The sequence below is a fragment of the Macaca fascicularis genome, chromosome 1, assembly GCF_037993035.2.
Source record: "Macaca fascicularis isolate 582-1 chromosome 1, T2T-MFA8v1.1".
NCBI lineage: Eukaryota > Metazoa > Chordata > Mammalia > Primates > Cercopithecidae > Macaca > Macaca fascicularis.
The window spans coordinates 214866268-214927215 of record NC_088375.1 but is presented as its reverse complement, the minus strand read 5'-3'; the positions used below and the strand labels follow the sequence as shown (position 1 = coordinate 214927215).

The following is a 60948-nucleotide window of genomic DNA, read 5'->3' as shown; positions in this document are numbered from 1 at the left end:
CAGCTGCTTCCCTCATGGTCGGCTTAACAATCTCCCTGATGTTCATAAACCTCAAGCTGCCCATCTGCAGTTGCAATTTCCACCCATGTGTGTGTGCAGGAGAAGAGCAGGCCAGTCACCCACATGACAGTACAAGCTGAGCCAGCCAGAGCGCAGGAGCCGGGGCCCCCAGACCCTCCACTGATCCTCCCCATCTGGTGTCCTTTTCTGTCATCACATCTGTCCGTTTTTCAATCCAGATCTTGTGTCTGAATTCCTAAAAGCTGGTACCACTCTCAGAATTCTCCCCAGGAGTTTTAGACCTGATTTGTGTTTGTTTTCTTTAAATCTCTGAATGCCGACTGCCTGGCACTGTGCCCGGCACATAGTAAGTGCTCCATAAATGTGTGTTGCCTGAACAAGCAAACGCTTACAGCTGTGTGTTCTCCATTATTCCATGAGCTTCACCTCCTTCCGCACCTTCAAGGTAAGGAACAAAAGCCATGTCCACGACATTTCCATGGCCTCCAAGTCCAGCTCAGGGCTGAGAACCCATCACTCTCAGTGAATAAGGAATAAGGACCAATTACACCAGTTAGTTATGGCTGCCTAACAAACCATACCAAAACCCAGTGACTTAGAACAGCAGCCTTTATTTAGCTCACAATTCTGCACGCTGGCAGTTTAGCCTGGGCTCAGCTGGACGGTTGTTTTGGTCTCAGCCAGGTTCCCTCATGCATTTGTAGTCAGCTACAAGCTGAGTCTCACTGAGCTCTCTCTCATGTGTCTGAAATCAGCTGAGACGACTGATCCAGGTGGGCTGTCATCCTCCAGCAGGCTAGCCCAGGCTTTTTCGCAGGGTGGGGGCAGCTATCCTAAGACAGAGTAGACGTGCCCTAGACCTCCTGAGGCCTAGCTCAAAACTGGTAAACCATCCCTCCCACAACATTCTGTTGACCGAACTAAGCCACAAGACCAGTTCAGATTCACAAGGTGGGGAAAACTGATTCTGCCTCTTGATGAGAAAAGCTAAGAATGACATCATAAAAAGTAAGGACACAGGGAGGCAAGGAAAGTGGTGGCCTTGTTCCCAGCTAGAGCTGGGTGTGGGCCTGGTGCTCAAGTCTGCTCCGCGTCCTGGTTTGCAGTTGGGGTGAAGAGAGAGTTTGGGGTAGATCCCGGGGCCTCTCCCCTCCTGGAAGCCCTGGGGTGTGGGGTCGGGTGCATCTCTATCCAGTCCCTTTGTTTTACTACATCATAGCACTTACTATGGTCTAATGTGTCTCTTACTTCTATATTCATGCATCTGTAGTCCTCCCCGCTCCACAGAATGCCAGCTAATGCAGGGCAGGGATCTTGTCTTTCCCATTTCTGCTCTCCAGTCCTCCGATGCTGAGGAGTCCCCTTGGTCAGAATGCTGAATGGTGAGCTGCCCTGCAGGAGACATTTTGTCCTCCCTCCCAGGGGAAGAACAGGGGCCTGTCGGGGATGATCTGAGAAGGCTTCCCGGAAGAGCAACACTAGAGCAGACACTGGATGACGAGGAGGACCCTGTGGTGTCCCTAGCACCGGGGCTTACGTCTGCCACACCTGGGCCGGCTGGAGAACTGCTTGAAGTTTTTCTCATAGGTAGGCAGGCTCTCTTTGAAGCAGTGCACGGATTGCTTGTCACATTCACAGGCCTTCAGCCCGCAGTGGCAGCTGGCACCAGGACCAAGGGTGCATCCACCTGCAGAGACACAGAGGGTCACTGGGGGCTCCCAGCCCAGCCCCAGGGTTTGGTTCCAAGGCTGGGGGGAGCAGGGAGCTCACTGCAAAGGGCCAAGGGTTGAGGACAGAAAGGAAAGCCACTGAAAGGGATACATGTATGCATGTGTGTGCATGCGTGTGTGTGTGTGTGCATATGCATTTGTGTGCATGTGTGTGCATGTGTGCGTGTGTATGCTCGTGTGTGCATGTGTCTGTGTATGTGTAAGTGCGTGTGTGTGCGTGTTTAGGGCTCTCAGCCACAGCTTCCCTGCATCCCCAAGCCTTTCCCTGATCACATCTGAACATCCCATGAGTGCTGGAATGAGGAGAAGCCTAGAAGGAAGCAGGAGGAGGGGGGTGTGGGCTGCATGGAGGCGCCCTGAGTGAGTTCACCCGGGCAATGCACAGGCCAGGGTGATAGAGCATTTTCCCAGCGCTCATCTCCTATTTCCAGCTGCCTGCTTGACATCTCACTTGGGTGTCTCAGGCATCTCCAACTTGAGGCATTCACAAGGGAACCCTTGACATCCCAGTGCTCCCTCTGCCTGTGGGCCCCTGATTCACCCACATTCTCAGGAAACCAGGAGTCGACCTCGCTGCTCCTGCTCTTTCCACATTTCACATCCGGTCTGCCAGCAGGTCCTGCTAATCTTCTCTATGTTTAAAATAGCCCATGCTCTGCCTTGTTCTCTCCATCTCTTTGGCCACTGTCCAAATCCCTGTCATCAACAGCTCTTTCTCCTTCATGGAAGGAAATAAGCAGGGAGCATCTCAAACTGTAACCTGAGTTACGTTCACTCTCTGGCTTACAGCCCCAGTGTGGTTTCCTATTCGGGAAAGACAGGCTGAATCCTCCCGTGGCCTCCATGGCCAGGCACACTTGCCGGGATGCCACCCTCACCAGCCTCTCCACCCTCATCACCCTCCCCCTCCACTCTCCCAGCCTCCCTGCTCTGGGCACACCAGGCTGTTTCATGTCACAGGTCTTGCTCTGCCTTGTCCCTGGGCCTTTGGACTTGCTGTTCTTTTTGTCTAAAATGCTTCTCCCAAGGATCTGCAAGCGGTGGGATCCCTGCTACTGTTGGAGGCTTGGTCACATTTCACCTCCTCAGAGAGGCGCTTCCTCTGACTGCCTGAACTAAAGCTCTCTCTGGCCACGCCCTCCATACCCGTTTGTCTCACTCACTGTGCTTTTTACTGAACTTCTCTTATTGGTTTCCTGGCTTGTGACTGCCTCCCCTCAAAGAAGCATAAGCTGCGTGCGGCTGGGACCTCATCTGGCTCATCACAGTGTCCCCAGCATCCAGAACAGATGCTGCACAAAGCAGATGCTCAATAGAAACCATGAATGAAGAATAAGAGAAGAAATGAATGAAGCCTCTATGGACCTTTGGGGTTGAGTGTCTGCACTTTGGCCGAGTCACCACTAGATGGGGACATTTTATTTACCTACTAATCAGAGCTGTAGCACTGTGTGCGTGTGTATGCATGTGTGTGCAGGTATGTGTCCATCTGTGCATGTGCGTGTATGTGCGTGCGTGTGCATGTGTTGTGTGCATGTGTGGGTGTATGTGTGTGCGTGTGTGTTTAGGGCTCTCAGGTGCAGCTTTCTCTTTCCAGAAATCTCCACCCTAGTCCGCTCTCAGGATTGGCAGTGAGGAGGGGAGGCCACCAGACGCCCTGGTTTGTGACCTTGGGCAAGTTAGCTTCAGGTTCCTCGTCTATGAAACGATGCTAAAACCTAATCATTTCAGAAACACATGACAGTGTCCCATTCCTGGGATGGTGGTGAGGATCGCTGGTGTCTACCGACGAGTGGTCTGGATGTGCCTGGCACAAAGAAGGTGCCCCATGGGTGCTTGCTGCTATTCTCAGGGTGATGCACTCCAGCTCCACATGGAGAAAAAGCAGCGCCCTGTGGAGCCGGCCGAGCTGGCTGCAGTCAGTCTGTTGGCCACTCTTCCTCTGCAAAGTCTGCGTCCTGCAGAAGCCGTCCTCCCACGCCTCCCTGGAACTTCTCACATTGTGCCAACACCGCCGAGCTTCCTGTCCCCTCTGCTCGCCCGCAGGAAATCTGCCAGGGATGTTCACTCCTCTGGCTCTCTGGTTTTGCGGCTCTCGCTGCTCCCACTGTTGTAGCGCCTGGGTGCCCTCTGCCCTCCCACTCCCCCTCCGGCCTCTGTGAAAATCCTTCCAGATGCATCAAGCCCAGCTCCCCAGGTAGCCCCCGACTCTCTCAGGGGGTGAGGGCTACTTGAGCTCAGGCCCCCCAGCCAGCCTCACTGTCCAACCAGAGGGCCTGGTCCAGTTGCTGTCACCCTGGAAACTTTTCTCATCTTCCTCAGCCACCTTCTTTCTCATCCCTCTCTCTTTCTGTTGATCTCACTGTCTTCTGGTCCTCCCTTCTTCTCCATCTCTTGTTTCCTTCGTCTCGAGTCTCTAACTCTCCTTCCTTTCTCCCTGCCCCCTCTCCCTGTCTCGTTTGGTCTTCCTGTCCTTTCTAATGCATGCATCTGACATCCAGTTCTACTTCAGTGACCTGCCCTATCCCCAGGCCTTCCAGAATTGATCTGGAGCAGTAGTCTTTTGCAGTGGACTGTCACGTCTGTGGCATTTCTCAACCATGGACCAAGCCTTTCATGACCTGGATGATGAGACAGTCCCAGGCTAAGAAAAACCATCTTTGGAAGTCGCCTTTTAAAAACAAGCTTAACTCCAGACCTTGCATCTTTTAATATGCTAATGGAGAAACTGAGGTATGAAGAAAGGAAAGGAGGGCTTCGGAACACCTTTCTTGCTGCATGAACTACATCTCCACAAATAAGAAGAGGCAACAAGTCTGCATTCCTGCCTGTGGCTGGCCCAGGTCCCGGTCTGAGCCCCTCGCCTCAGCCCTGGTTGTCTCTGAATTCTCTCAGGGGTGTTCTTGTTCAGTGTCAGAACTCTGAATACTCCCAATTTCTCCGCTGCAGCCCACACCTCTCCCTTGGGGTCCGGACTTCAATAAGCACGTGTCCACCTGCCTTCCCCTTACATGTCTGACACGTGTCTCAAACTCAGGGTGACTGACACCAAACTCTTGCTGCCTTCATCATCAGCTCTTCCCCCATCTTCACGAACTCAGTATTTGGTGCCACTATCTACAGCCACTCAGGCCAGGAGCCTGGGATGCAGCCTCTGTTCCCTTCACACCCCACACCGAACCCCCACTCAGGCCAGGAACCTGGGATGCAGCCTCTGTTCCCTTCACACCCCACATGGAACCCCCACTCAGGCCAGGAGCCTGGGATGCAGCCTCTGCTCCCTTCACACCCCACACCGAACCCCCACTCAGGCCAGGAGCCTGGGATGCAGCCTCTGTTCCCTTCACACCCCACACGGAATCCCCACTCAGGCCAGGAGCCTGGGATGCAGCCTCTGTTCCCTTCACACCCCACACCGAACCCATCAGCAGGTCCCGCCGGCCCCGACCCTACCTGCACAGCATTCCTGGCATCTGACACTTCCCATCCCCACTGTCACCGTGCTGATCCTGGCTGTGGTTGTGCCTCCCAATGCTCTGCAACAGTCCCCTAATGGGGCCCTTCTTTCCTCCCTGACTCTTCTTTCTCTGCACCGTAGCCAGAGTGATCTTTCTGGGGCAAAAGTAGAGGGTCCTCTGCTTCACACGCTCCAATGACTCCCTTGCATTGACATAGAAGGTGCGTGTCTCCCCCGTCCAACCTCATCTCCCTTCTTCCCAAGGCTCCTCTGCTCCTAGCACATTGGCCCTGAGGTCTCAGACCAAACGCCACCTCCCCAGAGAGGCCTTCTTCGACCACCTAAAGCAGGCACCCTTCTGTCTCCTTGACCCCCGACCTCTGTCATTCTGCAGGCTGTCGCTTTGTCCGAGGTGCCTCAGAGCACCTGGCCCTGTCTGAATGTGTCTTTATTAATAAATACGCTACGGTCTCTTGTTTTTTTTGGAATGCAAGCTCCTTCCGGGCAAGGATTTTGTCCTCCTCATTGCTGATCTCCTGGCCCTAACACGCAGTAAGGGCTCCTTCCTGACCACCTTACTGGCTACACTCACATGGCCTACAGGCCAGTGCCAGCAGCTGAGCCCTAGGAGACAGGAAGCCAGGTTCTTGGGCAAGATAGGCTGCTTCTGTGCTTTGGGGTCTCAGGCAAGTTGCTTCCCTCTCCAAGCCTGTTTCCTCAGCTTTCAAATGGTGGTAAAGATACGTGCACTGCCTATTTCATGAGTGCTTTTGTTCATCTACTCATTCAACAAACAAGTATTGAGCTCCCAACATGTGTCCGGTCTGTGGCTAGGAGCTGGGGGTACAGGTGCAAGCCAGCAGCCCCCACACTGCTTAGTCCAGAGGCATGGTTCTCTGTGGGCTCTGTGAGAACCAGTGCCCTCAAACAAGACAGGCTTGCTCCCTGCTCTCACGGAACTTTCTAGCTGGGGGGAGAGTCGATGCACACAGACACAGAGAAGTAAACAAGATCATTTCAGGCAGAGATGAATGCTGGGAGAGACGGTGGGTAGCGTGTCAGTGAGTGGAGGCTGAGATGGGGAATATATTCAGCAGTAAATGAGAAAAGTCTTTGCAAAATACAAATTCCGGCAGTTGCCATTTTCATCTTCCCGCTTTGGCAGAGGGAGGCAGTCCGAGGCTGGGAGATGTAGATAATGGAGGTTCAGTTGGCTGAAACCCCATCTCTCCTCCCTGTACCACACATGTATGTGCATGTGGGCGGAGGGGGTGTCACTGCTGAGTGAGCTTAAAGTCCCTTGGAAAAATGCCAAGTACTTATGTAAGCCCACTAAAAGGAGGGATAACCACCTCCCAGGTGGCCTGAGGGCAGCTGTCCCCGCCACCAGGGAAATTAGGCCCTGGGCTCTGGTGACAGGCCTTTCTCTGCACTGATCCCTCAGTGACATTTAGAGTCGTGGACAGACCAAGTTGTTTTCTTCCTTTCCCTCCCCTGCTTACCTACTGCATCCCAGAGCAGCCCCTGGTTGCTAGGCAACCTGGACCAGGCCTGGGTGCAGGATTTCAGAATTCAGGGGAGGCTAGGGAGTTGGTTAACTCTTGCAGGGGCAGCTCTTTGAACGGAGGTGCAATTAGGATAGGGACATAGTTTTTTTTTGTTGTTTGTTTTTCTTTTTTGAGGTAGGGTCTCACTCTGTTGTCCAGGCTGGAGGGCAGTGGCACAACCACAGCTCACCGTGGCCTCATCTCCTGGGCTCAGGTGATCCTCCTATCTCAGCCTTTCGAGTAGCTGGGACTACAGGTATGCACCACCACACCTGGCTAATTGTTTGTATGTTTAGTAGAGAGAGGGATCTCACTGTGTTGCCCAGGCTGTTCTTGAACTCCTGGGCTCAAGTGATCTCCCCACCTCAGCCTCCCAAAGTGCTGGGATTATAGGTATGAGCCACCGTGCCTGGCCAGGAAAGGGGTTTTATTCCATAAGGGGTCACTGACCTTAGCCCGATGGACACAAGTACAGAGCAGACTCTTCAAAGAAACAGTATTTAAGAAAATCCCAGTGCTGTAAGCAAAGAAGAAAAGAAAACTTGGACAAAAAGAGGAATTTCCACATCTAAAAGGAAGGGCATTAATGAAGCACCTACTGTAGGCCAGCCCCTGTAGCTGGGCTGCTTTAGCTAATCCTTCCAGCAGCCTTATGAAGTACAGGCATTATCTCCATTTCACAGGTGAGGAGATGCATACATTAATCTATTAATACAACTCTTAATACAAAGGGTGGAGCTGGAATCAGACCCAGTGCTGCCTGACTCCGAGGCCTCTCAGCAGGAACACAAAGCTCCGGGGCCTTACAGAGAAGCAAACTCCATCTCCCCTCTTTCCTTCCCTGGGCCAGGGCAGAGCATTCTGACCAGTTTGCTGCAGATCCTGAGACTTACACTGTGTGAGGGCCTCCAATCATGCACACACACAGCACCCTCCACAGGGGAAGCTGGTGTGAGACAGGGCGCCTGGGGTTTGAATCCCAGCTCTTCTTTCCCTGGCTGTGTGACCTTGGCCATCGTGCTTAACCTCTCTGAGCCTCAGAGTCCTCCTTGATAACGGGAGATAATGCTCACCTCAGAGGTTTATCATGTGAGTTCAGGTGCTGTGTGTACAGCATCTACCACAGAGGTTCATACACTGTAGCTGCTGTTATTGTACCCATTTCATGAATGAGAAAACCAAAGCCCACACAACTCAGGCCAGACGGTATGTTCCAGAGCACTGAAAAGTTTCAAGACACATGCATCTTAATCTTGTCCGTTTCTTGGATCAAACTCGTCCCCTCTGTGGGTCTCAGTCTCTTCATTGCAACAAGGAGGGACTGATCTGGACGATCTCTAAGGGCACTTTAGCTCTGGAGTTTCCACAAGACTGTGAACGCCAGAAGAGCAGGGACTGGGTCTGCTTTATTCTGTGCCCCTGGCCCCTGGCACAGCACCAGCACTGGGCGGGTACCCAGTGGATGCTCACTCAATACTGGGGCAAGTAAATCAATGGCCTGGGGCTCAGCACGTGTCAGCAGCAGACTCTGGATTAGAACCCAGATCACCTGGCTCTCAGCCCTGCTCCTGGAGGCAGGGGCTTGGCGAGGTGGGGATGGGGATGACAGAGGCTGGCCTGGTCCTCACTGGCTGGGTCAGCTGGGGAGGCGGGTGCTGATGCCCTGGTACTGATGCGGAAGCCTCCTCCCACGCTAGTGCCCTGAGCAGGGCTCTGGACTCAGGAGCCCTGATCAAGGCTTCAGGAGCAACTGGCTGCTTCTGCTCTGCAGGGGTAACGTGGGAAGAAAGTACAGCCCAGGCCAGGTACTTTCTGGTCCAACTCCCAGCCTCTGCCGGCACCTCCCACCACCGCCCAGCAGTGCCACTGCCTGGGGTTCCAGCCTCTGCTCCTCAACCTTTGCTCCACTCTCCCTCATCTCCTGGGGTCCTGGGCTGGGAGGGTGAAGAGCGTTGAATAGAGAAGTTTCCCTGGGTACAGAGAGCCCAGGCCAGCCCTGGCAAGTGCAGTCAGTCCACAGGAGCCCAGGGTGGAGGCTTGGGCTGGGCCAGCCGGGCATCCCCACCCCTGTGGCAAAGACGGGTGGGAAGAGGCTATGGGAAACTCGGTTCCTGGCAGCCAACTTCTCCAGTGCCCTCTCCCCATCCCTCCCACCAGACCCTGATCCCTTCCCCTCTCCTGAACATGGCCTTGGAGGTGTCACAGAAAAGACACTTTGCTTTAGGCCTGAGAAGGACCACACCAGAGAGCTCCAACTCAGTCTCCTTGAGCTCACATGGGGAACAAAAGAAGGTTCTTTCCCTGTCAACCACGTCCTGGTGGCAGTGGGTAGTGCAGGCCAAGAAGCAGGCTGAAAACTGAGGCAGGTCCTCCCGGTGTAGGGGTCCGAGCCCCCAACCCACACAGCTGGTTCCAGGGAGACTTCACAGTCCTAACTCTGGGTCTTGGTGTGTGCCGAGCTGGAGTGGTGGGTGCGGGGAGCTCAGGAGACCGGAAGTCTGAGCCCTAGAACCCACCACGGGACTGAGGATGTATCTCCCGCCCTAGGGGATGAGTGGCCGAGAGGTGGTGGTTCCTTGACCTCAGGAGGAAACAGAGGAACTCCAAGGCGCACTCACAGCTGTGAACAAATAGACCTGGGAAGGAAAGCGATTCATGCAACCCCACGAGGCCAGGCAGGAAGTGAGCCACTCGCTGTAAAGGGCCACTTCTTTATTCGGTGCTCTTCACCCTCCCAGCCCGGGACCCCAGGACCCACCCTGGCTATGCTGGAAAGGATGGTACTCACCAAAGGCCACTGCCCAGTGCCTCCGAATGTGCCTGCTGTTTAGACCGGGATTACCATGCTCATACCCGTACTCTACCAGCAGTAGAACACGCCCCGGATGCCAGGGCCACGGCCCATATGCAGGGCACTTGATCCACTTGTCCACATGGCTCCTTGAACGGTCTCAATAACACGTGAGTCCCCCTTCCCTTCCCACCTATTTGCTTTTGTGGCCCTGGTGGCACCTCTCCTAGTGGTTGGCATACAGTCACCCTTAATAAATATTTGTCCAACTGGAAGACAGCTGAGCTGTTTTGTTAACACATGACAGAAACAAGGAAACACGTTATCAACAGTAACAGTTGTCAAGGGAAGCTTCAAAATTCAGTGTAAGCTCAAGTGAACAAGTATGTATTGAGCATGTACTATCTGCAGGGCTCTGGCCTCCCAGAGAGTTCAGGAAGTACACCCATGGGCGGGAGAGACCAGGGCAGGATGAGCACAGACACTCCGAGAAGCTCTGGAGCATCAGGGAAAAGCTCAGGATTGCCTCCTTCCAAGAACTTGGAAGCATTTCATTTTCTAAAACATCTCTGGGTCAAAGAGGAGGTGAATGTTAAGGAAAGGCCCAGGTTAAAAGACATTTCCATACAGAAAAGGCTACTCACACACCACTGTGCCATTGACGATGTGGAACTGGTAGCCGTTCAACACAGGCTGGCAGCTGGACTCCTTCAGCTTCTCGTAGCAACAGTCATGTGCCTGGCAGCATCTGGGGCGAGACAAGAGGGAAATGAGGGGCTGTGCCTGGAAGTGGGTCCCTCGGGAATCTGCTGGAGGACCTTATCTGGGGACTAGAAAGGGCTCACCTGCCTCCTCCTCTAGGCAAGAAGGCATTGAAGGTGGGGAGGTGAATTATCAATAATAATAAAAACAGGCCAGGTGTGGTGGCTCATGCCTGTAATCCCAGCACTTTGTGAGGATGAGGCAGGAGGATCGCTTCAGTCCAGGAGTTTGAGACCAGCCTGGGCAGCACAGGGAGACCTCCTACGTTTTTTAGGTTTTTTTTTTTTTTTTTTTTTTTTTTTAAAAGCCAGGCGTAGTGGCACCAGCCTGTGGTCCCAGCTACTCAGGAGGCTGAGGTGGGTGGATTGCTTGAGCTCGGGTGACAGAGGCTGCAGTGAGCTGTGATTGAGCCTCTCCACCCCAGCCTGGACAACAGAGCAAGACCCTGTCTTCCAAAAAATAAATAAAATAAAAAATAATAATAATAACCAGTAGCATTTCCTGAGCCCTCTCTAGTATCTGTTGCTATCTCATTAGCTACTCACAGAAACCTATGAAGTACAATCATTGTCTCCCTTTTGTAGGGGAGGGACTGAGATTCAGAGAGGCCCATTTCCCAAACGTAGACAGCTGGAAAATGACAGACCCAGGACACAAATCTGGGTCCATTCACGCATTTAACACTTTTTACTGAGCACCTACTGTGCGCCAGGCACTGTGATGGTCTCTGAGGAGACAACTGTCTGCAAAAGCAGAGATAGTCCTACTCTTGGCACCCAGAATTGGCTGGGGGCTGGATGGGAGAGCACTGCAGGAGAAATAACATCTGGAGAATGGGCTCAGTCCAAGTCCTCAGCCACTGCTCAAGGCACAGGAAGGCAGAAACTTAAGCTTGGATTCTAAGGCCTGAAAGGCCAAGAAAAATGTTTCAGTCTCCGTCTCTTGCCATTCCCATCTGCAAGTGAGGGCTCTGCTGTTGATCAGCTTTGACTAATGATGTTCAATTTCTAATCAGCCTTTGGACTTTGACAGTGGAGCTACAGACCATCAAGGAGAGGGGACAAACTTTGAAACAGGCAAATTCTTGTTCAATTCTAACCCTGCCACTTAGAAGCTGCATTGCCTTCGGGAAGTGGTTTAGCAACTCACTGTCCTCACCTGTCAAATGGGCTGGTATCACTGTCTTGTGCATTCCCTGAAAGAATTAAATTAAGTTCGTGTGCCAATCGAATTGGCACATCGATTGGCCAATCGAATTGTGCCAATAAAAATTAAGTCCCAGTGCCTGGCATATAATGGGCATTTTGTAAGTATCAGTTGACCTTCCAGGGCTCTGAGGTCCTCCCACGGTTCCAAGAGCCCAACTCACAAGGCTTGAGCTCCAGGAGTGATATTTAAGGCCCCACTGTGGGGACATGTTTCTCCACACTAGGTTAAATGTGGCAAGGAACATTTTGCTTTCTTATTTCTTCAAATGAAATGACACGCAAACTGTCCCGTTTCTTACCTCCCCACACACACACTCACCACATGACACCCACTTCTACTTTTTCTAGGAACTCACACTCCCCTACCCCCATCCTTTGGAGTAGGCCTGGGAAGCAGGTTTGTGCCATGCAACCTCACCCAGATGGACAACTTCTCCAAACTGGGCCACTTGGATTCCCTCTCCTAGAATATGGAATTAGGACTAGTGAGTCAGTTGTGCTGTGCCTATAGTCCTAAAAGCTGGAGAGCTGGAAGCAGAGCACTTTTACTATGAGGATGAAACAGCTTCTAGAGCTCTGGGCAGGACCGATGCATAATTGCAGAGGCCAAAGCAATATGAAAATGTGGGGCCCTTTATTAAGAATTTCAAGATGGCGGCAGCAGAGCAGCAAACCACATTTAGGCCCTTATGAGTGTTGGGCCCTGTGAAACTTCACAGATCACACACTCAGGAAGCTGGCCCCGACACTGGGTTTCTCAAGACCCATCCTCCGAATCCTGTTCAGTTCTTCCTTCCATTAGCCTGAATTGTTTTCTGTTACTTGCCATGCAAGAATTCTAACACCCTCTCTCTGGCTTCGAGCTTGAACTTTAATGCAAAACAAATGATAGGTGGCCTCAGAGCCTCTGCACCCACCTGTCAGTGTCATCCACGGGGACCCCTTTGCCCCCAAGCCCACAGTAGCAGCCATATCCGTAATACGAGAAGAAGGCACTCCGCCCCGTGATGTGTTTGACCATCCTCTGAAACTGCCAGAAGCTGCTGTGGGTGGGGGCTGCCACTGCCGATGAGGAAACAAGGAAGAAGGAAGTTGCAATGAGCACGATGCTGCCTTGATGTCCCCTCCCCTTACTAGAATGCTGAGAATTCGAAATATCACCAGATCCCCAAAGCGAAGTGCAAAGGGCATAGCTGGAATCATTAGCCCTTTTCCTGGGGAAGAAAATAAGTTCAGATTTGCTCCTGTAACACAGCTAGTTTTTTGCTAACCCGGATGAATACCCAGTTCCCATGAGGTTTGGAACAAGGCTCTCCCATCAACCATAGTCTTCCCCCTCAAGGCAGGAAACCACCGTCCTAGGCAGAACACCCTCGGGTCTGATGCAACATGAATGGGAAAAGTTCAAAGCCAGAAATGCCAGTCCCTCCAGATGTCATCAGGCCTTTACTATCTTGCAGGAGAAACAAAATACTTAAGAGGCAGGAAAGGTATCCTCAATTATTATTTTTTTAAATGGCAAGTACACATGAACTCAGCTGTTTTTGCTTCTACAAGATGCTTATGAGAGTGGGCACAAATGCATACACAAAGTGGTTTGCTGAAGCATTATCTGTGATATAAAAAAATTGGAAACCACCCACATGTCCGCTGACAGGGGGATAATAACAAAATTATGTGTCTCAAAAATAAACTACACTTGATAGCACTATCTCTAGGCAATTGGGATTGAAGAGAGAGAAAGAAACAGTCAACATTCATTTTATATACATCTCTGCTGTCTCATGTCTTTGCACAATAAGCATGTGTTTTCTTTCTTTCTCTTTCTCTTTCTTTCTTTCTTTCTTTCTTTCTTTCTTTCCTTCTTTCTTTTCTTTTTCTTTCTCTCTCTCTCTTTCTCTCTCTCTCTCTTTCTTTCTTTCTTTCTTTTGAGATGGAGTTTCACTGTAGTTGCCCAGGCTGGAGTATAATGGTGCGATCTCAGCTCGCTGCAACCTCTGCCTCCCGGGTTCAAGCAATTCTCCTGCCTCAGCCTCCTAATTAGCTGGGATTACAGGTGCCCGCTGCCACGCCTGGCTAATTTTTTGTATTTTTAGTAGAGACGGGGTTTCACCATCTTGGCCAGCTGGCCAGGCTGGTCTCGAACTCCTGACCTCAGGTGATCTGCCTGTCTCGGCCTCCCAAAGTGCTGGGATTACAGGCATGAGCCACCGCACCTGACCCAGCCTGTGTTCCATTTCTATTATGGTGTTTTACATGTGCGTGTGTAAAGGTTGTATAGAGGATGTATATCAAACTCTTAAGAGTGGCCACCTCTGGAGGTAGGGAAAACACTAGGGTCTGGGGAGGATGAGGAGGAGCTTTACCTTGTTGCTATATACTCATTTATTTTACTTTTTAATTATAAGCATGTTGTAAATTTGCAATAAAAATACAATAAAGACATGAACTTGAAGAAGAGAAACAGAAATAGAGTCTGGGGGAGTTTGCTCAGGAGCCTTCGATCTCACTATTGTGTTTAGTCTAAACAGGGGTGTGAGGGGAAGAAGCCCAGGAGTGGTCACTGCTGCCCAAGCAGTCCCTGGAGCCGCACTCAGGGGTTGATCTTCAGACTGAGGGGCTGCAGAGGCGGTCATCCCTGCATACGGGTATCCTCCTGCGCTATCACCTTGAAAAGTGTAAGTTCCACTACTCACTGTGGGGAAAGGAAGTCTGTTTTTGACATCTTTGACTTAGGGACTCAAAAGTTATTGTGACGCAATTGAAAGAGACAGGAAAATGGATCTGGACAAACCTCCACTCTACCAATCCAGCAAAGGAGTCTGTGAGTCTCCAATAGACCCCAAACTGTTTCCCAGTAGGTCTTTTTTCACTTTGCAGAGGTAAGCAATAAGCAATGACTTATAGCTACCAATTATCCCGTAAGTCACCATAAAAATGTCTTTCTGATAAGCATTAATCATTCTTAAATTAGCTGGATGTATGTCTGCATTTTTGTTCTGAATCCAAATGGCCTTAAATAAAGGCTACTATTATCCAAAGGAAAAGAGACTCTTGGGGGAGAGGGGCATAAAATAGTAGTCAAACTCCCTTTCTAGCAAATGGTTGGCAACCTCTGATTTCCTAGACACTTTATAAAATCCCAACACTGGGATCAGCCCATTTCATAGCAGAAACAGAAGCAAGAGGACGTTGGGGGGAGCCCGTTCCATTCCTGGTTCTTTTTTTTTTTTTTTGAGACGGAGTCTCGCTCTGTCGCCCAGGCTGGAGTGCAGTGGCGTGATCTCAGCTCACTGCAAGCTCCGCCTCCTGGGTTCACGCCATTCTCATGCCTCAGCCTCCTGAGTAGCTGGGACCACAAGTGCCTGCCAGCACACCCGGCTAACTTGTTGTATTTTTAGTAGAGACCGGGTTTCACCATGTTAGCCAGGATGGTCTCGATCTCCTGACCTTGTGATCCGCCCACCTTGGCCTCCCAAAGTGCTGGGATTACAGGCGTGAGCCCCGTGCCCGGCCCATTCCTGATTCTTTTCTGAGTGACTTGTGACTTCCTTCACCTGGTACCACCTGGACAGTCCCCCCTCCCACTGACATGAACAGGAAGACAGAAGCCTGGTGCTGTCCCAGCAAGCCCTCTACTTACAGCAGGAGAGGAGGAGGAGGAGGACGGCAATGACCTTCATTTCTGAGGAGACCGGGGATCTGAGGTTCCACGGCCACGCCTTCACCTGTGTGTGAGGGGTCTCCCAGTTGAACCTCTGTTCGGGACAAAACGACCAAAATGAGGCAAGGGTATTTGGGTGCAAAACCCTAATTGCAGTGCCTTGGAAAGACCTCAGCAGAGGACTCAAAGAAATCGTTTTCAAATCTCATTCCCTTTGAATATGGTATCCTTTCTGGCATTTAGACCTGAACATATAAAAATAAGAAGGGTTCCATGGTTTTAAAAGTGCAAATGTTGTTTTTTTTTTCCAAATTTCTTTCTTTGGCAACATCATCCCTTCATCTCTTCTTTTTTTCTTTTGAGGAGTCCGTATTTCCTCTGCTCCCCAAGCTGGAAAGGCATCTATGTTGTTCGTAATAGAAATCCCACACAGGAATGCCTAGCTCGGTTTGCATCTAGTCCCACAGTGCCTTCCTTCCTTGATACCCGGGCATCTTATTCATCAACTTTACCTCTCTGCATCTTGGTTTCTTCTCCTGTAGAGTGAGACTAGAAATTCCTGTCAATAATTTCAAGCCTTTATTTTAAGGGCTTCACAGGTATTATACGGTTTAACCCTTACAACTCCTTCTGAGGTTCTATTATCGTTTTGAAGATGGGTAAACTGAGACCCAGGGAGGTTGAACAAATTCCTCACGATCACATAGCCGTCTCCTTCACAGACCCATTGTGGGACCTGCTGGAATAATGAAAGTAAAACCGTTTTGTACTATAAAATGCAGTCACAGGTAGACACAGAATTCATATTCCGATTAGTATGGGTAATGATACCCATATGAGGACAGTGGAGGAGAATGTGGGTTGCAGCCCTGCCATGGAACTGCCAGGGATCAGTCTTTATAGCCCCATCATAAATCAGGCTACATCTGGTAATGTCAGGACTTGGAGTGTGAAACAATAGAGAATTTGGCAGGTGCAGAGCTTGGGCTAGATTTACACCTGGTGGCAAAGCTTCCCAGGAAAACTTCAAAATGACCATCCTGCTGCAGATCCCTGGGAGAGTTAACCAGGGTGTCTTTGCTATCTTCCCCCTTTGGCAACATTCTGGTGGATGCTGCGAGGCCCGGCCCTGACCAGGCCTGGTCCCAGCCAACCTTCACTTCAACTGCTGTGCGGGATGTTTTTTAATTAGGTTCTGTCTCTACAGGCTTGCTTCCTTTTTCTCTTTTGAGTCTAAAAAAATAATCATGTGCAGGTTTAGCCCACGAAAAACGGGCTCGTTCTTTTGAATGAGCAGGTGATGACACTTTAGAGAGACACAGAAAGGGACCTGGGTGCATTACTGGTCATGAAATCCAATAGACTCTTATTAAGCACCAACTATGAGCTCTTCTAATGAGAACATTCTGACCCAAGGAAGGCTGCCAAGCTGGCTGGAGAGACCAAATAGGTAAACAGAGACCAAATATAGCCCCAAAGCCCCATGTGGGCAGCAATTCTGCTTGGTTCTCCATTAGTTCCCGAATCTTCACACAGTCCTGGCAGGCCCCCTCTTCAGGGCTAGGGTACCAGCAGCTGCTGACGCTCTCCCTCACTGGGAACCACCCTTTGCTGCAGGTACCGCGTGGCCCACGGTTACGGCCCCTCCCAGGGAAGACAGAAGTAGGAGTCTCTAGCCAATCCCTGGTTGGGGTGATAGTTTAAAGGGCCATCCCTTGCCTTTTTCAGGATAGCTCTGAAAGGCAGTCCCAGCCCCAGAGCTCCCTGTGGCCTCAGCAACTGCCTGTGTGTATCAACTTCTCCCTCTATGTCAGTTTCTGTGTGTGTGTGTTAGCTTGTCCCTCTGTGTCAGCTTCTCCCTTTATGTCAGTTTCTGTGTGTGTGTGTGCTAGCTTGTCCCTCTGAGTCAGCTTCTCCCTTTATGTTGGCCTCTGTGGGCGTGTGTCAGCTTCTCCCTCTGTGTCAACTTCTCCCTTTTGTGTGTCAGCTTCTCCCTCTATGTCAGCTTCTCCCTCTGTGTCAGCTTCTCCCTTTTGTGTGTCAGCTTCTCCCTCTATGTCAGTTTCTCTGTGTGTGTGTTAGCTTGTCCCTCTGTGTCAGCTTCTCCCTCTATGTTGGCTTCTCTGTGTGTGTTAGCTTCTCCCTCTATGTCAGTTTCTCTATATGTGTGTGTGTTAGTTTGTCCCTCTGTGTCAGCTTCTCCTCTGTGTTGGCTTCTCTGTGTCAGCTTCTCCCTCTATGTCAGTTTGTGTGTGTGTGTGTGTTAGCTTCTCCCTCTGTGTCAGCTTGTCGCTCTATGTTGGTTTTCTGTGTGTGTGTGTGTGTTAGCTTATCCCTCTGTGTCAACTTTTCCCTTGTGTGTCAGCTTCTCCCTCTATGTCAGCTTCTCTCTGTGTGTCAGCTTCTCCCTTCCTTGTATGTCACCTTCTCCCTCTGTGTCAGCTTCTCCCTTGTGTGTCAGCTTCTCTCTGTGTGTTCAGCTTCTCCCTCTTGTCAGCTTCTCCCTTGTGCGTAGGCTTCTCCCTCTGTGCCAGCTTCTCTATTGTGTGTCAGCTTCTCCCTCTGTTCCAGCTTCTCCCTTTTGTGTTAGCTTCTCCCTCTGTGTCAGCTTATCCCTTGCATGTCAGCTTCTCCCTCCCCCCATTCTTCCCTTGCTCACTTCCCGACAGCTGTATCTCCTGCAACCTCCCAGCAACATACTTTTTTGTGTCAGTCTGTTTCTAGGGACCTCAGTCTGCATCCATGTGGAGTGAGGAGCACTGCTCCAGTGGTTGTATAAATAAATGCCTCTGAGCTCAGAGGAAGGAGCAGTGAACTCTCTTGAGAAGGTCACAGAAATCTTCCCAGGAGACGTGGTATTTGAGAAGGCCTAAACTCTCCTTAAGTTTATGCTCTGCTCCTGTTTACTCCTCACTACAACCCTACCAGGCGGGTTCTATCACATTCACATTTGACAGAGGAGGAGACCAATTCTCAGAGAGCGAAGTAACCTGAACAAATCTACACAGCTATGAGGTGGGCCAGGACTTAAACTCTGGTCCCTTTTCCAAATCCAGTGCTCTTCCTCCTTGCCAGTCTCTCTGCCTAGACCTCTCGTTTGTGTGGCATTTTGAAGGTTTGAGGGCATTTTCATGCACTGACCTTCACAGCTATGACTCAGGCATGGTTCTCTCCATTTGATGAGTCATTTGGGGCTGCCTAGAACTGTGCTGAAGCTAAAGTAAGAGCACAGGACCAGAGGGCCAGAGGTTTGATGAGAGGCAAGAATGTAGAAAGCATGGCATTGCCTCCCACGCCAGCCCCTAGGGCAGCAGCCAGTAAGTTGCAGGGTCCTTAGGAGCCACCATCTGGGTCATTTGCTGGACCCATCAATTCAGCTTTTATCAACAGTGATAAAACACTGGTTGGCTTTCCTCCCCATAGAGAAAACAAGGTGGATGGAGCCTGCAAGCTCATTAAGGACAGAGGTCATGTCTGTTTTGTTCACCTCTTTATCCCTAGTGCCTTCTTAGCACAGTGCCTGGCACGAACTAATACTACTGACGATGATGGCTAACGTATATATCACACTTATGTTATGCCTTGCAGGGGTTCTGAGCACTTTGCATATATTTACTCACCAAATCTTCACATCTCCCGGCTAGATAAGTGCCATTATTACCCTCGTTTTGCAGATAAGGAAACTAGGCATGGAGAGACGGGCAGTAAATAAATATTTGAGGCATGAATGAATGAGAGAATGAGTGATAGGAGTCTTATCATACTTCAAGTTACAGAAATAAAAACAATAACTGCAAGCCCTCGAGTACCAACAGGAGGCTAAGCACAGGATGTGAATCAGGATTCTCCTTGAATCCTTTTGAATCCTCCCGATGAGACATATACAATTAATTCCAGTTTACCAATAAGGGTAACTGAAGCTGGCACAGGTCAGGTCATTTGCCCTGCAAACTGACGGGTCGCGGACTTAACCCCAGGTGTGTCTGACTCCAAAGCTGGCACTCCTAATCCTTGAAAGCTCTCCTGCTTCCATGTCTATCCAAAACACCACCGAGAAGACAAAACCCAAAACAACCCAAGCAGTGAAGCAAGTATCACAACACTCTTAGACTCTCATTTTAGATGCAATTCCAACAGGCTGCTCAGCTTCATTTATCAGGCCCAGCAGCCGGACAGGAATGGAGTTAGAGCAGCTTCTCTTAATAGGAAGGTAAGAGAGGGGTGATTAAAGCGATAATCAATGAAGCCTAGGAGCCTGGGCCACTGTGTGTTGGGGCAGTTGACTCCATCCACATCAAACTAGTGCACCTGGAGCACAATTATTGACTGCAAGTTGCCAAGGAAAGGTAGCATTGTGCAAGAGACTGCAAGGGCGGAGAGCAACGAACTCAGGAGCCTATGTCAAAGAAAGGGGTTGGAGCTGTTCTGCCACTTCCTGACAGATTTAAACTACCTGAGCCTCAGCTTCCGCCACCGGAGAGGTGCAGACAATGATTCTGGCCCCCCACAGAATGCCGGCAAGATTCCACAGGCTCTTGAAGGTGAAAACACTTGGCCAACAGTAGCCAAGGTGAGTTACAGTGTTTGATGCGTTCTGCTTAACAAGACTGGAAAGTAGGCTATATATTTTTGGATATTTTCCAACAAAACGGGGAAAATAATAAAAAACTGCGGTACAGTCATGCACCATATAATGACGTTTTGGTCCAGTGACAGGCCACACATACGACGGTGGTCCCATAAGATTATAAGGTAGCTGCCCTATATGGGCATACACTTTTTTATATTTTATGCCATATTTTAAATTGTACCTTTTCTATGTTTAGATCTGTTTGGATACACAAATACGTACTATTGTGTTATAACTGCCATTGTGTTACAGTATTTAGAACAGTAACATGCTGTACAGGTTTGTGGCCTAGAAGCAACAGGCTATACCATATAACCTAGCTGTGTAGTGGGCTAGACCATCTAGGTTTGGGTAAGCACATTCCAAGATGTTTGCACAATGACAAAATTGCCTAGCAATGAAGTTCTCAGCATGTATCCCCATTGTTAAGTGGCCCATGACTGTACTTCAAGGGTTAAGTTTCATCATCCAGAAACTTCCTTCTTGCAGATCCCCTCGGGAAGCTGATCACAGGAGCCATGACTAACTGCCAGCCTCTTGGCCTTGCTACTAGAATATCCACCTGGTTCACCTTCTGCTTAAAGGTTACCCATGATCTCAATCCACATGTCTAATGAGACCAAGGACAGGCAGAGCAGGACACTGGCTATCGACTCTGAAATCTAGAAGTCACTAATTCTAAATGGGGCCAACCACTCTGTGAGGACAAGCTGCTAAGAAACTGGGGCTCCCACCTTCAGCCAGCCCCTGGGGAGGTCATTTGAACTCCAAGCCAAATATGGCTGGGGAGGATACCAATAAGCAGCTTGCTGGATCACTCAGTGGAAACGCTAGCCTTGGAATCAGCACCACCATCATCATGGCTGAGTACCTATCACAAAGTAAGCACTGTGTGGGCAAAGCAGGGGATTCTGAGACAGGCAAGTTCCTGCCTTCAAGGAGCTCATAACCTACTGAAGGAGATATACACTGTAAGTGAAGATGATGTGATGAGAGTTAGCCCTCACTAAGCCCTTGGAACATGTGTTTTCTCATTTTAGCTGCACAACAATCCTGTGCTTATCATCTCCATTCTGGAGATGTGGAAACTGGATTCCAGCGAAGGTAAATCATTTACCTAACGTCTTCAGCTGGCAAGTGGTGGAGCCAGGATTCAGACTCAAGCTTTGGCATCAGAGGCCATGCCTGTGGTCCCTACGACCAGTGCAATGGACAGTACAGATAAGGGCCATGGGGGAACATGCAGGTGAGGAGCTTGAGGGTGGGACTCTGGGGTCCAGGGTAGGCTTTGGAAACAGCTGGATGTGGTTGTAAAATTGCTCTGCTGCTCATTCACCAGGGGGAACCCTGAGGCTCCATTGTTTTCTAAAGGGCTATGATGCCTCCATGAAGGAGCACTGTGAAGATGAAAGGAGCTGACTGAGAGAGGGTGCACAGCGCCATCTTGGGCATGTTCCACTGGACCGAAGGGGACCAGAGAGAGCACATGAGCTTTTGTGGGGAGGCTGTGGTCAGGAAAGGGCTTCACAGAAAAGATGGCTTTTAAGATGGGCCTTGGAGGATCAGTCAGTTTGGCTTAACTTCAAGGAAGGGAGCAGGGTGGGGTAGACATGAGCAAAGACACTGGAGATGAAAAAGCTGGGGCCCATCTGGGGAGCAAGCTGGCTGCAGCCCAGGGAGAGAGCTAGAGAGTAGATCGGGACATGGCTGGAAAGGAAGGTGAGTCTACATTTCAGCTGGCAGGGCAATGACCTCTGCCCATGTTTACTGAGATCCACTCTGGGTATGTGCCAGACACCAGGCATTATGGGGTCCATCCTTTGAAGATATCCTCTTTATAGAAGGTCGGGGACAAAGGCAGCAGAGGCACAGCAATGGACTGGCGCCTTCCTTTCCTCCTCTCCTGCCTCCCCCTGGGGCTGTGCATTACACAACACTGCAGAGCGAAAGGCATGTACTGCTGACATTAACTGCACGTACTGCTGACATTAACTGCACGTACTGCTGACATTAAACAGACCGCCATTTCACTGTGCACTGGCAAAGGCACGCGTGCGCACACACGCACACACACACGAGGTGAGAAGCCAATTTGATTCTCCAAAGGATTGCATAATTCTTAGGTGATTTTAAAATAGCTGATGAAGAATCCACTTTAATCTTTTTTGGGTGGGCGCTGAAGGGCTGAAGAGCATCGCTAAGACACTTTTGACAGAATCATTAACAAGAAATAAGCCGCCAGCACTCAGGTGCAAAACCAGCAGCTCCTAAAACCACCATCTTTTACACATTCTGAGGGCCACAGAAGCTTCCTGGATGACCAGAGTGTGTGAGGGGGCAACTCAAACGAGAGGCTGGGCCCAGCCCAGGCCCTCCCCAGCAACTCCCACGGGTCACGGCCTTCCCTTCTGAGATGAGCAGAAACACCACCACTGAAATGATCTTCTTTCACGGCCCCCAAAGAACTGCCTTGTCTGTGCTAATCACTTGGCACCTAATCGTGTCCAGCCTGTGCCTGCTATTCTACCCTGGGCTCAAATTGTATTGAAAATAATCTGATTTGTAACTGTTCATCAGCGTGAAAAGCATTCTCTCAACCAGATTGTGAACGTCTTGAAAGACGGTTAGAATTGCGCTCCTGTCGCAATCCTGTGTCCACATGTCCAGGACAGACCAGACAGCAAATATTTTGCCACATGCTAGATAATGAATCTATCGTTCTTTTTTTCTTTGTTTTTGGAGAGATAGGGCCTCACCATGTTGCCCATGGCTGGTCTCAAACTCCTGGCTTCAAGTGATCCTCCCACCTCGGTCTGTCAAAGTGCTGGGATTACAGCCATGAGCCACCATGCTTGGCCTGAATTTATGGTTCGTGCACGTCTACTAACATTATCTTCTAATGATACTGTCAGTAAATTATTCATCTGCGTATCCCATGAGTCTAGAACAGAGCTTGGCAGACAAGAGTCCAGTTAAGGCTTCTTTCGAAGAAATCTTAATTCCACCTTGGAAGAAAGACTTCATCCATGAGGTTGGGACCTGAAGGGTGAACGACGGGAATTAGGCAGATGAGGGAGGGTCGGGAGGAATCTTCTAGGGTCAGAGGGAGTGTGAGGGTGTGTATATGTGTGGTCAGAAATGGGCTTCCAAGCACCCACGGAGGAGCAATTCACCTTGGAGAGAATCAGAAGACATTAGAACTGGAGGGAGGGAGAAAAACAAGGAAGCGTAGGCAGGCAAGTTTGCAGGCCTGATGGCAGAAGGCTGAGGAAGTTTCCATCTGATGGCTTCTATTTTTTCTCTGAAGAGGGCAGTAAAGGTGTCTTCTAAGAGGGAGGAGGGAGGGAGGGAGGTGGGAGAGGGAAAGGTGGGAGGTTTCGGGAGCAAAACGACGTTTTGAAATAGCTATTGAGAAGAAAGCAGAGGCTGGGTGAGGTGGCTCATGTCTGTAATCCCAGCACTTTAAGAGGCTGAGGCGGGAGGATCACTTGAGCCCAAGACTTCGAGACCAACCTCAGCAGCATGGCAGAACCCTATTCTACAAAATATAATAAAAATTAGCCAGGCATGGTGATGCACGCCTGTAGTCCCAGCTACAAGGCAGGCTGAGCTGGGGAGGTCCAGGCTGCAGTGAGCTGTGATTGCACCACCGCACTCCAGCCTGGGTGAAGGGGCAAGACCCTGTCTCCCCTTCAAAAAAAAAAAAAAATGGAAGAAAGAAGAAAGGAGGGAGAGAGAACCCAATGGTTGGTCGGGGATGGAAGTGCAGGGCTGATGGTCTAATTGAGGTTAGAAACCTCGTGTTTGTTACACCAAGGTGTGTGGCTGGCCAAGACTTCTTCAGTACCCATGTGTAGGCGGACTGATTTGGCTTGGGGTTTCATCAGATGGAAGGAGAGCAGGACTCGGGGAGGGAGGATCCTTTTGAGAAGGCTGAGGGATGGGCCAGGATAGGGAAGAAGCAGGTTGATAGCAAGGGGGAAAGCAGAGACAGCAATGGACAGGTAGCCCAAAGATGGTGAAAAACAGATACAGCAGAAGTGACTCAAGCGGCTGGAAGTGGAAGAGATTGTGGCTGGGGACATCAAAGGAGGTGCAGATGCTGTTGATAAGGTTCCCAGTGTGGCCCGGGGTGGGAGGCTGATGTGAAAATGAGGAGGTCAGGGATCTGGCACTGAAAGGGCTGTACTGAGGATGGGGACCCTGCTCCCCGCAACTCAGATACCCTAGAAGCATCCACTCAGAGTCTAGGGTTCCGAGAATCCATCAGTCCCACAGCCTCATTTTAAAACCAGGGACACTGAGAGGCTCAGGACCTGACCCAAAGTGAGAAACGGGGTTTGAGACTAGTGGTGCTGCTCCCCGCGCCTCCACGCCCCGGCTAGGGCTCTCCTTCTCCCAGACACTCTCCCCAGCGAGAAACAGAGGCAGGTGACGCTAGGAAGAGGAGGAGAGAAGGAGGCCGCAGGTCCCTGTCGCCTCCAGGCCAGGCAATACGGCTGGCAATCCACCGACCTGGAGCTCATGGCCTCCGCCCTCCTGGCCCAGCGGCCCCCACCGACCCCACCTGACCCGACCCGACCAGACCCAACTGGACCCCACCCGACCCAGGCCGGTTCCGGTCACGGCGGAAGCACGTGGCCCCCCACCCCGCGGCGTTGCCCGGGAGACCAGGGCTGTTTACCAGCGGGACAGAGCTGGGCGCAGGCGGCGGATGGAGCGGAACGGCTAGGTGAGCGCGGCTGCCAGACCCGGCGGCCTGCCCTTGGCCTCCGCCAGGCCTGGAAGGGGCCGGGAGAAGCCAGTCCCCGAGCCCCCAGCACGTCACCCTTGAGGGCCTCCCCAGCCCCAGCCCCAGGGACGCGAACCCCGGGAGACAGGCGAGGAACCTGGAGAAAAGTCTGCTCCCGAGGCAAAGCAAGCCTGGCCAGAGCTCACCTTTACCAAAGGGACCTATGCAACCGCTGGGCCATGCCCTCCAGGCTGGGATGTAGCGATGGGGACACAGACCCAGGGAGAGAAAAGGACGTCCCAGTCTCCGGCAGGGCAGAGACCGGAACCAGATGGACCCTCCCCCAGTCCTGTGCTCTTTCACTGAAGTCAGTTCTCACTTTCTAAACGCTCTTTCTCGCCCCTCCCCCAGATCCCTCCTCCACCCCTTAAGCCTGTTGCCTTCTAGGGCGCTGGAACTTGGACATAATTGAGTTACCCCCACCACTTCCTTGCCCTTCTGTCTCTGGAATCATCCCTAATTCTCTTTCCAAACATTTGATCACTTGGTGGCTTGTGGTTCAGTGTGGCACTCTGCATAGGACAGTGTATTCTAATCACTAGTTTGGGGTAGAACTGGGAATGGTACCAGAGTTTTTTCATTCTCAGGCCAACCACCATCTCCTGTTGGTTCTTCAGAGCATTTTTATCCTGAAAGCCTGGTGGGGGTGTGGGTTGGGGGTGGGGAGTGGCAACGGATAGGATTAACTGATACAGTTTTAAAAGACCAATTCAAATGTATGTATCTTGGTATATACCAGCAGATGGTATGTAGGTGGTTATATTTTACTGCATATACTGTAGGCTTAGATTTGGGTTGTGAGTGAAATAGGGTGGTCTGACCCTGTGGTGGGTGGTGGGCACCCTTAGAAAGCAGGAGCCCTGCTTTAGCTTCCCCCATCCACATTTCCTTCTTTCCAGTTGATTTGCTGATGAATCTTAAGGAATGGGCACCTGCCCTTCTGGCAACTTCTTGGAAACAGTTGGCAGTGTTTGCTTCCTGACTCCTAGCAGGCCTCTGGGGCGCAGCTATTGTGTTTAAGTAAACAGGCCACTCGCCTATTCAGCTTGGCAGCTTGGTAGATGCCTACGCCTAGATCTTGTCAAATCAGTTTGTGGTTGAGCGGCTGCCAGGCCTAGAGGTGGTGAAATGAACTGAGCAGGGATAATGATGGCTGCTGCTAGGAGCCTTCCTGGACTGAGGGCGGCGGGCAGAGTTCAGGACCCGACGTGTGAATATAAAGGCACAGTTGGCCCAGATCCCCAGACACCTGTTTCCCCAACCGCCCCATCCCTATGTGATGGCTGCTGGGGAGAGCTGGTGTTCCCTCCGTGTAACAGATGGTCCCTGTGCTCGGGAGGAGGCAGTGGGTTATGAAAGCAGGTTGGATATAATGGTTTTACCTGAAGGAGGTGTTAGTCTCTAAATAACCATGAGTGGGCTCCTAGGAATTAGTCATAATTGAGGTTTTTCTCTGAGATAGCTCACAGTCATGTTATCTTATGACCAGGGTGTCTTGAATATGACACCCCCTGAACATGGATAATTATATAGAACCAAAAGGTATAGAAAGTGCATGCACATACTCAAGTTTTACTGTTAAAAATAATCCCTCAGAGAGCCTGTGAGAACACATGACTCTCCTCATCAAAGTTGTTAAGGAAGAGGTTTCTAAGTTACCAAACTCACTGACAGCTAAACCTTCCTGAGGCATGTGTGGGTGTTGGAAGCCAAGCCTGTGATAATTCTGTAGAAGCTGTGGCAAATTAATAGCCATTCCACAAGTGGGGAGGGTGGGCCGAGAGGGGCGTGGGTTTGCCTGTGGAGCTTATCTTTGGCAGAACAGTTGGACAGTTATGACCTTCTCCTGCCATCCTGAGTGAAAGTGCAGAGCTGCTAATTGCCAGAGAAAGACTTGAGAATGAGACTAAAGGGGGAAAAACACATTCTTCACAGTTGATCAGAAAATAGATGAAATTAACAAGGAGATGGGCAGTCTTTTTTGATGCCAAAACTTTGCTAAGGAGAAGGCTCCTGAGCTACTAGCAGCCAGACTGGGTGTGAAAGACGAGGGAGAAGTGGAAAATGGGGAGTGGAGAGAGACTCAGGCTGTGAGTAGAATGCAGCCGACATAGAGGCCTTTAAAAGAGGGTAGCTTTGTCCCAGATTTTGAATTGAGCAGGACATCAGGAAGATACAGGGATGCTGTGTTTTGTTTGGTCCTGGTTTGAGTGGAGAGGAAGCAGATACTCCCTAAAATTAGGCAGCAGTGGTTACATGCACGGAATGGTAAGGTTAGAATACATACCCTGAGAGGCTCAGATTACATTGAAGATTTTGTGATGAAAGGAATGAATTTGCAGGAAGTAATCATTCTACGGGAAGTGAATTTGAGGTAAGTAAAATGTAGAATTAGAAGAGAAGTGATCAACTCAGGATTTTTTTTTCACGTTTTTGAGGCAACTGAATAGGTGGTAGCTCATTGCAATCCACCTCCCTGTGTTTCTGTGCAGTGGACAGGGCAGGCATGAGTTTCAGGACTCACCCAGCTGGTTGACTAGGAGTAGAATCACCAAGGACACAGGGGAAAATTTCTAGAGCAAAACAAGGAAGGCTTTTGAATTTAGCAGACAGAAAGCACTAAACAGACAACCCAAAGCAAACAACAACAACAACAACAACAACAAAATCCCTTAACGTTTAATTAAGTTTCTACCATGCACTAAGCCTGGTGCTTCTCGCCTTACCTACATTATTTCATGTTATTATCCTCATGTTACAGAAAAAAAGACTGATGTTCTGAGGTATTTAAGTAATACCTCTAAGATCATTTAGCTAATTTGATAGATGAGGAAAGTTTTGTGCCGGAAAGGTCTAGTGATTGCCCCTTGATCAGGTAGCTAGCCAGTGGCAGAGAAGCTGAAATTGAACCCACACCTTGTGACACCCAGTCCTCTGTCCTTTGCTCCCAAATATGCTGTTTCTTGGGGATCATGAATCACTGGAAAGTCACCAGAAGGTCTTTAGAAGGCTAGGAGAGGCCAGGTTCACTTGTGAGCAGAAAAGTCAGGAGTCACAGTGGTGGTCAGGACTCAGAGGGAGGCAGGGAGCCCAACAAGATGTCTGCAATGTTTAGGGAAAGATGCAACTGGAGATTGGGAGGAGGAGGTGCTGGTAGTAGTGTTAGTGAAGTGGCCACCAAGATGGCAATGAAAGAGGAGGTGTCATGGTTTAGCAATTCCGGGTCTGCACAGAGAAATGTTCACGCCTCCCACCATGCTTCAGTTCATTGCTTCTGGCGGATTTAACCAGGACTCACATAGACTCTTGGTGGGAGATCCAGATACAGAGGCCCCAGGGTGCCTATCAGGTAGCTGGGAAGACAGAAGTCTGAACAGCTCGGGAGGCTGAGGCACAAGAATTGCTTGAACCTGGGAGGCGGAGATTGCAATGAGCTGAGATCGTGTCACTGCATTGCAGCCTGAGTGATGGAGTGAGACTCTGTCTCAAAAAAAAAAAAAAAAAAAAAAGAAAGAAAGAAAGAAGGAAATGTGAGCAGCTAGTAGACATACAGAATGTGATGTGCTGGGCTCAGGAAGCAGCTTGTATGGGTACAGAGGACACAGGACCGGGTGTCACAAGACCTGGGTCCTATCTCTTGCTCTGCCACCAGCTGGCTGTGTGACCATCAGGAAATCACTCTACCTTTCTGGCTCACACATCTGTAGAATTAGCATATGCCCAGAGTTGCTATAGGACAGCGACCAACAAATGATGGCCCACAGCCCAAATCCGGCCTGTCACCTATTTTGTGTGGCTCATGAACTTAGAATAGCTTTCACATTTTAAAATCATTGAAGAAGAATCAAAAGAGCGTATTTTGTGACACATGAAAATTATCTGAAATTCAAATTTCAGAGTCCAAAAATGAAGTTTTCTTGAAACACAGCAGGTTTTCTGGTTTTTACCAGAAACTTCCCCCCTCCTACAAGAGTAAGAATTAGTCCCCCACCTTAATCATGCTTAGGTGCAATACTTTTTATTTTCTTGATAGCAGTTGTTACTCTTTGAAAATGTCTATTTACTTGTGGCGTTTAACCCCCGTCTTTCCTCACTATAATGATTTACATTGCAAGGACTTCGTTTCGCTGATGCCTCCCAAGTGCCTAAAATAAATGAATGCATGCCTGAATGAATAAATTGCAGCTGGTGCCCCTTTCTAGATGCCAGAAATTTGTGCTTATTCTGGGCACTCAGGGAGGGAATGGCTTGGATCTAGGAGTCCCAGGAAGTTTAACCCACGGTCTCCTGTTTTTTTCCTGCTTCCTTAGGGGTCTTGAGAAGCAATGGCCACAGAAGCCCCTGTGAATATAGCACCACCTGAGTGTAGCACTGTTGTCAGCACAGCAGTTGACAACCTCATTTGGCAGCCAAACTCACTAAATATGCACATGATAAGGCCCAAGTCCGCCAAGGGACGGACAAGACCAAGTCTGCAAAAATCCCAGGGCGCAGAGGTGTGCGCTCATCATATACCATCTCCGCCTCCAGCCATTCCCTATGAGTCGCCAAGCAGCCAAAAACCAGGAGCCTGTGCACCCAAATCTCCAAACCAGGGAGCTTCTGACGAGATCCCTGAGCTGCTGCAGCAAGTTCCCATTGGAGCTTCCTCTTCTCTCAATAAGTATCCAGTCCTTCCTTCTATCAACAGAAAGAACCCGGAGGAGGAGGCTGTGGAAAGCGTCGCCAAAAAGGCCAGCTCACTGCAACTGAGCAGTATCCAGGCTCTTTACCAAGAGGAGACCTGCAGCATGAAGACAAGTGAACAAGATTCCAGAGCTCAAGCTTTTGCCATGGAGAGGAAATTCATCATCCGAACCAAGAAACAGGGCTCTTCCAGGGCTGGAAACCTGGAGGAACCATCGGACCAAGAACCAAGGTTGCTGCTTGCTGTCAGATCACCAACAGGCCAAAGGTTTGTACGCCATTTCCGGCCAACTGATGATTTGCAAACCATTGTTGCTGTGGCGGAACAGAAAAACAAAACCTCCTACCGACACTGCAGCATTGAAACAATGGAGGTGCCCAGGAGGCGATTTTCTGACCTCACCAAATCTCTACAAGAGTGCCGAATCCCCCACAAGTCTGTGCTGGGCATCTCACTGGAAGATGGGGAAGGGTGGCCCTGAGTCTACAGCCACCCAGCTGAGGTCCTGGGTCTCTGAGCAAAGGAGCATGCTTGGGCGTCGTGGCCTCCCAGGCAGCCTGTTTCAAGTGCCATGTGGACCTGGTGCAACTGGGAAGCGTGGGACTCTCGTTTCCACTGCGTGTCCTCTGAAGCAGTGAAATCTGTGCCTGCGCCAAGTGCGCTGAGAAGGCTCCCTTCCAGCTGTTCCATTCTCTCCGCCACCAGCATAACTGGCAAGTTACCAAGGCTGTTCCTGAAACAGTGGTGATCACGACTTCTCCTTTCCAGAGTTTGGGGTCCTTCTAAACTAATGGTCCTTTTGGAACACCAGCTTGCCTTTACAGTGAACTCTGATTCTCTTGAAGCCAATGCTTTCCTTTCTGTATTTGATGCAGGATTAAACACTTCCCAGAGTGGATTCTAGTCTGGTAAATAACCAGGGTGTAGGAACTATCTAACTGGCATTTGTGTTTCTTGCAAGTATTTTAAAGAAATACTTGTTGACCCCGTCTTTGGAAGTAGCCCTTGGCCATGCATGGTTAGTTTCTTAGGGATTTATTATTTGTATGAGGTGGCATCGAAGGGAAGAATGGGTTTTCTTCCCCCAAAACATCAGCTTTTCTAAAATAGTTCTAGAGCTTGAAAGTAAGTTGCTTCCGTGAGCATGGATTACCCAGTAGCTACTTTTAAATAGAGACTGACTAGGTTTACAACTTCTGGTAGCTACTTTGTGGGCTGAAATCTTCCAAAACAGAAAAAGCCAGTGCAATCTGATTTCTTTTGTTTTTGTCAGTAATGGAATCTTTTGTTTTTAAAATGTACAAACCTCTAAGTCTAAACGGGTTTGTACTGACAACTTCCTTGGCTTATCTGGGGTTGGAGCAGTTGTTTTATTCCCCAGTTTGTGTGTTGCCCACTTCAAACATGGAGTGTCCTTTGGAGCTGTGACAGAGGTGCCTGTTCTGACTTAGAACCTCTGGAGGAGGAGGGAGGTGCCTTGGTCTGGTGTTACTCTGCTGTGCCTGTACTGAAAGACCATGTGCCCCAAGCATCTGGTTGGCCGTCATGAAGTACATCAGCCTGTCTTAGCCTGAGCTGCTTTGAAGACCATGGAGTCTTGTGTTTCCAACTTTGAAGTGATGATATGGACGATTTGCCAATGTTCTCTTCTATTGCAAGTTCAGCCAGACTCCATGACTCATCTGATCCCTTTTATGGCCAAATCATCCTTCAGAGTAGGGAACACTCAGACGTTCTGGGCATGTTGTTCCCCCAGAGCTTGGTCATCACGAAGCCCTGAGTTCTGGTGTGTACCCCCGCCTCCTGGGTATACAGAGAGAAGGCAGGAATCAGGAGTTCCAGAAGCATATAAATGTGGCTACCCCAGCAACAAGCGCATCCTGTGCTCAGATAAGGTGCATGGTTGGGAGTGTTTTTGTTGCATACTGAGGCTTAGCCGTGGAGATGGGCACCACTGCCATTTGCTCAGAAGAAAGCGGCTGGCCTTGTCCTAACTGTATCCCACACCACCCAGATCACTCTAGAATAGGTTATTTCTGAACGTTTTACAGAATTTCTTAATACCATCCTGGTTTGGTCAGCCATTCCTTTGATTGGAAAGGTCAGCTGGGGCCAGTGGTGCCTCGGGCAGGCCCACACAACTGGCCACCTCTTCCCGTTAATGACCACAGCAGAGGGAACTTGAGCCCAGAACCTAAAAGTACAGGAATTTCACTTCCCACCAGGACTCGGGCATGTAACTCTACGTCTGATCTAGGAGGCTGGGGGAAGAGCCTCCCATAAAATCACACCTACTCCGTGGTAAGAATAAAATGCCACCCACCTGGGACTTGGTAATTTCTCCAGACAGGAAAGCTTTAGAAAACTTGAGTGAAATGGAGCAAGCTTGAAGGAGTTAGAATCTTCTACGCTTAGGATTTGCTGCTGCTGGTGAGCTTAGAATTTTGGGGTTGGGAAAAAGTGGAAGGCATAAGCATAGAAATATTTTAGGATATATGAATAAAGCTAGACTCAAACCATCATAATAAACTTTTTTTTTTTGGACAAAAGATGATGTTACTAACAATAAAAACCAACTTGTGTGAAACTGAGTCAGTGGAGAAGTGCATCTCGTATTTTAACCTAAGACTTCACCTCCCACACACAACTGGACAGAGGGGTGTGTTAGCCTGATCTTCAGTTTTCTCACTGGGAAAGCACTTGTTCCACTGTTAGAACCATGTCCTCCTCCCTGGACACTTCCGATGCCCACTGCAGAACCTCCGGGGCTCCTGTTCTCAGCTTCTGTCACAGCACTTAGCTTGTCTGGATAAGAGTCACCTGAATTTTTCCTAAACATCATTCCAAGTACTCTGATTTTGAGGGTTGGCAAGAACAAACTAAATCAGGATTCAGAGTTCCTGATAGCTCCTCATGTGGCATTGCAGCTGAGGCCCCCTGTCCTAAATGGGCTCAACTGGCCTAGCACACTCCCCTTGGTGGCTTTGGGTGGGTCAGCCTTGCCCCATTTGGGGTCACAGACCTCAGTTGTTCATTTAACCAATGGTCATTGAGGGCTTACCCGGTGCCACACTTCAAGACAAGCATGGGTGTCCTGGCAAGAAAGTGTTGGCAAGAAAATATGAACCCACCATTGAACTCTCAACTCAAACCTTACTGAAGTCAGTGGCTATAGCTTTATGTGCAAAGGACCCCAGAGTGAGGATCCCACATTGTTACTACTGGGTCTTCTCCCCACCTCTGGAGATGCTAAGAAAACCCTTCCCCACCTTTTCTAGTGATGGAGTAGGAACTTTGCATAGGACAAACCTTCACGATAGGTTACTCCAGTATATTCCCGATAAAGTCCAATAGGTAAATTAGTTTTGGCAGCAGAAGGAACAGCAGGAGAAGTAAGTGATTCATCATCTAGAATCCAAAAAATTTGCACCAACAGATGGCAGGTGGTTATAACACAACAGTTCTTGCCCTGAGAGTATCTGGGGACCCAGCCAACAGCCGTCAAGCCAGGGCAGTCCTGCGGAAGAGATGGCTTGTGAACATGACTGTGGACCCAGAGTCACCCCAGAGCTCCCACATAAAATGCTTCACAGACAGAGAAACTGAGAGCAGCCTTGGGGCATTCATGCCAATTAATAACCTTAAAGACTACAGCCAGATCCCCCCGTGTCACAAAAGCAGGCATTCGAGGGACTATGCTTTTGTTCGTGCTCTTATCTGCCATTTTAAATGGGTTTCTAATGTCAAATAAAGCCACTCTGCCTCTTGGGACAAAGATGTTTATCTTCACATAGTTTTTAAAATAAAGTCCTCATAAGTTCAGATAAAAGAGCCTTTTACATGGTAAGAGGATCTACTTTTCTGCCTTTTAAATGGAATAATGAAGAACGCTATATTATTTTGCTTTAGCATTAGTTTAGAAGTCATTCTGAGAATTAAGCAGGAATATCTGTTTTCTTAGTCCATTAAGGCAACACCCCACAAGGAAGTTGAAAGTTCACGAGCCTATTGACTCTCATCCAGAAACCACAACCAACCAAACCCCACCATGTAACAGGGAAGACCCAGGGTCACTTCGGAGGAGTTAGCAATCAAAGGAGAACAGACTTTTGGTGACTCAGTTACCAACACACAAGACAGCAACTCATAAAACTAAAATTGGGTGTTTTATTTTTTGTCTACACGGGTGGCGTGCCACTTTCCTTTCCTATTAGGGAAGCTTCTCCCAGCCCTTTCTGACGTTCATCTGTGTGCCTTTACATTCAAACAGTTTAGGAAGCAGCAGCCCTCCTAACACTCGACGCGGAAGCACAAATCTCTGGAGGTATTTTTGGACACACTTAAATCCTATCCCAAGAGGCTGAACGACTGTGGTGACAAATGCCCACGGGTAAAACTGAGCAAGCCTCATTCAGACTGTCCTGCTCAGAGATGCCCTCTGGCTGCCGTGTTGAGGGTCTGGGGTGGAAGATGGAAGACTAAGCGCTGGAGATGTGAAGGTGACTCAGCGAGAGGTGATGGTGGCTCGGGCCAGGGTGGTAGCCAGAGATGTCATGAGAGGTGGCCAGATTCTGGACGTGTAATCCATTTTCTTAAGGAAAAAAAAAAAAGAGAATAATTTGACAAGTTGGAATTTACCCAAGTGGACTTAGCTTGATCAATATCGCCAACGTGGATTGTTTCTGCAAAAACAAACAAGCAAAGAAACACCACAGCAGCAAAGCACATGGCAGGCAGGGGAAAGACACTGACCAGCAGGAACATCCACATCAAGGAAATGCATGAGTGTTTTTGGACAAAGTGTACAGAGAAAATCAAAGCTATTCATTGTTTTAATTAAGAGATAAAACTAAGATCACTGTTTCACTTAATGTTTAGATATAAGTTAAAAGTATCATCTAACTCTGGGGTAGGATATGATTGCTGACCAAGGTTACTTAATAAGAAATCCCTTGTTCTAGTTAAATACATTGTTTATCTCTGTCTCCCGTCCTTCATCCCTCCCTTTCTTGCCACCCTTCCCTCCGTTTATTCCAATCCAGCAGCTGACTGGCGATGCATTTCTTCCTGGGAGGGCAAACAAAGCCATAATTCCGGGGCTTAAATAATAAAGCTCCTAGTTTCATAGTTTTCATGCCCACCTTGTGTTTATATGAGAGGACCTGTGCAGTGGGGCCTTGGTCCTTGGTCCCTTTTGTGACTGGCTAAGAGCTGCGTCTCTCTGACATGTGTTCTCTTTGATGGGAGATGTAAGTGTCCTGGGTCTACTCTGGCTGGTGAGCACCTCCAGCAGACAGCCTGGGTCTGCTCTAGCTCTAGCCACTATTAACAAGAATCGCCAGCCACCTGCAGATGAACCCTGGGAGAATGGCGGGGGCTCCCACCCTGCCAGCTGGGACGTATTGTCTGGAAACTGCTGCCCCCACCCCACCACCTGCATACAATCCTGGGATCCTGACGATACCAGCCTAGACCAGACATAAGCATTCCAGGTCCTGAAGACTCTGGATCTGGACTCTTGGCCACTCCGTAGAGGATTCCCCAGCCCAGGCCTGGACCTCAGTTCGCAGTTTTCCTTCCTTTTTTCTTCTCTTTTCTTTTTTTTTTTTTTTTTTTTTTGAGACTGAGTCTCGCTCTGTCATCCAGGCTGGAGTGCAGTGGCGGGATCTCGGCTCACTGCAACCTCGGCCTCTTGGGTTCAAGCGATTCTCCCACCTCAGCCTCCTGAGTAGCTGGGACTACATCTGCACACCACCATGCCCAGCTAATTTTTTTGTATTTTAGTACAGATGGGGTCTCACCATATTGTTCAGGGTGGTCTCAAACTCCTGAGCTCAGGCAGTCGGCCCACCTCAGCCTCCCAAAGTGCTAGGATTACAGGCTTGAGGCACTGTGCCCAGCGCTCTTTTCCTTTTTAATGGCATTCCCAGCAGGCCATCATCTGATTCAAATCATCTGTAACAAATTTATTCAACAAATATACATTAAGCACCTAGATAGCACATATCAGGCTCATCAGTGAACAGAACAGGCCAAAACTCCCTCCTCCCATATACTAATGGGAGGAGACAGAAAGTGAATATACATAATTCATATAGAATGGAAGAAGAGGATACATGCCACGGAAAAGAGAAAGTAAGGCGCGGTGGCTCACGCCAGTAATCCCAGCACTTTGGGAGGCCAAAGCGGTCAGATCACGAGGTCAGGAGTTCAAGACCAGCCTGACCAACATGGTGAAACCCCGTCTCTACTAAACATACAAAAATTAGCCGGGCGTGGTGGGGGGCACTTGTAATCCCAACTACTTAGGTGGCTGAGGCAGGAGAATCGCTTGAATCCGGGAGGTGGAGGTTGCAGTGAGCCGAGATCATACCACTGCACTCCAGCCTTGGTGACAAAGCAATACTCTGTCTCAAAGAAAAAAAAAAAGAAAGTAGAGCAGGCTGTGGGGATCTGGAGGGCATGGGCAGGGCAGGGGATTGGCACAGGATGAAATCTGACACAGATGGTCAAGGAATACCCAGGTGAAGAATCAGAAGGAAACAAGGTTGTTGGCCTGTAGATAGGTGGGAGAAGAGAGCTCCTGGAACAGGGGGCACAAAGGTCTTCAGGAGAGAGCATGTCTAGCCTGTTAGAGGAAGGACCAGCAGTGGGTGTGGCTGGAGCCAGGTGGGTAGAGCAGTCAGAGGTGGGGGCAGGAGACACACAGTGTCACTCTGGGTCAGATGCAGAGCCACCGCAGGCAGCTGAGCAGAGGAGTGGTGCCCGATGGATGTCTTCAAATCCGCTCTTGGCTGCCGAGTTGAGATTAGGCAAAAGCAGAAGACAGAAGACCAAGTAGAAGCTATTAGCATAATCTAAGTGACAGATGATGACCAGAGTGGTCCCTCCAGGTGTCATGAGAAGTGGTCAGCTTCTGGGTATAGAATCTATTTATTTTTTAAAAAGTAATAATTTTATTGTAAAAGTAACATTGAAGTAAATGCTAACTCATAATATACATCATCATTATACATTATTTTTCCAGACACAAAAGGCTCATTCTTACAGAAGCCATTATATTCTTCCCCAAAAATAAAAACACACGCTTTTTTTGAAAGATGGAAAGCTTGGGAGATACAGAGAAGATTAAAGAGGAAAATAAAAATCATCCATAATCCTTTTGGTCAGAGATAACTGTTGTTAATATTTTGCATATATTTTTTCATTCTTAACGACTAAATTTATGTTGCACATTACTTTCTTGCCAGTAGGCACACATGCATATTTTTAACATTTGTAATCTTAGCAAACACAGTTAAATATTCTTTCTCCAAATATCTACAGCCTTCATAATTATTTTAAGACTGAGCAATACTTCAACATGTTGATGTACCATAATTTATTAAACTATTTTCCCTTTATGGAAGGAACATCTATATAGTTCCAATTTTTTCTGTGCTGAAATCTTCATTTAGGTAGCTTTTGCATCTTTTGAATTATTTCTTTAGGACAGATGTCCAGGAATAGGATTGGCAGGTCAAATTATATGAAAAATTTTTATGGATTTTGCTTTGCTTTTCAGCGCATTATATAGCAAAGCACGTAACAACTTCATTGTAGCATCTTCAGTTTTGTGGTTACTGCTTTTTAAAATTTTCCCTAAGTTTGTTGATTGAAAATGGAAACTAAACTTCGAAAACTTTCCATGCTGCTGATTACTATTAAGTATTAATATTTCCCAAGCCTCTCAACACACTTTTAATAGTAAAATGAAAACACAAAGGCACAGTTACTTTGTTGTCATAATCCAGACACTCTAGTCCAATTAATGCCAAGGAAAGTAGGACTGCTGGGGGCTGAAAGAGAAATGTCTTTGTTCTTACTCTTCATATTTACATGAAGCATTACACCTCTCAAAATATGTACGGTCTTGAACATGATCTTGAAAACGCATGCAAGATTTTAATGAATCAAATCTTATTTAAATACATATCTTTTCACTGAGTCAACAAACGGAACATGTACATGCAACAGACGTGGGACATGACCATGACCATGAACCAGACTGGTCTCTGCTCTCAAGGAACTTCCAATCTAGTGGGAAGAGCCATGTGAATTTAGAATGGGCATATATGGTAAGACTGATACTAGCCTTTTATCTCACTTGTCCATAGTCAAGTGAGATATTGACTAGCACAACAGTGGCAGGAAATAGTCCTCTTCATCTATAGCAAACGGTCTCTGGAAGGATGTCTGATTGCTCAACTTCACAGCAGCCTGGTCAGAGCCTTTAGCATTCAGTCTGAGGACCAGTGCTACCAAGCCATGGGTTTCTAATGCCTTTTAATTTGGACTTAAAAAAAAAAAAAAAGAGTGTGGAGGAGGTGTGAGAGGCAGGTTGAGGCAAAGGCCAGTCTGGGAGCATGGGAAATCAGTTCACTCTGCAGAGAGTGTTTGTCCCCATTGCCATTGAGGAGACATTCCTGGGTCTTACTGAAAACACCCTTGCACTTGGTCTTGTCTGTTCAGGCTACACTACCCTGCTCAGATCATTCCCCACCAGGCCTGCTAGCCAAGGCATCTGGCATCAACCTGTCTAGAGTCCTCAGTCCCATCCTCCAGGAGGTCCAAGGTGTGAGTCACAGACACCCGCTCAAGAGAGAAATTGACGTGTACATTCACAGTCCACCGAAAATGTTGTCCCTTTACATTCAGGCAGAGGAGATGGAAGACCGTAAACGGGGGCGTGGCTGGCAGACAAAGGCCAGGAGGCAAGCATTAGGGGAAATGCAGAAAGTCACCAGCAAATCCCAGACAGCACTCTTTCTACAGATTGGGATGGGCAACCCCCACTCAGTGTAGCCAGAAACACCTCGCAGATGGCTTTTGAATTCTAAGATTGTCCAATAGGCAAAAATAGAATAATAGATTTTTACAAGGGGGCCTCCACATCCCAAAGCCTCTGGAACTTTTCAAAAAGATCTGCCCCAGATCGACTGAATTACTGTCTCTGGAGCTGGATTCTGGGAACCACTCTTTTAGAAACTCCCCAGGGAATACTAAGGCTCAGCTGGGCTAAGAACTTCTGGACTGGATGAGGTCCCTTCCAACACCTATGGTCTGTGACTCTCCAGGGCTGTCTCGTTCTCCTATCTTTGCTCAGGCTTCCTCTCCCCTGACCCCAGCACCACTTGTCAGGAGGCCACCTTTCCGTGTCAGCTTCAGCCCTGATTTCCCTGAAGCCTTGGCCAGAAGAGACCTCTGCCTCCCTTGAGTTTTTCCAGCTCATTATCTCCCTTAAGTCTTTTTATAAAACACTCCGATGTGGCGTAGAAAGAACAGGGGATTCGGATTCAAGTGTTCCATGCTCTTCTTCTGGGTGGGTCATGGCTTCTGCCAGCCTCCATCTTCCCACCCACAAACGGAAACAAGTGTTCTGAGAGGGGTGGTCGTGAAGAATCGGATGAAATAACGTGCATGGAGAATGCTTTGACACCTGTATAAATAGGTAAAAATGCTCATTTTTATTTTAGCAACTACCCATCTTCTATTGTTATCATTTATCTCTTTATTTGCTCCACAGACACTTGCTGAGTGCCTGCTTTGTGCCAAGCACTGGGGATACAAAAAGAAAGATGTGCCCACTGCCCTCCAGGAGCTCCCAGCCCAGTGCAGGGAGGCAGAGAGGTACACAGAAAGCTATCGTATCTATCACGAGATTAGCACAATTGTCCATTTTCTTTACCGATGCACCCCCAGTGCCTAAAACAGAGCCTGGCACAGGGTAGTTGCTCAGTGAGTGTGGAATGATGAATCAATTCAAGGGTGTTATGGAATCACAGACTGAGGATGGGGGAGGCCTCTGCAAAGTTACATGGGAGCTGAGGGTCAAAGGGCTGAGTAGGAAAGAACCAGTGCACATCTGGCCTCTTCCACAAGGCTCTAAGGCCCTACAAGATCAGCTTGTGGCTAATTCATTGCTGTGCCTCTTGGTGCCCAGCAGTGGGCACTGTACTTAACAGGTGTCAACCTCTCAGAAATGAAACTGTTCAAGATCCTGCTTTAAAAAACAAAAAGCAACTCAGCATCATAGGCACAAAACTTACTTAGGTCATTTGAGTCACCCAAGCCCTTCAGCCAGTTCACAGTGACGTGTCTCACATTGATGCCATCCCCAAAGAGCCTGGCATGATTTCCAAAGTTCCTTGCAGTGCTCTATGTAGAGCTGGCAAACACAGATTAATTCAGCCCATCTGCTTTGGTCCTCATCCACATATTTCAGAGCAGGTTTCTCATTACCTTAATCAAGATAATATATTCTTTGCAGCAAGGGACCATGAAGACAGGTAGGTTCCTGTTTTCTAAATAGTTCACATTTTCACAAGAACAGAAGCCCAGCCTACAAGTGAGACAGTGTCGCATAAGCAATCAGATACTCGAATGGCCCCTACTGGAGTCCCTTTCAGGGACCACACTTCTGAAGGCAAACACCGTAGCCTGAGTTCTGAGTCTAGATCTGAGGCAGAGCTGTAACCCTGAGGACACTGGGTGAATACGTTTTGGGAAATATTTATTTTGGGAATAAATTTCGAAATTACGTGCATAGAGAATGCTTTGACACCTGTAAAAATAGGTGCAAATGTTCATTTTTATTATAGCAACTACCCACCTTCTATTGTCATTTCTCTCTTTGTTTGCTCCACAGACACTTGCTGAGCACCTGCTCAGTGCTGAGCACTGGGGATACGAAAAGAGAGATGTGCCCTCTGCCCTGCAGGAGCTCCCAGCCTTGAGCACACCCCCGGTGCATTGGTTCGGGGCCTTTGGAATGCAACCTAAAGGTACATTATCTAAGAGAAAGAGGAATCCAGATTCCTAGACGTATCTTCTCTAAGCCAGTACTGCTGACTTAACCTCAACTACTGGAGGACAACCTGAGCCACAAAAAGTCATTTAAGTTTCAAGGGCAAAAAGAGCTCTTTCTGTAGCATGATGGGTGGTGAAGCGCATGCTGCCCAGGCCCAGATGACTATGAGCTCTTGTCCTTGGGTATATCCAAGAAGAGAAATGGAGCCCTGTGACCAGGATGGCTTATACATTCCCTGTCTGGAAGGCAGAGACTGGGCGACCTCTCAGGACCCTTTCCGTTCTATAACTCCACAGCCCACTAGGGTTGGGGTCTTCATGGCCTGTAACTGGAGATTTTGCTAAAAGCCAGTACTATGCAAAGTTGTGAGTGCAAACAGGCTTCTTTATGCAAAATGCTCAGATCTGAAATTCGACAATTACTATGGAGCCCTCTGACCCAGCCAGTAGCCAGCCTGCAGGGGACTATGTTTCTGAAGCATCTACACCGTGAACAGGAGGCTCACAGCCTTGCTGAGCTCCAGAAGCTCCGGCATTTGGAGAACATCTTCCCTTATTTGATGCTTAACCTGTGCCTAAATTGACACACTTTATGTCAGGATAGGGTGGTTGGGCAAGTGGGTGTGTGTAGAGGTTGCTGTACAAGTCAAATGACATTTTCTCTGCCTGAAGGAGATCACAGAATTAGGAAATGTTGAGTTCAAAATTCCTACAGAACAATCTGCCTGCTGCACCAGCGTGTCATTTCCCCATTCTCCTTCCCCTTCTCCAACTACTGTTCAGTCTGTACCCCATTAACCTGCCTTGGCTTTTCTTCATTTTTTTATGATTACCTGAAATTACCTTATTTGTTGACTTTTTTATTTATCAGCTATTTCCCCAACCCCAATATAAGGTTCATGAGAGCAGGGGCCTTCCCTGTCTGTGCTCCGGGCACCCAGTGCCTGGCTGGTAAGCACATATTGAATAATAAATGAACGTCCCATGAACTCAAGAGCACATCCCTCATGCATTGGTTCGGGGTCTTTGGAAAATGGCAACCTGAAGGTACATTATCTAAGAGGAAGAGGAATCTCCAGATTCTTAGATGTATCTTCTCTAAGCCAGTGCTGCTGACTTAACCTCAACTACTGGAGGACAACCTGAGCCAAGAAAGTCATTTAAGTTGCAAGGGCAAAAAGAGCTCTTTCTGTAGCATGATAGATGGCGAAGTGCAAGCTCCGCGGGCCCAGATCACCAGGGCTCAGTTCCAGGTCTCCCAACTACCCATCAACCCACCTTAGGCAGTTAGTTAGCCTCTCTGTGCCTTAGTTCCCAGTATTGAAAACATGGGTTGTTAGTGTACTTACCTCCCAGGGTTGTGGGAATTAAACGCGTGGATACACATGAAGCTCTCAGCATCCAACATGGCACCTGGAGAGCATCACTGTCACCATCCTTGCCAACCACTTTGTAAGGTAGGGACTTGCCTCCATTTTAAAAACAGTGAGGTCAAGAACATGGGTGGACATGCTTGCAGTGTGCTCAAATGCAACCTTAAAGTACGAAGAGTAACCCTGAGCAGGGCATCAAATGACTGGTGGGCTACCAAGGGCTCCCTGTCCACTGCCAACATAGCCCTGCTATGGCCCTGCCTCATTGGTCGGCTTTCACCCTCTTCCCACATGCTTCTTCTTGGTCCCTCTCTCGCAGCCAGGCCATTTGGTCACTCTACAGCACTACCTGGCATACCTCCTAGAGAGCTTACTACCTTTCACTGCCCCCCAAGCAAATGCACCACAATGCCCCCACCTCTGCTGGCCCAGACATAAGTTCAAATCTGTGGAACCCCTTGCCATGAAGTGTCTGGTCGCTATGTAGAGCTTTCCCCAGGCAGTAGAAAGAAGAGGGAGATAGTCTATGTTTTGCCCAAGGCCTCACTCTCTCTGTGCCAAAGCTGCACTGTCCAGACAGTGGAAGTGCCCAGAGAACTTCCTACATGGCCACCTGGGGTGCCGTTTCTTTGGTGGAACCTGGGGTGAATTTCTAGCTAAAACAAGGAAGGGATGAGGAGAATGGAACGAACTTGTTTTTGGTGTCTACTAAGAACTTCACAGACTCTCATTTGATCTTCAAATCAAATGAGATCAAACGTCTTACCTCCATTCTACAGAGGAGGAAATGGGACTCAGAGAGGAAGAGCAACTTGGCCAAGGTGGCACAGCCATTGAGCAGAGGGCTGGGATTCAGATGCAGGGTCTCTAATGGTGAAGCCCTACTCCGTGACTGCGGCAGGACAGAGGAGGCAAAGGGGTGAGGAGGGGCATTTAGAATCTGGGGGGCAAGAGGGAGGGGCACCAGGATCAGTCAGCCCATCTGTGCAAGAAAAATCGGCAGGTGGTTCTGAAATACTTTGACCCCCCCAACCCAAAATGAGAGCCCCTGCTACAGAGTTCAGAGGACATTTCAAGTCCAGTCCCTAGTGCTTTGGCATTTTGTTAGGACAAAAATAAGGAGGTGATTAAATGGCGTTTACCATCCTTTAATCATCAATGACACAAGTTTCATGCCTAGGACAATTTCTGGTGTAATGTTCACACTGTGCCTTTGAAGGAGGCTGAAAGAGACCACATATGGCAAGTCCCAAAGAGTGTTATCCAAGGCCAGGCTACATTGTTCTGCAATACCCAAGCCCCATGCAGAAAGTGGCAGTGGGGTCGGCAAGGGTGGCCGCCTCTCGAGTAGCAGGAAACATATTGGGCGAGCAGAAGGTTCCTTCACAAAAGAGTGTGTGAAGGCAGAGATGGGAAGTAACCATAGCAGACACTCCCCAGGGTCCCTTTCAGAGCTGGGGTGCAACTGAGTCTGAGGAGGCAACAGAAGATGGAGAAGAGAAACTCCCCAACCCCCACCTCCTGCCCATTAGACTGGTTTTTATTTCTTAGGCTACAGACAAAAAAGAAATTCCTTTACCTAATTCAAGCACTGCGTCTTACCCATCAAGTCAGACTTTTAGAAAATTGCTGAAAACCCTGGCATTGCATACAAAGGGCACTTTATTCAACAAACACCTAATGTCTGTTATACATCAGGTTCTAGGCGAGGCCTCGGGGACTGAGACCTGCCCTGGAAGAGGTCATTGTCTACAAGGGAGGCACAAGAGTTTTACCTGGTGTGTGAGGGTGCCCTATCAGGTAGCCGCAGGAAGGTCCTTGCTGGAAGAAGTCAGCAAAGGCCACACAAACGGGCCACCCTGCCTCTGATTCCTGATCGGTGAAACACGAGCTTGCCAGGCAGAGAAGGTGGTAGGGAACGGCTTTCCGGGCAGGGGAAAGGGCATATCCTGAGCTTGGAATGAGAAAGGGCCTGTCTCCCAACACGTGGCAAGTTCAGAGTGGCTAGTACCAATGCTTCCAGAGAGTTAGTTAGGCAAGGGGATCGCAAAGGGCCCTGAAAACCACACCAGGATGTATGGATTTGACCTGTAGGCAAAGGAGAGCCAGTGGCAATTTTAACCCAGGGCTGTATCAGGGCTCAAATCAGAAGCTCATCTTAGAGGGCACTCTGTGGTGGCTGTATGCAGGGGAGCCGAGGGTGAGACCAACTGGAGGCAGGGAGGTCCATTTGGAGGCCTATGCTGAGGCTGGTGCAGGGTAAGCAGGGTCTTGCTGCAAGGCACCAGGCAATGAATAAGGCTCTTGATAAAGGACAGCCTGGAGCCTTTGTATTTGTGACCCCACTGCTGTCTTCACATAACCCAGACCGCCGACATACCCTGGAGGGCTGCTGTCAGTGCCTGACCAGCACCCATGGACATGCAGTCTGGGCTCCTTCCAACACTTCCTCCAACACTGTCATCGTCACTGTCACTTTCACAGCCTGGCCTGTGACAGGTACGCCCAAGAGCAGATGGAACCTTCTGCAGTGGCCAGGGCCACCAGTTCTCCTTGATTTCTGCCTCTATTTCCCCTTTCACACAAAGGGACACTGTCCTCCCCGAATAATGATATTTTTAAATAACATAAGGCAGCAAATACCCCCAAACACTTGCTGTGTGTCAGGCACTGAAGCATAAGCTTTTTGTGGATTCTCTTTTGTTGTGATTGTTTTGTTTTGTTTTGTTTGAGACAGGGTCTCACTATGTTGACCAGGCTGGCCTTGAACTCCTGGGCTCAAGGGGTCCTCCCACCTTAGCCTCCCAGGTAGCTGGGATTACAGGCATGCACTACGGTGCCTAGCTTTTTACATTTTTTTAATGAATTCTGGTTTTCTTTTGCTTTAAACATACATAGGCAGGCTTAAGTTTATCTCATCCTCACAGTGGAACCTAAGAATTACTGTTTATAGTGTTTAACAAGTAAGAACAACACATGCTCTTCAGTAAAGGGTAGGTGAAGCTGCACACATATTACATTTTTTAAAGAACTTTTTTTTTTGAGATAAGGTCTTGCTCTGCTACCCAGTCTGGAGTGCAGTGGCAAGACCAGAGCTCACTGCAGCCTCAAACTCCTGGGCCCAAGTAATCCTCCTGCCTCTCAACCTCCAAAGAAGCTGGGACTATAGGTGTGCGCCACTGTACCTGGTGGATTCTCTCTCTCTCTTTTTTTTTTTCTCTTTTTTCTTTCTTTCTTTTTTTTTTTTTTTTTTTTTGAGATGGAGTCTTGTTCTGCTGCCCAGGCTGGAGTGCAGTGGTGTGATTTCAGCTCACTGCAACCTCTGCCTCCTGGGTTCAAGCAATTCTCCTGCCTCAGCCTCCTGAGTAGCTGGGATTACAGGCATAGGACACCATGCCTGGCTAACTTTTTTTTTTTTGTATTTTTAATAGAGACGGGGTTTCACCATGTTGTCCAGGCTGGTCTCAGAACTCCTGACCTCAGGCGATCTGCCTGCCTTAGCCTCCCAAAGGGCTGAGATTCCAGGCTTGAGCCACCACACCCAGTCTAGATTCTCTCTTTTAACCAGACAACAATCCTAATGGTGGCTCTAGAAGAGTAAGCAATACCTACAATGATAGAAGGGTCCTTGAAAGGAAGGGAGAGCCGCTGAAAATCATCCGAACCCTGAAATCACAAACCAGCTGCTTCTTGACAACGGAGTACACCATGTAGAGAAGCTTATTCCTTCTCACCACCTTCCTCCCTCCACTTCCCACCAGAAATCTGGGGCTTTTCTTCTTTAAGTCCTCTGGTGAATGCTCTTTGTCTATTAGAAATGTCTGTTGAATATTTACCACATTAAAAAAAAAATCTTCATTAATTGATGAGGTGGGTTTTCATTGAGGATGTTCATTTCCCCCCAACCTGGGAAATGGCTCTGACGTTTAATGAGGTGGTCTGTGGCTTTCATGGCATGCTCATTAGTTACACAATTCCTGGCTTAAAAGACATTAAACTCCTACGGGTGCACAATGAATTCCTTTGCCCCTAACATTTACCCCTCTATAATGAGGTTCTAGAGAGTGCCTTGAAAGCCATTTCATGTCAAGTATCAGGTTGGTGCAAAAGTAATCTCAGTTTTTACCATTTAAAAGTGATGGCAAAAACCGTGATTACTTTTGGGCCAACCTACTATTTACCGCATGGAACGCTATTTGGGGAGTTGAGGGCAGTGTGAGCTGCAGCTGGTCCAATTGGTTAGAAATGCGTCAAAGCAGGATTCTACTGTGATTCACTTAGGATGATAACTCAGCTGGCAGTGTGAAGCAAGACCAGAAGGGTTCTAGACAATTGCTTCTGCAAACTTTCTCATGTACCATTTTAAGAAATGCTATATTTCTTAAAATGACTAGCTGTCAGCAGGTGCTTTTCATGGATGGAGGTTTACACTGCTAAGTTAAGGATGACAGTTACTTGCTCTTTTATGAAAAGGCCAGCAAACCGGCCTGGGCAACATAGTGGAACTCTGTCTCTACAAAAAATAATAATAATAAAAATTAGCTGGGTGTGATAGCACACACCTGTAGTCCCAGCTACTCAAGAGGCTGGGGCGGGAGGATCGCTTGAGCTTGGGAGCTGAAGGCTGCGGTGAACCATGATTGCCTCACTGCATTCCAGCCTGGCTGACAGGGTGAGACCTTGAATCCAAAAGAAAAGAAAAGGCTAGCAGAAAGTTTAGCCATCGTTAGGGCCATATGTCAAAGAGATGTCCCATGCAGTGTCTGAGAAGGTGAGGATCTTGGGGTTCGGTCAGTACTTGCCCATAATCCAGAGGCCAAAGTATGCCAGCAGGGAATGCAGCCACAGGGGAAAGATGCACTGGAGTGAGGTCAGAGAGCAGAGAGCAGAGCCTCTGAAGCCCTTGGAAATAGTAACTCTCGCTTCCCTAGGGAGTCACAGATATTTAGAAGATGCAGTTTCTCCTCTGGTCTTCTTGCAGCAGAATCAGGAACCACCCAGGAAAATGCCTGTCAGGGTTCTGTGGCTTGGGCCTTCCAGGGAAGGTGGTATCCAGTAGGCCACACGCCGATACCAAGCAATGTGGTGGCCCAACTTCCCTTGAGTTATTACTAAATCCAAGTATTTCCTAGAATAAAGTTAACAGCTAGATGCCAGAAATATGTTTTCACTAGTACAACTGCCCTGTCTGAGCAGGGTTCTCTCAGAAGACCACCTAATCACACTATTGCATGGGGAAAAGACTCTTGGCTTCCATACTAGGAGATCTTACTCCAGCTTTGACTGCCATGTACAAGATTTAGCCTTTCTTGGCCAGGTGTGGCTCATGCCTGTTATCCCAGCACTTTGAGAGGCCGAGGTGGGAGGATTGCTCTAGGCCAGGAGTTCAAGACCAGCCTGGGCAACATAGAAAGACCTCATCTCTACTTTTTTTAAAAAAAGCTCTAGCCTTTTTGAACCTTATCCAACATGCAAAGATGTTAACACCTGCCCTGCCTGCTTTCCAAAACTGTTCTGAGGAACAGAGAAAGAAGAAACATGGAAACACTTTGTAAACTCAAAGGTCCTGTGCCCACGCCAAGTTAGAAGGTTAAATGTCACAGTGGCTCATATGGACCTGAGCCTCTAGACCAGATCTGAACCCCAAAGTCTCCTGTTTCTGCTGAACAAATCCCTTCCAGAATAGTCCTTAAAGCCTGGACATTGACCTTAATTTCAGATTCCCTAGACACTCATGTAAAACGTCAAATCTTTACAAGTACTCTAGGTGCTGACAGTTGTGTATTCTTAAAAAATAAACAAACGAGAAAGAATCAAATACTTCCATGCCAAAAAATATCCAGTGTCTACCAAAACGTGGACATACAACTCCTGCACACTATCTGGAACCCAGACCTGGCCCATAAAGCAAGAACTGGCCTCGTCTGTCACGATCCTCAGCCAGAAGGTCAAAGTTAGAAAGGCCTCTGAGCCACTTTCTTTCGGAGGAAGGTGGACGCCAAGACCAGCTGTCTTAGAAACCAAGGTGAGGTGCAGGGCGGCCAGGTGGCCATCCTCCCAAATATAGAAAACAAAACAACTCGTTCCCTAAATTCCACTTCCAGAAGGATTCGCATTTTGCACTTGTGAAACGATTTCCTGGCTGAGAGCTGACCTACATTGCCGTCCCTGCCCACACTGGTAATTGTTTACCACAGGGTGCCTGTTCTTTGGCCACTGTCCTTACTCTGGTGTTCAGCCTGTTAATTGGTTTCCAGTGGTTCTGTTGCACCAACTGTACCGAATCCCTCCCTGGGATCTGTCCACTGCTTCCTTGGGCATGCTTAAGGGGACAGATACCCCCAAAGGCATCACAGTGACCCCAAAGAGGCATTCCACCCTCAAAAGCCATCTTCGAAGAAGGGGGTCACTTAAAACTGTCCTTGAAAAATGTTTGTGACCACATAAAAATGGAGAAGGGGGTACACAGGGAATAAGAGGGGAAGGCAGGCAGGTGAACCTGATGGAGATGTGCTCTCTCTTCTTTCTTTCTTAAGGCCAAAGAATGAGCAAAGTGGAAAAGAATCGTGGGTGCAGAGAGGGGAGTTGACTGGAACGTTCCACTGAAGGAGAGGCAGGGGAGCTCTAGTCTCTTGGCTGAGAAGCCTAAGAGTCTATATAGTGCAAGCCAAAGAGTCTACAGTACGGGAGTCTATAGGGCCACGAATCAAAGAGCCCTCAGCGGGTCACAATTGAGAGCCCTTCCATGTGACCAGGTCCAATCTTTTCATTCTCCAGATGAGGAGATTGGATCAGAGAGGGAGTGACTTAGCCTCCACTCTGAGTGGAGGTGTCTAGACTAGCTCCTCAGACTTCCTGACTCCCAAGCCTTTCTGCTCATTGGACAAATGCCATTGATACCTTCCCCTCTAGAGCTCCATATAAGCACAGCTTTTTCATTTGTTTTTGTTTTTGTTTGTTTTTTGAGGTAGGGTCTCTGTCACTCAGCTGGAGTGCAGTGGTGTGATAATGGCTCATTGCAGCTTCAACCTCCTTGGTTCAAGGGATCCTCTCGCCTCAGCCTCCTGAGTAGCTGGGACTACAGGTGCACACCACTACGTCTGGCTAATTTTTTTTTTTTTTTCAGTAGAAACAGGTCTCCCTATGTTGTCCAGGCTGGTCTCGAACTCCTAAGCTCAAGTGATCCCCCCACCTTGATCTCCCAAAGTGCTGGGATTACAGGTGTGAGCTACCACACCTGGCCTGTCCATTTTATTTGCAGCTGTCTCCTGAGTGCCTTGGAAAGTGCTGACCCATGAAAAGAATTCAATAAACATCTTTTGGGAAAAGGAATGTCCTACTTAGCTACCCTTTCCCCTTAAGGCATAGAGGATTTGAGGTATCTTCAGGCTGTGTGAGGGCTCTGACCTGTGTTACATGGGGGTTCCCTTAGGCTTAGTCATCTGTGGAGGGTTGCTGTTATGACAGTCTGGGGCTCATCACAGGCTGGATTCTGTCAATGTGGGAGTTGCAGGGATGGGAAGGCATACGAAATTGTGAATTGTTCAAAAGTCTTTTAGTGAAAGGAATTCAGTGAGGAAAAGAGAAGAGTCAATGCAGAACAACTAACAGGCTAACAGTCTCAAGATGAAGGCCGGGAGAGGAGGGAAAGGGGCTCTGGCATGTGTGGTTGGGGAGGGACAGGCTCAGTTCAGCGCTGAGTCACGCGCTGAGGGCCCTGCCAGTGTTAAGGGCGAAAGGCTTGTCTGAGAGTTCTTCTGATAAATGATCACAGAGCTCTCGGGATACATTAGCTTTTAGGCTATGCTGGGGATATCACTGGGAGGCATTTGGAGCCAGGTCTCTGGTTAGAAGTGCACCCCAGTTATGATGGTGTTTCTGTGGGAAAATATGGTCTGCATCTTGAAGATATTCTTTACAACTCCTTTTCCAGGATGTTGGCCTGGAAAGCCGAACTGTCTATGAGTCTACATCTCAACAGGCTCCCGGGCACTGCAACAAAGCCCAGTTGTAACCAAGTGCGTTGGAGGAGAAGCATTTTGGAGGGCAGGATGGTGACCCTGGAGAGGACATAGAACCAGGTGGAGCAGGACCCGGAGAGGGGCCAGCTCTCTGTGTAGGGGCAGCTTGGGGCAAACCAGGCCATGTGATACTGCACTGTGACTCAGCCAGTGCCCTGGGCACCTGAGGATTTGTCAAGTCTTGGCCAGTTCAGGACATTCCAGTCCACAAAAGTCCCTGAGTCCGATTCCCTGGGCTAGAAGAGCAAAGGGCATTCAAAGTTTCCCTTACTCAAATCAGCTTTTTAAAAAATGAAATCAAAGGAGTGAGTTTAAAGGTTAGCTGCGCACCCTTCGTACTCACGTGTGCAGCTTGAAACCCAAACAGCAATCTTCGGTTTAAGACAAGATGGGCTTGGTCCTTCCTGCTGGGATGATAGTCTAGGAGTCAAGGGAAGGCCCAGGCTCTGAAGGAAGACAATGCAGCCGAGAGATCCTTTTGCTGTTTTAGGATAGCCATGAGAAACTAGACTACGATTTATCCCAAAGCATAGCCATATGTTTCAAGTCAACATTTAGGATTTTCTTTTGAAGGAATGAAGTTAAGCATTGGTTTTAACCTTTCCCTCCACCCCTGAAACTGACACTGAATAATGCAGCAAGCATTTCCCCCTCCACAATCGTGGGCAACAGTCTACTCCGTGGATGTGCCTTTTAGCTGTAGATTGGCTGAAAAGTCCAAATACTGCCCAGTTCCTCATGGCAGTCCTGTTTCATCCAGGTCACGGCAATCTCCAGAGAGCAGAAAACAAGGGTGTTTGCCCCACCCCTTGTCTGGGATCTCAGGATCGGAAACCCAGAGTTTCAGGAGTTTCTAAGCAGCAGGAGAAGGAGCTACAACTGAGATCAGAGGCTCAAATTTTTCCTTAACAGGGAAAAGGGGATAGGAAAGGTTGGGGCTGACATTCCGTAAACTCTCGTTCCCTTTTCTACCCTCAGGGTGCGAGTGGCCCTCTGTGGCCTCTCCTGCTCCCTAACCCAGTGTAATTTACATGATCTTATCCTGTGTGAGTTTCAGGGGTGATTGGAGTGTAAGGGGCAGGGCAGACAACTGAATTGTCTCTAGCCCTGCACCCATCACCGCGAGTCCAGCCAAGGCATTCTATAGAACAGTAAATAACTGACAACTCTTTAGACATCAGCCCCCAGCATATGTTCACCTCCACCTCAGCAGAGCTCTGAAATGCCACTCAACCGATTTTAGCTTTTTCACCTTCTGGTTTCCTCACCGTGGCATGGTGCCAAGACTGCTGAACTGCATCTCAAATGATGAGGTTCTGTAGCGTCAAAGCTGCCACTGGCTGGCTATGTGACATTCAGGAAATCTATTTCCTTCTCTGGATTTGCTTTGGCCTCAAGCTCCTTTGGTATCAAACGAGGACGTTTGATTCTCAGTCCATTTCAAGGTTTTTCCACTAATTAAAAATAAATAAATAAATAAATAAATAAATAAATAAATAAATAAATAAATAAATAAATGCAACTGGGTGTTTTTTTCTTTCTTCCACTAGATGGCGCTGTGTCTCCAATTGCAGCCGGCCGGGCCGGGAGCGCTCCCGAGGGCATTTGTTCAGGGGTTCCACTTGGCCGAGCATAGCGGAGGCGCTGGAGGCGGCTGCTCTCCCAGGACCCGGCCAAGAGGGTGCAATCCGGCTCTGCAGGTTGAATCAGGGCAAAACAGGAAATGGCCAGGAGCTTAAACTGCAAAAAGCAATTTGGCTTTAAAAGGGCAAAGCTTAGGATTGGACAGGTCAGGCAGGTTCCTGAAGGCAGATTCCTGGGCTCTGAACCCCATACGGGCACCCCGTTTCACCAAGACAGGCCACCAGAGGATTCTGGCGCAGGCTCTGTGCTGGGCCTTCATCTGCAGCTCACCTTTCTAGAACGTCAGCCTCTAAAAATTCTAGAATGTAGAACCAAACGCCTGAAGCATTAGAAGGGACTTTAGGGCCAGTGCCCTCCGCTGCAGATTCTGGCCAAGGCATCCCAGAGAGGTGGCGTCCAGGTCACTGCGACCATCACCTTTCCTCATCTCTGTTCAAGTGGAAGGTGTTTCTTTCCTTTTAGCTATCATCTTGATAATTTTTCTTTTTTTTTTTTAGAGAAGGTCAGATAGTTCAAGTCAACAAATGTTCAAGAATAACAGTGTTTTAAAATGTAATCAGTAATACATTTTTTGAATACTTAAAATAATAAAGTATCGAGTAAAAATACTTCCGTCTTCTGTAGCGGGGAGAAAACTGAATAAAAGGTATCTAAAGCTATATGAAATGTTTGGAATAGATGGGCAAATGCTAGAGTATAAGGAACAAATAGAAAGATGGTTTGGTTTGTGGCATTTCTGTGATTATGGATCATCTTTTTCTTCTTAAATTTAGAATGTTTGGCCGGGCGTGGTGGCTCATGCCTGTAATCCCAGCACTTTGGGAGGCCGAGGCAGGTGGATCACTTGAGGTAGGGAGTTCAAGACCAGTCTGACCAACATGGAGAAACCTCGTCTCTACTAAAAATACAAAAAAAAAAATTAGTCGGGCGTGGTGGCGGGTGCTTGTAATCCCAGCTACTCAGGAGGCTGAGGCAGGAGAATTGCTGGAACCTGGGAGGTGGAGGTTGCTATGAGCCGAGATAGCGCCATTGCACTCCAGCCTGGGCAACAAGAGCGGAACTCCAACTCAAAAAAAAAAATTTAGAATGTTCTTAGCTTTGCTCTGATGTTTGAAAAATATCAATAGCAAATCCCTAGTGACTAGGATCTACTGACTTCTAAAAGCCCCCTGTATTTCTCTAAAATTTTCCCCCTTTCAAGTTCTCTGCCCAAAGGTCAGCGTTTCCTTGCAATGTGACTATTTTGTAGTTATTTTAAAGATTCTCTCTCTGAACTTCACCATTGATGCTTTTCCCACTGATTTGTTAAAATGTCATATTTTGGTTACAACAGAATAATAATTTGTTCTTCCTTCATTAAAATGGGGGCAATACAATATCAAAACATTTATAAAAAATTCTTGTATAATCTCACCACTATAAAATAACTTCCTTCACTATGTATAGTTCTGTCTGGAGGCTGGCCACATATATAGGTATTTTTATATAGTTGTAATCATAGAGTATATGTTATTTTACAGAATACTTCTTTTTAAAGACTTGCCAAATTTTTATCCACTATGTTGCCAATGCTGAAGTGTCAATACCTAATTCAAAGATCCTTCAGAGGGATGTTCAGTTAAAAGCCAAAATGATACTGGGGAATTTCATTACCTAACGTGACCTACTTAGTTCTCAGACACAGTAATACCTGTGGGTTCTGATCAGAATAGAAGAGGCATCCACATATGTGATTCAGCTACCCTCGGCTCGATCCTCCAGTACCATTTTGGCTTTTAAGTGAATGTTCTTCTGAAGGATCTTTGGATTATGTATTGACACTTTGACACTGGAAACAGAGATTGGATAAAAATTTCCCCCTCTGCACTCCTCCGAGTGTCTCTGTTTAGCACTTTAGAAGTTCTCTGTCCCGTTGTTTCTCGTTGACCTGTCTGTGTGTGGTGGAGCTGGGGTAGTATCTCCTATCTTTCTCTCCTGGCCCACTGCTAAGCACAGCGCTGTCCACTCCAGAGTTTACCCCATGAGAGACCCCTAGAAGTGCATCTTGTTTTGTCAGAAACGATGGGCTACAGCGTATGGCAGAAATCAGGCTCCTTGAAAGAAAGTAAGAAAGAAGGAATCATCCCCCAATTCTCAATATTAAGGAAGAAGGAGAAATATCTCTCAAGCACTAAGACTTCGCCTTCCAACTCCTACCTGGCAAGAAGCTATGGCACCAACCACCACAATCACACAGGTTTATGCACACCATTAACTGCCCCTGTCCTTCCACAAACTCAGGGATAACCTTCACTGGTCTATGAAGATTTAGAGAATCCAAAACAGCTCCTTTTTCCAGGGTAGTGCTACCTGTTCAACCACCCACACATCACGCAGCCTCTAGGTGCTGAGCCTTCCTGAGAAGCCGCAGGAGTGATGTCAATTAACTCACGCCAGGAAAGAGACAGGCAAGTCACTTCAAGATCAGATATATTTTTTGCTACACAAAGAGGTTCAGAAATCACTTTACAACACACTATTTGTGTTTTAAGTACCTACAGAACAAGTCAAGATCAGTGCTAATGTTTAATGAAAACAAATACAAAATAAACGACTATTGTATCTTTGCTCAGAGAAACCTTGCAGATACCAGTAACGAGACATGGCGGGGCGATAATTAAAATGCGGACTTTGCTTTCATGCCATTACCGGGTCAGCATGGGCACGACTTGCTTAAAATCCTTCCCGATGATGGCATTTACTTGATACTTCTCTGCAAGATTATATGAAAACATTCCATGCAACCCTGGATTCCAGGACAAAAGAGGTACATTTTAATGAAGCTTTATCACATAGTCATCTATTTATACCCTGCCTTGAGTCAGAAGGGACTTAGGTAGCCAATAACGACAACAATAATAATAGAAACAGTTGCCATATGTGGGGAACTATTATATGTCAGACACTGCATATGAGGTGGTTTATTTACATTAGCCTGTAATTTTACAGAAATCCCCCCAGGAGAGATGGCATTAGAGAGGCAGCAGATGCAGAGGTTAAGAACTCAGGCCCTAAAGTCTATTTGACTTTGATCCTGACCCCACTACCTACTAGCTATGAGACATCAGCAAGTTACCTAACCTCTCTGGGTCTCAGTGCATTATCTGTACAATATAATACAGATATTAGTAACCACCTCATAAGATTGAGGATTAAACGAGATCAGCCATGTACAGTGTTGAGAACAGTGCCTGGCACATAGGGAGGGCTCAATTAACATTAGTACAGTGGCAGAGACTTCTGATGGTCACCTCTACCCCATGTGCTCTTCTAAACTTCCAATCTAGGAGTGAGGCAAAGCCATGTGATCAGTTTTAGTCAATGAAATGTGAGTGGAGGTGACATGTGTCATTTCTGGACACAACATCTAACAGCCAGTGCGTGGCCTTTTTAGTGCTCTCTTCCCTGCCTCAGTGACCCCAGAAGTTGCCTATTGGTGGCAACGCCAGATGGAAGATAACTGAATCCCAGGGTCACCAGATGGGGCATGGTCCCGGTGATGCACATCAGATTTTTCTTGAGCGAAAAATCAATTTTTGCTGTATTAAGCTCCTGATGTTTCCAGACTTATTTTTTCTGCAGCATAGTATACCCTAGCTCTGGCTAGCACAGATACTGGATAAAAATTGCCCTTTCTGCACTCCTCTGAGTGTCCTCTGGGTGTCTCTGTTTAGCCCTTTAGAAGTTCTCACTCCCGTAGTTTCTTGTTCACCTGTCTGTATGTAGTGGAGCTGAGGTAGCATCTCCTATCTTTCTCTCCTGGCCCACTGCTATAGTGTTCTAATTTTTTTTTTTTTTTTTTTTTTTTTTTTTTTTTTGAGGCAAGGTCTGGCTCTGTCACGCAGGCTGTAGTGCAGTGGCATGATCACAGCTCACTGCAGCCTCAAACTCCTGGGCTCAAGTAATCCCCTCCCACCTCAGCCTCCTGAGTAGGTGGGACTGCAGGTGTGTGCCACCATGCCTGGCCAATATTTTTATTATTTTATTTTATTTGTGGAGATGCAGTCCTGCTATGTTGCCCAGGCTGGTCTCAAACTCCTGGGCTCAAGCAATCCTCTCTCCTCAGCCTCCCAAAGTTCTCAGATCACAGGCGTGAGCCACTGCACCCAGTCTATGTGATTCTTATTACCTTCTTTTTACACTTAAAGAAGCAAAGGTTTAACTAGCCAAAAGGAGCACCTCCATTCAAACTCAGCTATGGGCCAGGTGCAGTCCCAGCGCTTTTGGAGGCTAAGGTGGGAAGATCACTTGAGGCCAGGAGTTCAAGACAAGCCTCGACAACACAGTGAGACTCCATCTCTACAAAAAAGTAAAACAAATTAGCCGGGCATGGTGGTACATGCCTGCAGTCCCAGCTACTTGGGAGGGAGAGGTGGGAGGATAACTTGAGCCCAGGAGTTTGAGGTTGTAATGAGATGTGATCACACCACTGCACTCCAGCCTGGAGCAAGATGCCATTTCTAAAACAGAAAACAAAAAACAAATCCAGCTATTTCACTCTAAAAGTAGCATCATCACATTCATACTTGCCTTTTCTTGAATCCCTGCAAACTCTTGGGTGCTATGGGAAAAAATTAATCCTCAGTTAAGCACTGGTTAAAAAAATATATCAGTGATGGTAACTGTTGGAGAATATGAGTATTTGACTCCTCTGAATCTGGATTGTGACCATCTTGACAAACAACATCAGAGAAATGGGAGGGAGTGAAGCTTAGAATTCTTGTATCAACTTGAGGGGAGCATACCCCGAACCCTAAATTGAAAGTGATCATAGATGGGCTAGTATGCTAGAGACACCAGGTGACATGGAAACCCCAGGAAGCAGAAGCGGGAAGTGGGTGAGGGAAAGGTCTCACAGAAGAGGGCTAGGATAGTCTGGCTGTTATAATACAAGGGACCAAGGAAAGTGTCAGATGCACTGATCAGTCAGGGAATTCAGGAAGCATGAGAGTCACAGCCCACCTTCTCTGGCTGCCAATATTCTTCTGTCTACCCTGTCTCCAGTCTAATCTGTAAGAATTCAGGGTTCCCCCACTTTTCATAGAGGTCTTCAGCAGGAATCATGCGATCTATTAAACCAAAAAGCTCCTCTAGAACATCCTTCATCCTAAACAACAAGGCAAGGGAATTACCTTCTCAAATACTAGGCTAACTCACTGTTTTGCCTTAGTTTCCTCTTGGTGAGGTAGTGGACTACACACCATTTTTACAGTCCCTGCCAATCCTAATCAATTGTCTATGCTTCTATGAATAAGGGATGGCGGCACCATGTCTTCATGGAGGCTCTGCTTTCACAGCTTAAAGACTTCATGGGTGGAAAATGCAGTGCTTGTTCTATGCTTCGTTTGTTTTTGAGACCAAGTCTTGCTCTATCGCTCAGGCTGGAGTGCAGTGGCGTGATGTCTGCTCACTGTAACCTCTGCCTCCTGGGCTCAAGCGATCCTCCCACCTCAGCCTCCCAAGTAGCTGGGACTACAGTTACATGCCACCACATCTGGCTAATTTTTGTATTTTTTGTAGAGACAGGGTTTTGCCATATTGCCCAGGCTGGTCTTGAACTCTTGGGCCCCAGCAATCATCCTGCCTCGGCCTCCCAAAGTGCTGGGATTACAGGGGTGAGCCACCACACTCGGCCTTTCTTTCATCCATAAAATCATTACAATTCCTGCTGCCTACCACAGAGGGAGGGTATGAAAATGAGCTCAGGTGCTATCAAACACCTTAAAACTCACCTGAGAAATGTTACATAAGTGCTAAACCTTAATATCCAACAGCTGCCACTCACTGCCAATTTCTAATTCACAAGTTCCACCACCATTACCTCCCTGAAACCACAAGATTTTGTCTTTGCTTTTGTTGCATAACACTTTAACCTAAATTGAAGTAATTTATGTTTATAGTGAAAAATTAGAAAATATGGGAAAAATAAAAAAATACAAGAAAAATCGCTTACAGTCCCATGCCCAAGTGACAACTTTGGTATAATTATCAGATTAGTACACTTCCTTACAGTCTTTTCATCTGTATGTCTTTATTGATTTAAGTCAAGATCAGGTTCAACATACAATTTTATGTCTTTAACATTGCATCGTAAACAGTTGCCATTAAAAACTGCTCATAGACCGGGTGCGGCAGTTCATGCCTATAACCCCAACACTGGGAGGCTGAGGCGGGTGGATCACCTGAGGTCAGGAGTTCGAGACCAGCCTGTCCAACATGGTGAAATCCCGTCTCTACTAAAAATACAAAAATTAGCTGGGTGTGGTGGCAGGCTCCTGTAACCCCAGCTACTCAGGAGGCTGAGGCAGGAGAATTGCTTGAACCCAGGAGGCTGAGGCAGAAGAATCGCTTGAACCCAGGAGGCAGAGGTTGCAGTGAGCCGAGATTGCGCCACTGCACTCCAGCCTGGGTGACAAGAGTGAGACTCTGTCTCAAAAAAGAAAGAAAGAAAAAAAAAAAAACCACTCATACATACAATTTGTAATGGCTATATAAAACTCTTATGGTGTGCTCTGATCTCCTTAACCAGTCCTGTTGCTGGACATTTTGGGTGTTTCCAAAGTTTTCCTAGTAGGAGTAATGCTGAGAAGAATTTCTTTAGCTTTTTTAGTGTTTCTAATTATTTCCTTAGGCTATACTTTGATGTGCAACTAGGTTGTACTAAAATAGTCTCCAGCAAATACTCAATTCTGCAAAAAAAGGTAAAGAGAATCCAGTCATCGTAGTCAATATTACTAATCGCCCAATTCAAGTAGCAGAGCTTTTTCAGGGAGGGCCTATGAATAGCAAAGTGACAGCTTCTGGTAGAAAAAATACAAAGAAACAGTAACCCTTAAGGTTGCTCTTAAACTAGGGTTAAGATACTGTTCTATGCTGCCTCTTAACCAGAGAGCTATTTAATCAAGACCAGCATTCTTTGAAAAAGTATAATATTTCTATTCAAGGGGAATAATCTGGCCACCCACACCTTCCTTGTAATTTGACAGGCGCTCTAAAAGCACAGATTGCCTACAGACACTGGCTGACAGACAAAAAGAGCTTTGAAAGTCTAACCTTTCTGCGTCCTCCATCTGAAAGCAGAGCTCTGGGAAGCTCAGCTCTCTTCTAAACAGTTGCCAAGGATACCCTGAGTCGCCACAGAATTCAGACCCAATTAGTCCAAGTGCCCCCATTTAGTTGGTTAAGCATTGTGTTTGGTTAAAATGTGGCTTGGTTGGTTAAAAATGTTGGTTAAACATTTTGTCTTTTTATTTTGACAGATTAATTCATATTTTTCAAACATAAAACAGACAAAAGACATAAAACGATACACGTTTCATTCTGTGTATGCGTTCCGCTACAGGTAACTACTTATCACCCAAGAATCTATCTTTAAAAGAGACCATCCCATCAATAGGCATCACAGTACTGATACTGACAACAACAATCATTAGGGCAGCAAACCATTTGTTGCACTAGACACGCCATGAAAACTGCGGAGAGACCGATCAGTCCTACAATTTTGGATGCGCAGCCAGGATTACAGCAAGTGAAACTGTAATGATCTCACCTAAAAACTTGGGCTTATTAACACTAAATGTTTATCAGGCAGCCACATGGGCCAGGCACTCTGCCGGGGGCTTTATGTACATTTTCATCAAGCCTCACAACTGCCCTGCTAGGGAGGCATCATTAGTCTCATTTTACAGAGGAGGGAACTGAGGTTCACAGAGGTTAAGAGACAGATTGTGGCCGGTCACAGTGGCTCACACCTGTAATCCCAGCACTTTGGGAGGCTGAGGCGGGTGGATCACCTGAGGTCAGGAGTTCTAGACCAGCCTGGCCAACCTGGTAAAACCCCGTTTCTACTAAAAATACAAAAATTAGCCAGGCATGGTGGCAGGTGCCTGTAATCCCAGCTACTCGGGGGGCCAAGGCAGGGGAATCGCTTGAACCCGGGAGTCGGAGGTTGCAGTGAGCCCAGATCGCACCATCGCACTCCAGCTTGGGGGACAAGAGCGAGATTTCATCTCAAAAAAAAAAAAAAAAAAAAAGAGAGACAGATTGCACAATGGACAGAGCTGGGGTTTGAACACAGGACCAAGACCTGGGTTCTTCCACTGCTTTCTCTACTTCCTCAACAAAATTGGTAGGCTGATAAAAATTCTTGCCCAATAGCTGGAAGACAGCACGGATTGTGAAGAGATCTAAAGGAAAACAAATAAATGGTCTGGGAACAGGCTACATGGGCGGCAGAAGTGAATAGCCAGCCTCTCAGCCCTTCAGCTGATTCCTCCTAAATCAAGGGTCACAGCCCTGCTACCACTGATGGCAGAAGACAAGTGCTTGTGGCATTTATACTCAAGGCTGGCTCTTTAGAGCCCCTCTTCAACTCTTAAAAATAAAAAAAACAGAACCATTATTCTGTCTCCAAGGAAGAGAGGCCAATTTTACCTTTTCCCTAGAGGAATTTCCTAACCCTTCTCCACACAGTAAAAGCCCTAGAGCCTTTTAAACATTGGAATCATCCTTGGGCAAATCCTGCAAGAGGAGATCAAACAAACAAACAAACAAACAAAACATTTTCACTAGAAAATGTAAGAAGTGAGCCTTTTTTGAAGGTAAGAAGTAGAAGTGATGGGGAATCAGTGAAGGAACCAGGGCCATGACAGGTGGTGAAGACAAGTAGGAGAGACAATCACACTTCTACTTATGAAAAGTGACTCCAAAGAAAGCCACTTTATGCTGTGGGCCTGGTGGGTGATACTGAGATAGCACCATTTAAACCAGCGACAGCCACCTACGGCTTGCAGACTAGATTTTTTTTTTTTTGGTTTTTTTTTTTCTCCAACATGTACAGATTTATTTAGTGCTGTTAACTCTTCTTTTGGGCTTCTAAGCACTGAAGAATGGATCCTAGGAAAACTGGACCGGAAATCAGGAGTCTGCCAGCTACAGCTGGGGCTTATCCTCACCTTTACATACAAAAGAAGGAAGGGCTGTGGACTAGCTGAAGTCCCTTCCAAGTTTAACTCAATGTAATTTTTACTTTATTTTGACAAATATATATTGAAGACACACACCGTGTCAGGCATGATCTTGGCTTGAAGATGTAAAGATTTAGTCCCTGCCCTTGAGAACTCAGTCTAGGAGGGGAGAAGTGTGTGTCAGGAAATACCCCAAGTCATCGATGTGATGAGTGCAACAAGGCTGTTTGAGGGGAGAAGTGGGGCTGGGGAGGCCCCTGAACTGGGGGCCTAGGAAGGCTCATGAAATAAATGATGAATAAATGATGTCTAAGCTGGGTTACTAAGGGTCAGGAGGCATTCACGGGGGAGCGGGGCTGTCTGTAAAGGGCTCCTTGCTGCTTTCTAACCTGGAGAAATCCAGAGATGAGTTTCTGTAAGCTCTCTAGGTGCGAAGGAGCCTGGCCTTTGGTTGGCTCATGGAGGAATGTGGTGCCCAGCCTAGGAACAGAATCCAAGGTTACTCTACTCTGAGTGGCCCTAAACTCACTAGGCCAAGGGCATCCTCTAGGGCAGGGCTGTGCCAACATCCTTCCTCACAGCCTTAGAGTTCAGAGGTATGAGGTGGGGTGGACACAGGAGGGGAGGGCTAAGTGAGCAGGCCTTCAGTCCCAGCCTTCCACCTTTCCAGGTGTCATGTACAGAAGAGGATGTCGTTGCTGGAACAGTTTTGGAAATCAGTGCTCTCGAGCCTGAAGTGATTATCAATTCACAATGATCTCCTCACAG

General features: G+C 47.9%; 2 protein-coding genes across 3 annotated transcripts; one reads left to right on the top strand and one right to left on the bottom strand.

Annotated features, from left to right (window-relative positions):
• Positions 1-616: 616 nt before the first annotated feature.
• Positions 617-24835, bottom strand: PLA2G2C (phospholipase A2 group IIC). The gene is made up of 6 exons (XM_015441517.4): positions 24749-24835; positions 15160-15274; positions 12434-12578; positions 10191-10294; positions 1570-1708; positions 617-854 (listed from the first exon to the last, which is right to left on the bottom strand). Exons 2-6 carry the CDS (start codon positions 15197-15199, stop codon positions 818-820), a joined length of 465 nt encoding a protein of 154 aa, XP_015297003.1. The 5' UTR covers positions 15200-15274; positions 24749-24835; the 3' UTR covers positions 617-817.
• Positions 24499-31880, top strand: UBXN10 (UBX domain protein 10). Of its 2 annotated transcripts, none has more exons than XM_005544557.5 (2): positions 24499-24542; positions 28913-31880. In XM_005544557.5, exon 2 carries the CDS (start codon positions 28928-28930, stop codon positions 29768-29770), a length of 843 nt encoding a protein of 280 aa, XP_005544614.1. In that variant the 5' UTR covers positions 24499-24542; positions 28913-28927; the 3' UTR covers positions 29771-31880. The 2 variants fall into 2 exon arrangements, with proteins under 2 accessions (XP_005544614.1, XP_005544615.1); XM_005544558.5 differs by having other exon boundaries at positions 24499-24909.
• The last annotated feature ends 29068 nt before the right edge of the window (positions 31881-60948 follow it).

Excerpts from the sequence above, each read along its gene's own strand:
- PLA2G2C (XM_015441517.4), bottom strand. The coding sequence starts at position 15,199 with ATGAAGGTCATTGCCGTCCTCCTCCTCCTCCTCTCCTGCT. Across the intron at positions 12,579-15,159 it reads CCTCCTCCTCCTCTCCTGCT|TGGCAGCCCCCACCCACAGC; the intron begins GTAAGTAGAGGG and ends CCTCATCGGCAG. Across the intron at positions 855-1,569 it reads CAGTTCTCCAGCCGGCCCAG|GATAGCTGCCCCCACCCTGC; the intron begins GTGTGGCAGACG and ends ACTCTGTCTTAG.
- UBXN10 (XM_005544557.5), top strand. The coding sequence starts at position 28,928 with ATGGCCACAGAAGCCCCTGTGAATATAGCACCACCTGAGTGTAGCACT.